The 72,089-nt window shown below is 45.2% G+C and overlaps 2 non-coding genes across 2 annotated transcripts; both read right to left on the reverse strand.

Annotated features, from left to right (window-relative positions):
• Window positions 1-4,898: 4,898 nt before the first annotated feature.
• Window positions 4,899-4,971, reverse strand: trnav-uac (transfer RNA valine (anticodon UAC)). The gene has a single exon. It is a non-coding gene; the product is annotated as a tRNA-Val (tRNA).
• Window positions 4,972-11,028: 6,057 nt separating this feature from the next.
• On the reverse strand, window positions 11,029-11,100 carry trnae-cuc (transfer RNA glutamic acid (anticodon CUC)). The gene has a single exon. It is a non-coding gene; the product is annotated as a tRNA-Glu (tRNA).
• Window positions 11,101-72,089: the final 60,989 nt, after the last annotated feature.

Genomic DNA, 72,089 nt, shown 5'->3' on the forward strand with positions numbered 1-72,089 from the left:
TAATAAATTTGGCCATAATATCAGAAGATATAGATGCAGAATTCAGCCATTCCGTCCATTCCATCATGGCTGATATATTATCTTTCTCAATGCCATTCTCCTGCCCTCTCGCCGTCACCTTTGAAACGCTTCATAATCAAGAGCCTGTCAATCTCCGCTTAAGAATGGGATTGTATTTAAGAGCAGAGGGGTAATGTTACAGCTTCATAAGCCCCTGGTCTGACCCCACTTGGAGTACTGTACTCAGTTTTGGTCACCTCACTACACGAAGGATGCTGAAACCATAGAAAGGGTGCAGAGGAGATTTGCAAGGATATTGCTTCGATGGGAAAGCATGCCTTACGAGAATAGGTTGAGTGAACGCGAAATTTTCTCCTTGGAGCGACAGAGCATGGCAGGTGACCTGATAGAGGTGTATAAGAGGTTGAGAGGCATTGATCGCGTGGATTGTCAGAGGCTCTTTTCCAGGGCTGAAATGGCTAGCACGAGAGGGCACAGTTTTCAGGTGCTTGGAAGTAGCTACAGAGGAGATGTCAGGTTTAGGGTTATTTTTTTCGAAGAGAGTGGTTAGTGCATGGAATTGGCTGCCGGCGACGGTGGTGGAGGCGGATATAAAAGGGTCTTTTAAAAGCCTCCTGGACAGGTACATGAAGCTTAGAAAAATAGAGGGCTATATATAGTCCTAGGTAATTTCTAAATTATACACATGTTCGGCACAGGTATGTTGGCAGAAGGGCCTGTATTGTGCTGTAGTTTTTCTATGTTTCTGAAAAATTACCCATTGAGTTGCCTCCACAGATATCCCCGCAATGAACCCACATATCCATAACCTTCTGGTGACACAACTTCCTCCTCATCCCTGTCCTAAAGGGCGTCCTAATATTCTGAGGTTGTGCTCTCTTGACCTTAAACTCACCCACAATCGGAATCATCCTTTCCATTTCCAGTCTACCTAGGCCTTTCAGTATTTGATAGGTTTCAAAGAAAACTCTGACTCCTTCTTCTAATCTCCAAAGAGTACAGGGGCAGAGTCATAAAACGATCCTCATACATTAAAGCTTTCGTTCCGGGATCATTCTCGTCACCGTCCTCTGGACTCTTTCCAATGCCAGGGCATCAGTTCTTAGATAAGGGACACAGACTGTTCATCTTGTTCCAGGCGCGGTCTGACCAATGCATTATAGAGACTCAACATTACAGCCTCACTCTTGTACTCTGGTTCTCTCCAAATGAATGTTGGCATTGCATTTGTCGTCCGTACTACCAACTCAGCCTGTGTTTACCCTTTCGGCAATCCTGCACAGGGTCTCCCAGTTGTCTTTGCACCTTCCATATTTGAATTTACTGCCCATTTATAATCTAGTCTACGCCTTCGACAAAGTGTATATCCATTCAATTCCCGACACCATGTTACATCTGAAAATTCGTTGCCGAGTATGTTCTCGTCATGAGATACAGTGGCATATAAATGTTTGGGCATCCTGGTCAAAATTTCTGTTACCGTGAATAGCTAAGCGAGTACAAGATGACCTGAATTAGAAAAGGCATAAAGCTAAAAATGACACTTCTCTTTAATATTTTAAGCAAGATTACTTTTTTATTTCCATCTTTCACAGTTTCAAAATAACAAAAAAGGAAAAGAGCCCGAAGCAAAAGTTTGGGTGCCCTGCATGGTCAGTACTTTGTAACACCCCGTTTAGCAAGTATCACAGCTTGTAAACACTTTCTGTAGCCAGCTAACAGTCCTTCAATTCTTGTTTGGGGGATTTTTGCCCATTCTTCCTTGCAAAAGGTTTCTAGTTCTGTGCGATTCTTAGGCCCTCTTGCATGCACTGCTCTTTTGAGGTCCATCCGCAGATTTTCGATGATGTTTAGTTCGGGGGACTATGAGGGCCATGGCACAACCTTCAGTTTGCGCCTCTTGAGGTAGTCCATTGTGGATTTTGAAGCGTGTTTAAGATCATTATACGCTGTCGTAGTGGACTACGGGGCGAATGGTCCCGTGTCCCATACTTGCACGCTTTCCATCCGTGCTGGGTTGAGCGTCGAAATAAAAAATGCCTGGAAAATGAGCAATCACCTAAAAAGATCGGTGCAAAAACCTTGTCATGTCGGCGCCACGATGACTCCACCAGGAGCTATTCATCTTCATCTTCTAAGGATCATTATCCTGTTGTACAAGCCATCCTCTTTTCATCTTCAGCTTTTTTACAGACGGTAAAATTCCGGTTTGCTTCCGGAATTTGCTGTATTTAATTGAATTCATTTTTCCCTCTTGTAGTGAAACACTGTAACACTGTAACACGGACTGCAACACAAGCCCAAAGCGTGATCGATCCACCTCCAAGTTTAACAGTTGGAAAAGTGTTCTGTTCATGAAATTCTGCACTCTTTGTTCTCCAAACACACCTTTCCTCATTGCAGCCAAAAATAAAATTTCTATTTTAACTTCATCAGTCCACCGGACTTGTTTCAAAAATGCATCAGGCTTGTTTAGAAGTTCCTTTGCAAACTTGTGATGCTGAACTTTGTGGTGAGGACGCAGGAAAAGTTTTCTTCTGATGACTCTTCCATGAAGGTCATATTTGTGCAGCGATCACAGTAGAACAGTGAACCACCACTCCAGAGTCTGCTAAATCTTCCTGAAGGTCTCTTGCAGTCAAACGGGGTTTTGTTTTGCCTTTCCTGCAATCCTACCAGCAGTTTTCTCCGAAAGTTTTCTTGGTCTTCCAGACTTCAACTTGACCTCCACCGTTCCTGTTAACTGCCATTTCTTAATGACATTACGAACTGAGGAAACAGTTACCTGACAACGCTTTGCTATCTTCTTATAGCCTTCTCCTGCTATGTGGGCATCAATTATTTTAACTTTCAGAGTGCTAGGCAGCAGCTTAGAGGAGCCCATGGTTGCTGATTGTTGGGACAAGGTTTGAGGAGTCAGGGTATTTATGAAGCTTTGAAATTTCCATCCCCTGGCCTTTCCTAACGACGACAGTAAACACGCCAGAGCCCTCACAAGCTCATAAAGGTCTGAGACACTGGTAAAGCTTATCTGAGACCTCAAATCTCTTGGGGTGCTCAAGCTTTTGCTTGGTGCTCCTTTTATTTTCTTTCACTCTAAAATTGTTCAAAACAAAAATAATACACTAATCTTGTTTAAAATGCTGAAAAAGGATGTTTCATCTTTAATTTTATGCCTTTTGGAGATCGGTTCATCTTCTACTCACTGAACTATTCACAGAAACAGAAACTTTGACCAGGGCTGCCCGAACATTTGCATGTCACTGTACATGAGGCGGTGGAAAAGCGGCACAAGATCCGGGCCGAAGAAGCACAAAACCTCAAATGTTGCCATGGAAGTTTACACGCAAACTTGTGACTGCTGATCAGGGCAAATTACCACTGTCAATACACCATCCATCTGTTCATTAACGTCCAATGGCGAGGTGTTATTTTTCAACTGGACTCCACTGATATCCCAGGATACATTTTCACTGATCACTTTTCAGTGGCATACATTTCAAACATTTCACAACCACTGTGGGGATCCTGGAGTAAAGCATCACTGGTCATTACCTTGCCGAAATGTTAAACAATATAATTGTGGCCGGTTTGATCAGAATGACTGGCTGTAAGGATTTAACAAGGTGATATAGTTAAGAGTGTAACCGAGGAAAGTACGGGAGTTATTTCGGAGTAACTCTACACGGGCTGAGCTTTGAGTCAGGGGCGGAGCGTATTCCGAGATAAGTATTTATTCCTGACGTTCACGTTGCGGAAGAACCTCCACGGCCAGTTACTGACCCTTATGCAGGCGTGAGATATTTCGCCCATGTTTTAATTTTCCATGGAATCACAACAACTTCGACATATTGAAAAGGACCGTGATCCCAACTCTGTACCGACATGCGATCACCCACCGTCCCCTCGTCTCAAAACTAAACAGTACCCAGTTTTCCTGTTCGACATTACCATCACTATGCAGGAAGGTTTTAACCATACTTTCTGACATTCCCGCAGAACCACGATGTCAGCGTTGTGATCAGTCCTTCCTGCCTGGTCCTTTAACAGGAATGGGATGTGCGATACCGGTGGTAAGATATTTGACTTCTGTCTGCGCTGCAATATCACCGGAAGGTCGCAGATTCGAGTCCTCAAAATTTTGTGTGTTGATGTTACCAAGTGTATCCACCGCGGCTTAAACCACGAAGCACAAATATTTGCGCGGTTGACGTGGGGAGCTGGGGTGCTGCTCGCGACAGAGAAAACAAGGAGAAGCTGAGAGATTAAATGAGAGAGAGAGAGAGAGAGAGAGAGAGAGAGAGAGAGAGAGAGAGAGAGAGAGAGAGAGAGAGAGAGAGAGAGAGAGAGAATGAAATAGAGGGGGGAGAGGCAAACTGAAAAGATGGAACCTAGAAGGCTTGTGGCGGAGAATTTGAACAGAGAGTCTGTATGGTGGGACTAGGAAGGAGTGGATTACAGGTGGGAGGAAAAAGAAAGCGATTTGACATTTTAAGGTAGGTTTGAAATTTTCCAGCACATGGTTATGATGTTTGTCTGGATGGGAACATTTCAGATGTGAGCTCCGTTGAAACCACAATGCATCCTCATGCGACAATACATGACAATAGGTTTGAAGGCTGATTCTCCCGTTACGCAGTGTACGTTATCCACGAACCTCCTTAGGTTGAAATCCGTTTATGTTCTCCTGTAAATTATATATAATTTCTATTAATCCTTCTTTCTTTAATTTACCTTTGCCAGGTTTGAAGTACAATGGGCTTTGCTAGAAAAGCGAATGTTCATTATATTTACACCTGGATGCCCACGACAGTAAACTTGAACACAAAGTGAAAAATTGAGTCTCAAGTTCATTTGAAGCACTGGAGCCCAAACAATGTTTCTGCCCGGGATTGAACTGGGGACCTTTCGCGTGTAAAGCGAATGTGATAACCACTACACCACAGAAGCCGTGCAAAGCGCTCAATGCTTTGCGCTCTTGAGCAATGACCCGAGGCACCCCCTCCCCGCCCTGCTCTGAAGTACAGCAATAAGTACAAAACATTGTCCACTGTTCCTTTCCGTTTTCAGTAACACGTATTAAATAGTTTAGGACCTTATTCCCTCGAATATGGGTATAGGTACAGTGTTCCAGGGACGTGGCAGTGGAACGAACCCAAGTGCTGAACAGGGGCGTGGAATGGGTGCCAAGGGAGTCATTACCTGGAGTCTTGTATTTAGTAGAGAATTCAGGAACGATGCTGGACTTATAACTGATCGTCCTAAGAACCATGGCACGAGATTACTCCTACACGAGTCGACCAACGAACTGGCAGCTCCTTGTTGTGGTCACAGGGTTTTTATACTGCATTTGCTGATGGAAAGCAGGTGTTTGTATTTAGTGGAAAATGGGAATGATTGGGAAATAAACGACGTGATTGAGGCCCAATTCCGGAGGAAGATAGCCAGGAACTAGAAGGGATCATGGCAGTAACCACCCCCCCCCACCCCGCCACACAACGGTAGGTTCCGGGCGATCCTCCAGGCCTGTCTGAATGGTCCCGATGAAAGTCCTGGATGAGGGAAGGGTCTAAGCTGAAGGAGCGGAGGACGCAGGAAAGCTCTTCTGGACCGTACCTTTCCCAGTCCACCAGGTATTGGAGACACCTGCCCCTACGGCGTACATCCAGTAGTCTTCGGACGGTGTATGCCGGATGGTTGTCGATGATACGGGCAGGTGGGGGAGTCTCAGCCGGGAGACACATGGGGCTGACGGAGACTGGCTTTCACTGAGACAGATGAAAAGTTGGGTGGATGCGCATGGAACTTGGCAGCATTAGGCGGACCGCTGTGGGATTGATAATCCTGTCAACCTTGAATGGTCCCAGGAAGCGAGGGGCGAGTTTCCTATGTTCGTTTCTGAGCGGGATGTCCTTGGAGGAAAGCCACACCATCTGCCCAAGGTGGTACTCCGGTGCCGGAGTCCGGTGTCGGTCGGCTGTTTTCTTATTTCGTTTGTTGATCTGAGTAGGGCCGCGCGTGTTTCCTCCGAAATCTTAAGGCACCGATCAATATGGTCCCGAACCGACGGTACCGCAATCTCCCCTTCTTGCGGGGGGAACATCGGGGGTTGGTACCCAAGGGAGCACTCGAACGGAGACCGCCCAATGGCAGAGTTCACCAGAGAGTTGTGGGCTTACTCAACACACGGGAGGTGGTCGCTCCAGGTCTTGGTTGACCCGTTCCGTCTGCCCCGTTCGACTGGGGGTGGAAGCCGGATGACAGGTTGCCCGATGCACCTAAGGCCTGACAGAAGGCCTTCCATACCTGCGAGACGAACTGGGGACCTCGATCTGAGACGATGTCCGCGGGGATTCTGTGGAGGCGGAAGACGTGGCGGACGAGAAGATCTGCGGTTTCCGGAGAGGAAGTGAGTTTAGGGAGAGCCACGAAGTGCACCGCCTTGGAGAATCGGTCTACCACAATGAAGACAGTTGTGTTTCCGCGGGAAAGGGTAGACTGGTGACGAAGTCTAGGGCGATGTGTGACCGGGGACGAACAGGTACAGGTAGGGGACGAAGAAGACCCGCGGGTGATCGATGAGAGTCCTTTCCTCGGGCACAGATGGAGCAAGCCGAGACATAAGAACGGGTGCCCCCTCCGTGGACGGCCACCAAAAGTGCTTCCTCAGGAGAGCCACGATCCGATCACTCCCGGGGTGGCAGGTGAACCGGGATGTGTGCCCCTAGTGGAGAACCTGAGGCCTGACCGAGACGGGCACGTACAGGCGATCGCCGGGTCCATTCCCTGGGTCGGGGTCGTCCCGCTGGGCTTCCTTTACCTTAGCCTCGATCTCCCAAGTGAGGGTGGCCTCCACGCAGGATGGTGGGAGGATCGTCTCGGAAATGGAGGTGTCATCCTTGGAGTCAGGCTGGCGGGATAGCGCGTCCGGCTTCCCGTTCTTGGATCCTGGACAGCACGTGAGGGTAAACTTGAACCGTCCAAAGAACAATGCCCAACGGGCCTGGCGGGAGTTCAATCGTTTGGCGGTCTGAATATGCCCCAGGGTCTTATGATCAGACACACTCGCAGAATAAAGAAATCAGGGACCATAACTGTCCTCGACCCCGTCACTCGCAGAAATAAAATCAGCGACGATAATAGTCCTCGACCCGTTACTGGCAGAAAAGAACAGCGACCTCAGTCTGGAGCGGGCCAGGTGGATTGGAAAGGGGCACTAGCATAGCTGACGGCAAATCCACAGTGGCTGGTGTTTTAGGGGTTAATTGGTAAGGTGCATCCGAAATAAGAATAAATATTCGAAAGGGAGGATGAGGCAACCATGGCTGATACCAGAAAGTAAAGACAGCATGAAGGCAAAAGTGAGGGTTTATAATGTAGCAAGCATTAGAGGGAAGCCGGAGGTTTTGGGACGCTTTCAAAAATGGCTAATAATGGAGAAAGTACCTTTGTTCAGACATATGAATATTAAAAGGGATGCAAGAGTGGGTATCAGAAAGCTGGAAAATGACGCGGAAGAAGCAGTAATGGGGGGAAAAGAAAAGGGACGAACTGAATGAATATTTTCCGCCAGACTGCTCTGTGGAAGACTCCAGCAGAATGGCACCGAGAAACACGTGTCAGAGGGCATCAGTGAGAGTGGATGCTGTGACCTGGAGAAGGTGCCCATGAAGCTGAAAGGTCTGAAGTTAGATGTCATCGGGACCAGTTGGACGACACCCCAGGGTTCTGAAAGTGGTAACTGAAGAGATTCTGTAGGCACTCCTTCACGTATCATTATATATATATACAACAGCTCCATAGTAAAGAAAGCCCAGCAGCGTCTCTACTTTCTGCGAAGGCTGAGGAAAGTCCAGCTCCCACCACCCCCCGATCCTCGTCACATTCTACAGGGGTTGTATTGAGAGCATCCTGAGCAGCTGCATCACTGCCTGGTTCGGAAACTGCACCATTAGTGATTGCAAGACCCTGCAGCGGATAGTGAGGTCAGCTGAGAAGATCATCGGGGTCTCTCTTCCCGCCATTACGGACATTTACACTACACGCTGCATCCGCAAAGGAAACAGCATTATGAAGGACCACAAGCACCTCTCCGACAAACTTTTCTCCCTCCTGCCGTCTGGGAAAAAGTTACCGGAGCATTCGGACTCTCACGACCAGGCGATGTAACAGTTTCTTCCCCCCGAGCTATCAGACTCCTCAATACCCAGAGCCTGGATTGACACCTTACTGCACTATTGTCTTGTTTATTATTTATTGTAATCGCTGTACTGTTTTGTGTACTTCATGCAGTCCTGGGTGGGTCTGTAGTCTAGTGTAGTTTTATTCTGTGTTGCTTTTTACGTAGTTCACTCTAGTTTTTTGTACTGTGTTATGTAACACCATGGTCCTGAAAAAGTAGTCTCATTTTTACTATGTACTGTACCGGCAGTTATGGTCGAAATGACAATAAAAGTGACTTGACTTGATATTCGAGAATAGATCCTGATGACTGGAGAATTATGACTGTCACTCCACTCTGAAAGAAGGAAGTTTGGCTGAAGAAAGGAGAATAAAAGAAATGCAGCCTGACTTCAACGTGTTAAATAACTCAAAAGATTCGAAGCACATTGAAGATCAAAGACAGTTGAGGAGAAAGGGCGGAGATTTGTCAAATAAATCATCGTGTGGTACGGTGATGCACCTTGGAAGAAAGGATAAAAAAGTCTCTAAATGGGGAAGGATTTCTGAAATCAGAGGTGCAAAGAGACCTTGTGCAATCTTCCCTAAATGTATACTTCCAGGCTGAGTCAGCGGTAAAGTAAGGCAAATGCAATTTTAACATTCGGTTCAGGAGGGGTAGAATATAAAAGCAACAATGTAATGTTGACATATGTCCGTCATTATAAACCTGATTCTGATCCTGACCTTTATCCCCAACAATGGAAATCTGCTTCATTTACGATACTGACGGCAGTATTATCCCTCCACATTCACGTTCTGACGTAACTGTGTTGAAACAAATTCCAAAGCTGTCGAATTATACTATTTGTATTGGAATGATGAATCACCTTTTCAGTTACCGAAAATAAATCAAGTACAACCCTCACTTCAGTTGTAGTACTACGGTGGGTGCAATGAACATTGATGGAGCTGCGAACGCCTAGTGGTTAAAGCGTTGGACTTGAAATCCAATGGGGATTCGCCGCGCAGGTTCGAATCCTGTTTGCAGTGCTCAAACTACAGCGCCAGGGAATAGAAACCTCACTGCCAATAAAAATTTAACACCCTGGCTGCTGTCTGTGTTCAGTTGACATCCACGTACCAGCCGGCAGATTTATAGATTTTTACACTCATTGTGCAAATTTCATTTCTATTACGACTCTGATCAATCCCCCTCTGGGCAGCTTAAACGCTTTGTAGTTTGCAGCTTTACCGACTTGTAAAACTAAAAGAATCAAATGCAGAGAACAGATATTTCAGCGTCAGTGTGAAAAAGTGGACTTCGTCCTTTCACTGAAGTGGGCAGCACGGTCTCTGAACGTGAAAAGCTTTCGCCGGTTTCATATCCCTCACTGTACAGACTCCCCATTGCTCTCTTGTCTAGCGAGCGACCCCGCCTATTGGCATAGACAAATCGGCTCGCTGACCTTCCGTCAAATCAACCTCGCCAATTGTCACTGACGCGGCGTCATGGTCCGACATCAACCAATCTCGTCAAACTACGTGCAACTACCTAGCTCCCATTCGTGTATGCAGTTGTCAATCCAATGTGTTATCCAGTTGCGGAAAGGGTTTCACTCAAGAGTTGTTCCCTCCCACAGACTCTGACTGCCTCTGCCTCCCCAAAGTCCCGTCAATACTGAGCAAAACTCAGAACAATGTCCCATTATATAACATTCATAACCATATGCTTCTGATCGAAGCTGGGGGCGCGGTCAGGGCGTCGAAATAAAGGCGGGCGACAGAAGATTATCTCCTCTCACCTGGGGAGACGGTAGAAGATTTGGTGGAGGTGACCGGCCGACTTTTGACCGGCAACTGCGGTATGGGGGGGGGGGGGGGAGGATTGAGAAAAAGTCTGGGCAGCCTAATCTTATTGGATGCCGGGGCTGGCTGAAGAGGACTAGAGACTCGCCCTTCTTTCTGTTGTCTGTCTGTTTAAAGAAAAGGAATAAACAGGCCTTTCTTGGGCCTGCATTCTCCCCCGTGGATATAATAGTTGGCAATCTATGTCATCAGTTTGCCTGAGGAATCATTTCCAAGTCTGAAACTAGCACAAGATTTATATCTACCGTTTGTTCATGATGCAGAATTGTACAATTTATGTTCTGCGGACTGTCTGTCTTTTCGAGCCTGCAATGACGTTGCAAGTGTTTCATTGTACCTGTCCCTCACCGTCCCTGTGCACACGGCAATAACCCCGACCGGACCTGACAATACTCACTGAGATTTGAGCAGTGATGACCCCGGGCAGATGAGTCAAGGTGATGTAGGCAAACTGAGTGAGTAGGACCAGAGTCCAATATGGGAAATGTATGGTCACCCTCTTCTACAGAGAGACAGCATCTCTGAGTGGATTGAGGTACAGTGAGGAGTGAAGAAGATCAAATCTACATTGTATCGATTGCAAGTTAGTGTCTGTAAGACCTCGCACAGTTATTTCCAGCTTTATTGAGACTGCACCTGCGATTTTTTTTCAAAGTCATGTGTTCATTGTCTAACAAGTGTCATACAGAACAAATAACGTATCGCTGCAGAAACAGTGTTCAGCGGGTCAGGCAGCATTTGTAGACGGAAGGAGGTAGTACACACAGTAGAAAGCAGGAGAATGGGGCTGAAAGGAAATGTCGAAGCAAACTTTATGGGCCAAACTGCCGAATTCTGCTTCTATATTTTGTGGTCTTATGCTGCTGAATCAGGCAGATGCAGGTTAAGCATAGACAGGAATGTTGTTGTTGTGGCAGCAAGTTAATACACACGATAATTTAAAATAAGCACATTAAATAACAGCAGGCAATATCTTATTTCCCTGACCGGGAATCGAACCCGGGCCGCGGCGGTGAGAGCGCCGAATCCTAACCACTAGACCACCAGGAAAGCTGACGATGCGCTGCATCTATGTGTCGGAAATAGACTGGATCGCCATTTAAGTAAGCTGCCACGTTGTTATAAGGTCGACGTTTCTGCGCGGATAGAGACTCGGACCTGGAAAAGCAGAGACCAGCATCACTTCAGAAAGCCCAGCGAGGTGAAATTATGAAACAATGTCAATATCGGCACGAAGATAATTAACAAAAGAAAAATAACATCAATCAAAGTACGAAAATGAAAACAAAACAATGAGAAGCTGGAATTCTATGTTCCGGAACACGTTTCAGCCGACGGTAACATCTGTGCTTAGTAACAGTGCGGATACCGCAGCAGAGTAACGACGACTCCATACAGAAAGTGACCAGCTCAGCCATCTTACCGGGGACACCAACCGCTACAAGTGTGGGATAGAAAATGGCCGCGATGTAGTAAATCGCCGCATATCCCATATTCCGTCAGAATCAGCGTTCAGTTGTACAGATGGCTGGTGGTCGGTTTAGCAGACTTTTATTGAGGAGAGACCAATTCCACTGAGGCAATTAGCGTGGCTATCACGTCAGGGACATTAGTGACAACCAACTGCACAAACACTTACGTTAAACTATTTTTACTCACTCTGTCACCGCGTCATGAATTTGACTCTTCAAGGAACATTGCAATCTACTTTAAAACAAAATATAATGTGAATTTGCCAGTATAAATTCCATGGCAACTGACCTCAGCTATTTAAACAGGACATGTTTGTATCAGTGTATATGGAGGCGTTCATAATGAAGTCGATTTATTTTGTAACATTTGACGGAGAGCATTCGCTTCTGAAATTGAGGGAAGGAGATTGTTCTGGCAGGGGGAATGGAGAACACTTCTTTGTTAAAGGTGAACATTCGTTCATTCTATTCTTTCGTTCGTTCCAATCATTCCGGGCAGTTTGAGTGATGAAAATCACAGTGACTTCTGACATGTGTTACAATACACTGCATTTATATTCCTCCAAACAATTTAAAAGATCCACAGCGATATACCAGAGACCTGTGATGAAAAGGGGAGAATATCTTCGGGAAATTAGCGAGGGCTGAGGACAGTTTGAAGAACAATGTTTTCCAGAGCACACAGGGGCTGTTTGGCAGGAACCTGACCTCTGCCAGTGAATGACTTGACACCCCACACTCTTGACGTGCCATGCAGTCGATTTAACTTTAAAGATATTCTCAAACCTGCCACAATTCTACCACTATTTCTCCATCCGTTCTCTGTTTGAACATAGAAAGTAAAATCTATGCACAATCCGCAGATTCTCAGGTTGTTGTATTATTTGCCATGAAGTTGTCTTTTTTTCTCCTGATTTACTGTCAGGCATATTGCCTTTCGAGCGTCACTATGAGCGTGTGCAGAACAGCGGAAGTTTTCAAGCTCACCTGTCAATCACACTTCCTTCTGCTCCTGCAGTGCACCACTCCGTTCCGATTTTGGTTCTCGTACCGATGAGCGGGCCTCGGCTTATTGGAGAAAGTCTCATCACTCTATTTCCATTCTGGAACTAGTACTAATGTGCGACTGCGGATTGACTCGAGAAAGTATCACCTCTGCTTTCAAATTTATCCTTCCAAAGTGAATCACTCCGTAATATTCTGGGTTGAACTCCATCGGCAACTTCTCAGCGCTGCTCTGCGTCCTATTATAATCTGTGACAACCTTCTATGCTATCCATAATTCCACCAACTTCCACATCGTTGAAAATACAATAAAACACCCTTCCACTTCCTTATTCACATCATTTTTAAAACACAAAATTCCGGGAGTCTCAGAACAGACCTCTGCAGGACAGGGAGAAAACGCTCCACCCACAAATATCCTCTGCCTACTTGGGGGTCAGTCCTGAATCCACAAGCCAACTTTCGCAGGATACCAAGCCTTCTGAAAGGTCCTACCATGGTTAACCGCAAATATAACCGTCACATCCTCACAAATTGAACCAGGATCGTGAGACATGATCTACCCCTCACAAAGCCACACTGATTCTCCAAAATCGGTTACTGCTTCTCCAAATTCACATAAATCCTGTTTCTAAGAATGTTCTCCAATAATTTGCCCGTCAATAAAATAGGACTCATCGCTTCCCGCAGTCACCCAGGGTTCCTCCCGAGCACACAAGAGGACTTACCTGTCCTAATTTTGTTTATTTTTTTCAAAGGTTCCAGTACATTCTCTCTCTTAACCTCGATATGTTGTCTCAGATCGGCTTGTTTAACGCTCTCCTCACAAATGTCCCACTGCCTGGTGAACACTGAACTAATGTCTTCTATCAGGACCTGCCCTTCTTCTCTCGACTTCAGGGGCCTGTTTCATCTTCTGTCCCCGACCGGTCCTACATTCACTCTGGTCATCTTTTTCTTTACATACATCTATAATAGCTTGGGGTTTTCCTTAAAGCCACTGCAGAGCTTCTGTAGATGTTTCTTGTTATCAAAATTCCATTCTTTAGTTCGTTCCCGGCTACTTTGTAAATCTACAGTCATGTCTGATCCTTGCTTTCTAATCCTGAGGTCAGCTTCCTAAAGCTTCTTTCTTCCTCTAGACCAGATACTTCACATTTCTTATCAACCATGGTTCCTTCATCCTACCGTCCATTCCCTGTCTGAACGGGGAAAACCTGTCCAGAACTCCATGTAAGTGCAGCTTAAAGTACCTTCACATTTCCGTTGTTTATTTCCCAGGATATATACTTTCCTGATTTATGCTTTGATGTTCCAGCTTAACATAATCGTAAATCCACTTACACTGTTAATAAATTTGGGAATTGACACAGGGCTGTGGGCAGAGAGTGGGACAATGGGATGGGTATGGGGAATGACACGAGGTTGTGGGGACACAGCAGGGCATTGAGATTACTTGGTGACTGACACGGGTCTGTGTGTTTTACGAAAGGAGGGTGCTGAAACCCTTATAATTTGCCTCCCGACACCACCGATCGACAGACGGTGGAAGAGCCACTGTTCTACACACCGTCCTTACACATCTGGAGAAGAAGGATGCTTATGTGAGAATGCTGTTCTTGGACTACAGTTCAGCATTCAACACCATAATTCCCCCCAGTCTCGGCAGGAAGCTCAGAGATCTCGTCCTTGACCCTGCCTCTCAGATCGCCAGCAGGTTGTAAGAGTGTGCGCCTTCACCTTCACCCTTCTGACTTTCAACACAGGAGCCTCTCAGGGCCATGAACTGAGTACCCTCCCTTACTTCCTGTATACACGTGACTGCATCGCCACCCACAGCTCCAATCTGTTAATTACATTTGCCGACGATGCTATCTTGATTGGCCTAATCTCAAAAAATAACGAAGTGACCTACAGGGAAAATGTTATCTCTCAGACACACTTTCGTCAAGTAAGAAACCTCTCCCTCAATGTCGCAAAAACAAAGGAGCTGGTTGTTGATTACAGGAGGATTGCAGACGAGATAACCCCTATTGACATCAATGGATCTGGGGTTGAGAGGGTAAACAGCTTTAAATTCTTCAGCATCCACATCACCGAGGACGTCACGTGGTCTGTACATACCAGCCGTGAATTGGAAAAAGGCACGACAGCTCATCTAGAGATTGTTAGCAGTTTTGGGCCGCTGATTTTAGAAAGGATGGGCTAACACTTGATTGAGTTTAACAGATATTTATGAAAATGATTCCAGGATTGAATACCTTGTCATATGAAGAGGATTTGATGGGTGATACAGTTTTAACCTATCGAATATCCTCGATGGGCTGGATGTGGACGGGTTGTGTCCTATGGTAGAAGAGTCCAGTACCAGAGGGGACAATCTCTGAATAGGGAGTCCTCCATTTGCAACATTGATGAGTTTAGCCAGAGAGTGGTGAATCTGTGGAATTCATTGCCACAGACAGCGTGGAGCGCAAGATTTTGCGCTTATTTAAGACAGATTAATTAACACCCCTTCCCATTTCCCAGTTTCACCGATGAAGTACTTCCTTGTTATTCTTCCGCCCCTGCCCACTACACTTCTTACTCTGACCTATCATCTTTTTCAAAAACAAAACCAATAATTCAAGAGTATCGTGGACAGAAGTGAGTATAAATGTCATTACTAATGAGAAAATGTTCTTTGGAAGCTGGAACGCCTGGTTGTAGATAAGACTCCTGGACCAGATGATGTACACCCCAGGGTTCAGAAAGAGGTTGTTGAAGAGTTTGTGAAGGCATTAGAGTCATGGAACATTACAACGCAGGGAATGCCTTTCGGCCATTCTAGTCTGTGCCAAGCAATTAATCTGCCTAGTTCCAGCTTCATCTAACGGGACCATAGTCATCCATTCCCTCCCATCCATATACCCATTCAAACTTCTCTGAAATAATGAAAATCGACCCTGCCGCTTGCTCTGGCAGCACAGTCCATATTCTCACCGCCTCCGAGTGAAGACGTTCCCCCTCATGTTTCTCTTAAAGAATAAGTAATGATCTTTCAAGAGTGTCTCGATTGTGAGATTTTCCTGGCGAACTAGGAAGTTGCAAATGTCACCCCACTCTTTAAGAAGGAAGGGAGGTGTTAGAAAGGAAATTATAGAACAGTTAGACAGTGGTTGGATTCCATTAAGGATGATTTTTCGGGGTAATTGGCGCATGCTAAAGTAGGCCACATTCAGCATGGTTTTCTTCAGGGTGTATATTGCCTGACAAATTTCTTGGAATTCTTTGACAAAATAACAAGCAGAATAGACAAAGGAGAGGCAGTGGATGTTTTTCTCTTGGATTTTCAGATGGTTTTTAACGACTTGCTGCACATGAGGCTGCCAAGCAAAATCACAACTCATGGTATTACAGGAAAGATACTGGCACGGATCGAAGATTGGTTTACTGGCATGAGAGAAAGAGTTAGAACAATGCCAACCTATTCTGTTTGCTACCGGTAACCAATGGCGTTCCACTAGAGTCGGTAATGAGATTATTTATGTTCATGTTAAAATCAACGATTTAAAAGAAAGAGTTATTGGCTTGGTGACCGACTTTGTAGTTACTACGAAGGTAGGTGCCGGATCGGCAGCTTAGAGCAAAGTGGGTGTCTGCAGAAGCACTCAGACCGGTTTGAAGAACAGACAATGAAATGGCAGATGAAATACAGTGTAGGGACTGCGGTCTGCAGTCAGGTACTCAGGTTCACTCAGCCTAATGTTGCACGAACCTTATTAGTAAAACACTCCGACACGATACTGGTTTCGTTTTGTTACAGACAAAATGCCAGTTCGGTGGATAAGTGTGCTGATACTCCTCGCTATCTGTAAAAAATGTGATGAGATCCTGAGGTGCATTCACTATGGACTGTGCCTTTAAAAAGATAGAGCGGGTGTACACCGATTCAGAGAGAGAGAGAGAGAGCACGGAACAGCTCGTGAGTCGCCATGGTTACGGAAGGGCGGAGCTATATAATGTACAGTTGGTGTTCAGCATGTTTGGGATATATACAAGGTCAGCCGGCTTTTCACACAGACACACAGAGACACGGAGGACACGGACAGAAATACAGAAGAAATAGACACTGGATGAACTTTCAGTGCCCACGAAAGGCTGGATTTTGCTCGCAGTGTGGAAAAGGGGTGACAGGTGGAATGTTATCGGTGTGTTTAACCTTTGACTGGGTTGATAGCTTTACCGCGTGAAGACGATACGCTTTTGTGTGGTCACAATCGGTAATTTTAACAGGACTTCGGAGTAGAACGGAGCGATCGATAGCATTGGATTATTTGGAAAACAAATCACCTCTCTCTCTCTCCCTCTCTCTCGCTCTCCTCAATTCCACTCAACTTAATATCAATAACTGAACTAACGTCATTCCTATACCATCGTAAAACTGTATCATTTACCACCTAAGCTTGAAGAAGTTTGGGGTTTTATATTTACACACTTATATATGCATAAACTCTGCTAACCTGTTTGATTTAACCGGTTTTATATTACTATATTACGTAGATACTGCTAAATAGTGTTTTGATTGTAACAATACCAGACTCCAGGTGTGTTCCATTTCTGCTGGTTCTTTTAACCCGTTACGGGGCACGTAACAAAACCGTTCCAACCCCTACATCACACCGCAGTTCTGTAAACCCCTTTGACCCCTACAGCACTCGGCATCTCAGCAAAACCTCCATCATCCACCCTGGTGCATTCAGACGACAGCAAACCCGAGAAAGATACAGTCGTGTCAGATTGAATGGCTCATAAAACACTGTTGGCCAAAAGAAACTACAGTCTGATCAAGGACAAGGGAAAGCAGCCAAATGAGTTCTCTCTGTTTTCCCCCATTTTGTGGACTATGAACTGATTCTTGCACTGGAATAATTTAATCAGAGGAACTGAATGTGGACACAGGAAGCTTCAGGTAATGATCTGCTAAACCTGAGACCATTCTCAAACAAGTCGCCATTTGTTATGTGAAGGGCGTGGACTCTGAACTAATTCTTGACTCTGGGACAATCTAATCAGAGCAATAAACCTGAGACCATGCTCAGAGGAGCAGCTACTTGTTATGTAAAATGCCAGACATATCAAAGAAGCAATCTGTAGTTTCGTTAGACTCTGTCTGGGTTGCCTCATTTAACTAGTTTGGACCAGTCAGGGTGTAAAGATACGAATACACAAGGCTGGGGTTGGCAGAGCCACGTACAATATGTTGGTTGTAGCTCTGTACAATGATCAGTAACCAGGTGACCCAGGTAGGTCAAGTGACCTTGAGCCAATGGATCGGAGATCCAATGGTTCAATTGATGAGGAACAATATAAGATTTCGGAGCTCCAAATATGCCGGGGTGATAACTCTCCAGCGGCCAGAGACCAACCATTGCCGAAAAGTAGGACCACACGGACACGTGGAGATCGGGAACATGAGGATCGGAAGATGATGAGAGGCATTGATCGTGTGGATATTCAGAGGCTTTTTCCCAGGGCTGAAATGGTTGCCACAAGAGTACACAGGGTGAACGTGCTGGGGAGTCGGTACAGAGGAGATGTCAGGGGTGAGTTATTTTACTTAGAGAGCGGTGAGTGCGTGGAATAGGCTGCCGGCAACAGTGGTGGAGGCGGATACGATTGGGTCTTTTTAAGAGACTTTTGGATAGGTAAATGGAACTTCGTAAAATAGAGGGCTATGGGGAAGCCTAGTCATTTCTAAGGTAGGGACATGTTCGGCAGAACTTTGTGGGCCGCAGGGCCTGTATTGTGCTGTAGGTTTTCTAGGTTTCTATGCAATTTCTTGCCAGCGTAGACTCTTTTCACGGGTAATACCTTTTCTCTTCATTGACTGTTCATGGAGTTTCAGGGTTTCCAGCAGGGTGCACACAGGAAGAGAGTGTGTAAATCTACGTGCTTTTAGTAGAAATAATAAAAGATACTTGTTGTTAAATACAGATTTTCTGTATCTCATTGATCATTGTTACAAGGGATGATTCTTGTCACACTGGCGTCCATCATTAACATTGCCCACTAACAGGACGTGCCCTCTACACAGTGTTACCATCGGGAAGGAGATACAGAAGCCTGAAAGCTCAGGCTCAGCGATTCGGGAACAGTTTTTTTCTCCGCTGCCACCTGTATCTCAGTTTATTTTCTCTATATTTATTTATCCTGTATTTCACTGTACTGCTACCGTAAAGTTAACAATTTCGCGACGTATGGCTGTAATACTAAATCTGGTTCTGATTCTTTAAATATATCTTTGAAACTTTTGATTCTGATTCGGATGCGGGGGGGGGGGGAGGTGGAAGTGTTAGATCGAACTTAAATTAGTTGAAAGCCTATCCAACCTCGTGTACTGTACAGTAATATTCAATATTCTATGCTCGATTGAGCGTACCGAATCTTGCTATAGTTAAGTAAGTCGATTAATCATTTAGCGCTATGACGCCTTGCTTGTCCAGACTACTCTCAATGCGTCGGCTACTAAAGTGCAGGAGAATTTAAAAAAACAACAAGGCATATATATCAGTGCCGACCGCTGGATGATCTCGATAGCTTTGCTTGGAAGGGACTCGCCAAGTATTATGTAATGAGGAATTACCCTCGGTGTTCAGACTACGCTGGTCATGGGGTATGAAGGGAAGTATTTGGACAAACAGGAACATTAGCGATAGTCTGTATGGGCCAGTGCGTAGTAGGTCATGTCCAACCAATCTCACAGAGCTTTACGAGGTAGTTACCAGGAATGGTGTGGAAGGCAAGGCAGTGGATGCCGTTTAACAGGGACTTCAGCCAGGAATTTCTCAAGGTTCCGTATGGGAGGATGCTCGAGAAGGTTCAGTCACTTTGCTTTCACGATGAGGTAGTAAATTGGATTAGTCATTGGGCACGTTGGGGAAGCTAGAATGTGGTAATGGATGGCTGTCTCTCTGACTGGGGACCTGTGATGAGTGGAGTGTCCCAGTGATCGTCGCTGTGCCCGTTGTTATTTGTAATCTATATCAGCGATCTGGATAATAATTTCGTTATCTGGATCAGCAAATTTGCCGATGACAGCAACATTGCGGGTGTAGTCTAGAAAGTCGTTGATACTGTTCGATCCCTCTGTCCTTGCAACACTGAAGTAATTTGGATGGTTATTCTGTATTCTCCAATTGCCTGCGATGGTTTTGAAGGGAGACAAGTGTGAGCCTGATTATCTGCTTCGCCTTCGCTGCGTTTTTAGTTTGTGTAGTTTTGTATGTTTCATTTATTATTGATTTCAGAGAGAGACACGGGTTCCACACCGGCCATGGGGATTCAGGGTTAAATGGATCGAAATATGAGCGTATCTACACCCGATATGATAAAACCACGATTCAGAGGTAAATTGGCATTTGGATAAATTGGTGTGTACTTGAATTGGGAATTCGGATTGCCATTTTGGACGGCTGGTTCTTTCAGTGAGCGCCAGTAGCTGCTGCTGAACACTTTGAAATGCTGGTTTCTAGTTGTAGGGCTCCATTGGAAAAGATGTTTTGAAGTCATTGTAGCATTTGCCCTGTAATGTGTAAATGACAGGTCAGTTCAGAAAAAGCGCTGGTGCAGTCAATCACTCAGCGATTTGCTGACGTCGTCAGCCCTCATTCTATTAATTATTCAGGTGCTGCTGTGTGATCAGATTAAATGGATTATTTCCTCAGCCCTATTTCTGAGACACTGGTAACTGCAGACTCGCAATAGAGTTGTAAAGTGCAGCAGAATTTCGACTCTGCTTGAGGAACACGGCTGCGCTCTGTCTTCCAGCCAGAATTCACTCTGTCTACTACATCATCTGCCTTCTGTTAGGAAGCCAATACTGCATCAGCACAGCCAGGTTTCCCTCGATCCCATGCCTCCTGACTTTCTGAATGAGTCCATTATGGGGAACTGATCAAACTCCTGACCAGAATTAATGCACCCACATCGACTGTTCGGATTCATCTGTTTGCTTTATTTTCACTTTCAAATAATTCAATCTGACTCATTAAGGACAACATGCCATGTTTTCTCTCCGTAGCCAGACTACGTTTCTCCAAATACTCATAAGTTCCTTCTTCAATAATCCTCTACAGCAGTTTACCCACAACCGATGTAAGACTCGCTGGTCTATAATTCCAAAAACTATCCCTATTATCTTTCGTCAACAAATGAACAACATTTTCCACCCTCCAATCATCTAGTTCTACTTCCGTGGCCAGCGAAGACACAAATATCCTGTCCAGAAGCGCAGCAATATCCGAGATCGCCTTCCAAAATTACCTGGACTATATCCCTTGCGGCATCGGGGAATCATCTATCATAATGTTTTCCAAATTTCCAGCGCATCCTCTTTCTTAGCGTCGGCATGTTCTAGCATATCTGCCTTTTGCCGCTGTGTTCACATTGATCAATGTATTCAGTGAGGAGCTTCACCGCCTCTTTGGACTCCAGACACAAGGTTTCCTCTTTTACCTCTGATCTGCCCACACTCTCTCCAGACTCCTCCTGTTCTTCACAGTGTAACACGTCAAGGACTTCTCAAATCCCCCTATTACTCTTTAAAGTCCATTGTTAAATTCCTTCCTGTCTACATTGTGACTCGCTACAGCCTTACCAGATCATTTCTTCCTGTTCTGTAAGTATCGTTCTTTCTTCCTCTTGACGTGTTCTTCCAACTTTCTTGTCTCCCAGGGTTACTTTGCACTGTCATCCTTTCCCTGCGTCACTGAGACAAGCCTATACTGAACCCTGTGTAAGTGCTTTCTAAACAATCCCCACGTATCTGTTGCGCAATACCCCGAGTGCATCATTTCCCAATGTACGTTCCTAAACTCCTGCCAGGTAGCGCCTTAAATCGCTGACCCCCAATTAAATAGAAGCCATGCTCCCTGGTCCTAACTCTGTGCAAGGTAAATGTCGGGGAGTTCTCCCCGTTGTACTGAAATGCTGACCCACGGAAAGATCTGTCACCTGACCCGTTTCCTTTTCTAATATTTGATCTGGTATGGAAAGTTCGCCAGTCAGCCTTTCTTCTTACAGTGACATGAATCCTTCCTGAACACAACTGAGAATTTATGCCATTCCTAAACATTTTACCTTGGTTCGGTGCCAAAGACTATTAGGGCAGTTGTAGTTGCCCGTGCCAATAATGGCTCATGTCCAGTTTCCGCTTCCCGGTCGGTTGTTAACTGTTCCCGTTGCGTTTTTTTTTTTGTTAATCTTGTGGGCGGCTGTACAGAATACTCCAAATGGGGAGATCGCGCCCATTTCAAAAGGGAGAACAGAAGCAGTGTTCGTCTCCCAGTCTATTAACAAACGAACGCTCCACGTTGTCCTCCCTTTCTGCAGCTGCGATACTCTCCCTGGTTTCCCGTCGCACTCCCTTTACACTCTGTTACCCGACCCTGTCCATTTTGAAACATGTAAAACCCAGAAATTCCTGAATCCATCTCTGTCCTTGTGACAGTCGAGTATCTGTGATAGTTTCGAACATAATTCAACCAAAGTGACAATCACGCAAGTAGCATTGAACGTTTATATTGCTACCTACCTGAACTGTATGAAGCAAACAATCTTCCGCCAACTTTGCAATTTCCGGATGAGCAGGTATATGATTATTTGAATTTATGACATATTTGCCAAATCTGTTCATTGTAAAACGACTTTATTTGAAAACTCCGCTGAATTTTTATTAGACACTGGCGTTATCTACACAGATGGCCATTTAATGTAAACACATACTTCATTCCATTCCTCAGCTCCTCTCTGAATTTCCTCTGTGTCAGTGTATAGATACATGTATTGGTACACATGCTGAGAAATTGTAACATGAACCCAAATTGTTGTAGGATGTATACCGGGGAATTCAAATATCTGTCCTGGTAAAAATAGTTTTGCGCTTGCCATTTCAGAGAATGGGATACATCGGGCATCCAAAATAATATGAAATTAGCTGATATAGAAAACAGCAAAATCATCGATTTCCTGCGTTTTTCCACCTCGGCATCTTTCTGATTGTCGCTGCTGTGCCGAAGCCTTCTGCGGACTCTATTTGCCACAACGATATGTCTTACGGTTAACCCGTTAAACAACAGGACTAAGCCGATTGGTAGCAATGGTGTTAAAATGCTCTGCAGTAATGTGTACCCTCTCCACGCTGGTGAAGTGGTGTATTCATCTGTGCTGATGCACCGCCAAGGCGTGTTGTCAATGATGACGTAAGGTTCAAGGGCAAAGTAAAACGGGACACATTTCCCGCAGCTCACTATAACCACGGTCACGATAACGACCGTTGCTGTTCTCTCTGTGCAGTATCGCTCCCGCAACTTTCGGCAACATATTGCGATGAAGCGATCGAAGGTAAAACTGACCGTGAACCAAACAGAACAGTCCCGCGTCGCAGCCGCAAATACAAGTGTCAGAGCGCATACAGGAGTGATGAGCAGGGATCTGGAATAAATGTAGATATTGTTGGTCTGTTTCACTAAAGCAAAAACGATAACCACCATCAGATCCGCTGTTGCCATTCCAACCAGGTAACGGGTGATGCATTTGGAGAGTCCGCATTTTCCACGAGATAGGATCACAATCGCCGTTAAATTAACTGCAAGAAATTTGGAAACATAGTAGAAATATGGTCAGTTCCTTGAATGTCCCCTTTTTACCGATGCTATGCAGGGTATGGTCTGTTTGGAAGTGGAAAGCGGGAATCCAGTGTGTGCGGTCTCGGTCGCTGCACTCCGGCTGGAGGACAATGACGGATGTGAGTGTCAGTGGATTGGCGACCTTCCCACAGTTTAGAGCGAGGCATCCGAGTTCCTCGACTCACGGACCGGTGAACGGAAGATTGTAAACAACATCATTTCCATTATTAGGAGAGAAACATTTGAAGGGATTGTTTGCAGCGGTGAGAAAGTGGAATCAAAAGATACAAAACACAATTTTTCATTTACTGACTGATGTAAGAACGTATCTACTTGTCGAAAATTGACTGGACCGTCATTTAAACAAGCTGCCACATTGTCATAAGGTGGAAGTGTCTGCACTGATAGAAACTCGGACCCAGAAAAGCAGAGACAGGCATCACTTCAGAAAGTCTAGCGAGGTGAAATTATGAAACAATGTCAATATCGGCTCGAACCTAATTAACAAAAGAAAAATCACTTCGATCAAAGTACGAAAATAAAAATAAAACAATCAGATGCCTGAATCCTCCATTCCGGAAACACGTTTCAGCCGACGGTAGCATCTGTGTTCAGTAACAGTGCGGATACCGCAGCAGAGTAACGACGGCACCATACATAAAGTGACCAGCTCCGGCATCTTACCAGGGACACCAACCGCTACAAGTGTGGGATAGAAAATGGCCTCGATGTAGTAAATCGCCGGATATCCCATATTCCGTCAGAAGCAGCGTTCAGTTGTGCGGAACGTTTCAGCTGCTCAGATGGACTGGTGATCGGTTTAGCAGACTTTTATTGAGGAGAGAGTAATTCCACTGAGGCAATTAGCGTGCGTATCACGTCAGGGACATTAGTGACAACCAACTGCACAAACACTTACGTTAAACTATTTTTATTCACTGTTCCCGTGTCATTTACTTGACTCCTCAAGGGATATTGCAATCTATTTACTTTAAAGCAAAATATGATGTGAATTTTCCATGTTATTTTCCATGATATCTGGCTTCAGCTATTTAGATAGGATATTTTTTACATCTGTGTTGCTTTTAAACTAGGCATTCATCTTGAAGTCGATTTAGTTTGTAACATTTGACGGAGAACATTCGCTTCTGAAATTGAGGGAAGGAGTTTGTTCAGGCGGGTGAAATGGCGAACACTTCTTTGTTAAAGGGGGACATTCGCTCTTTCTTTTCGTTCGTTCGTTTCAGTCATTCCGGGCAGTTTGAGTGATGGGAATCACAGTGACAGCTGACATGTGTTAAAATAAAATACACTGCAAGTATTTCTGCAAACACTGTAAAAGATCCACAACGATATTCCAGACACCTTATTTGCCAGGGAGTTGTATTTTCTTTCTCCTGATTTACTGTCAGGTATATTGCCTTTCGAGCGTCACTGTATGTATGTGCAGAACAGCGGATGTGGTGAAGCTCACCTGTCAATCACACTTCCTTCTGCTCCTGCAGTGCACCGCTCCGTGCCGATTGTGGTTCTCGTACCGATGCGCGGCCCTTGGCGTATTGGAGAGACTCTCATCACTCTGTTTCCATTGTGGAACTCTTACTAATGTGCGGCCATCGGTTGACTCGAGAAAGTATCACCTATGTCTTCAAATTCACCCTTCCAAATTGAATCGCTTCGTACTTTTCCGGGTTGAACTCCGTCTGTAACTTCTCAGCGCTGCTCTGTGTCCTGTCACCAAAATCCAGGGAGAAAACGCTTCATCCACAACTATCTTCTGCCTTCTGTGGGCGTCAGTCCCGAATCCACCAGCCAACTTTCGCTCAATACCAAACCTTCTGACGTTATGAATGGTCCTACCATGGCTAACCTTAACGCCACGTTAAAATCCATTCATATCAGATCAATTATCTCCCACTTTATTTCCAGAAGACCACGCAAAAAACACGTTCTCTCATCTGCTTCTCTCTTTCATTGACTCCGCCTTCGCTCGGGCAAGTGTAAAGATGTGAATTATCCTCATCCTCCGGGGGCAATCTGGAAGTGGTTACTCAACTCCTTCATCCATATCACCGTCGATTGCCTGAAATGTAAATCCAAGAGGATCATCTCATCTTGTCCAGGACATCCCATTGACAATATGTTTTCTGGAACTCAGCTACTAGAGGACTTTGACTAGCTCCAATGGGTTTGTGTTGGTTAATATATCACCCCAACTTGTTTGGAGCGGTCTGGATTCAATATACTGATGGACTTGCTTTGTCAGCGGCAACATATGTCCCTGCAAATCGCGGAGCTCTAAAGGGCCTTGACTGATGCAGTGGGTTCCTAACCCTCTGTCCAATTTCCGACTCCCGCTGTTTTGTTCACCCCTCGAAATCAGCATTGCTTTGCTGTTAATTCCGTCCCTTATTATGGGCGGCATCATAATGAACCTCCTTAATAGAGCCAATTGATTGCTGCTTGCATTTGTCCTTTCCAATAACATCATACACGGTGTGTAACAAATCTAGTCAAAAGAGGGATTATAACCATTTCATTTTAGATAACATTGTCTTTAAAATTCTGTTCATCCGTTCAGCAAATGCACTCTACTGTGGTCGATAAGGGATACCAACTTGGTTTTTACCCCAAACAGTCTCAGATGTGGATGTTGCGGGGACCATGACTGATTCTGGAGAGCTTTGCAATCCCCAACGGGTAGAAACTCTGTCCAACAAAATCCTGTCTGTGACGTCAGCGGTTTTCATTATCTAGCTGGGGAAGCCTCTCTCCACTTGGTGAACGCATCCACTATCTCGGGGATACAGTTCAGTCCACCAGGGTATGGAGGTGAAGATCAAACAAAACAAACCTGCAAGTTAACACATGGTCCTTCTACGGGACGTGTCCTGAAACTGCTTTTCTAGCCGATTTATCTGGGTTATCACTGGGCACAAATCAAACAATTCTTACAATAATGTACATCTCCTCGCAGTTTTGGCCACCAACACAGATTCTTCAACTGTTCCATAGTTCTATCTGATCCATGATGCCCACAAATGTCACGGTGCCAATACATCGTCTGGTTTCGTTCACAATCCCGCTCCTCAAATTTACTACTATCAAGTATAATCCAGATTTGTGCCTGTATCCAATCGAATTTTCCCAAACTCTTCAGAATCCTCTCCTGTTTGTACCTTTGCTCACTCCTGATCCTGTTGCAGTGTCATGACTAAGTCTATATGTGTACAGTTTGATGGTTTTTCTGTCATCCCTACCTCTACATCTGCACTCACCTTCATCACCCAAGTTGATTCCAGTTATGAATAACTCACCAGCCTTCCTGCTCCTTTCTGGGGATGCCTTTAAGTGAACCTCCACCTTTTTAATCGATCAGTGTTTTCTCTTGCCTTCTCAAATATTTACTTCAACAAGGGAGCTAATGACAAAGGTTTGCCTTCTATTGGGATATAACCTCTAGATTCCCATAACGGTAAATATTCAGTCAAAGCACATGAGCATCCAGTGAATGAAGGGAGATGGGTCATGTACAAATATCCGAGTTTAGTCTCATTCAGTATCGTGTTCAGCGCAGGAGTAGTGAGTCACAGGGCTTGTTCCTGTTCTCTGCTGTTCCATGATCCCAACATGTCCAGATGATGTGTTCACATTGTAATATCAGTCTGTTCATCATCTTCTGTCCATTCACCTACTTTCATCTCGTTCTTCTGCACTGACGGGGGTAACATAGGACACAGTGTCTTGCATCACGGGAACAAGCTCTCCCGCCAGCCATGTCCCTGTCGAGCTGTTCAGTGACGTAGTAGTGACAGCAAATTCTCAGAGTTCATCAGTCAACCTCCTGCTGCAATGCGGACCTTTAGATGATTCCAAATGTCAGACCTGAGCTTCCCTCGATTTCCTACTGGCAAACTCTCTCAGTGCTGCACCGAACAACGTAGTTACAAATTTTCTCAATCAAAATGCATAACATATTGCAGATGAGTCCGAAACTGTCATAAGGAAATCGAAATTATACTTAAATTATTTATGAGCGTGACATAACTCGAATAAATTCACGGTTTGGTTCACATTGAGGAATATGTGACAGAATCAGCAAATGTAAGAGTGCAGAGATACATGGTGAAGGCTGCAATTTAGAATTGCTCAGGGAAATGTATTCATATAAATAATGCTGGTACATGAAACAAGCTGCCTTAGTGGGTATTATTTCGATCAATTTATGAAATTAATTACGCACTTATTTATTTAACATAATTCATATATTTATTTTTTTTCATTCAACGTTTCAGAAGTTGTGTTGCCGAACCACAGAGGTTTACGGATCAGATGCTGCTCTCTTGGCGCTGCGTGGTTTAGCAGCGAATAGCATGCAGAATTATGCCGGGCCGAACGGTCTGTTTTCCAAATGACCCTATGACGCTGAATGTGCTGCTCAACACAACCGTCATTATTCATCAGTTCACAGTCCCTCACAATATTGACATAATCCAACTGTAGAAGACTCTTGTTCTAAGAATAGCTCAGTGAATACAGATTCTATTTTAAGAGTATTCAGTAGATTGGTGGAACAGTGGGAAAGAAGGAGAAAAAAAAAACACCGGCTCACACTGAGTCAGATATTCACAGGTACGGGACTGAGACAACACCGGTAACGCTGGAGCAGACAGATACAGAACGAAACCCACACTTACACGATAGTGGAGACTTGCAGATACAGAATGAAACCCACACTCTCACACTGTAATAGAGACTGACAGATACTGAATGAAACCCACACTCTCAGAGTGTAACAGAGACTGGCCTGTACAGAATAAAATTCACACACTCACACCGAACCAGAGAGTGACACCTAAAGAAACCCACACTCCCAGTGTGTAGTAGGGACTGTTATCCACAAAATGAATCCGCCCCCCATTCTCACATTGCACCCGAGACAGGTGGGTACAGAATGAAGCACCCTTTTCACTTTATACCGGCGATAAGCAGGGGAAAATGAAACACACATCCTCATATTATCCATCTGAATGTCTCCCCTTTGTTGATTGTCTTTGCACTGCTGTCGTTCTATCTCACTAATTCTACATATTATGTGAAGTACATGTCAACCATCTCTTCATTTTCAGCTTGAGACCTACTGAATCATGAATCCTTTGCTCTCTGGCAGCCTGGGCTATTGCTCTCTGCTCTCCCAGTTTACTGTTTGTGTGTCATTCTGCTATGAGTGTTCTTAGTTTCTATAACATGGTCCTGCGGCTGTTTCAATGTCGCTTCTGTTTCTTTTTTCATGCTGACTCAACCACACAGTGCATTCTTAAACGCGTTTGGAGTGGGAAGGGAAAGTCATGGGCAGTGAGATCGGCAAAGGATTTCATACATGCACGGGCGTTTACTTGCCTGTGTGTTGGGGATGGGGAGAGAGAGAGGGAGCGTGTCTGCATTTAGGTTTGTGTGTTTGTGAGAGAGAGGGAACCTTCTGGGTTTATGTTTCTGTGCTTGTTTATATGTGTATATGAGAGGGATAGTATCTGTGCGTGTGTGAATGTGTGCGCGTGAGAGAGAGAGAGTGTGTGAGTGAGAGAGAGACAGAGAGAGAGAGAGAGAGAGAGAGAGAGAGAGAGAGAAAGTGAGTGAGAGAGAGAGAGAGAGAGAGAGAGAGAGAGAGAGAGAGAGAGAGAGAGAGAGAGAGAGAGAGAGAGAGAGAGTGCTAATAATGGTTTCTAACATGGTTTTATGCGATGGTGTGACCTTATTTGGTGGTGCTGCATTTATTTATTCAAAGGCATTGAGGAAGTAATGCCAAAGTCACGGGTATTCTTATGTTAAACCATGACATGAAATTGGAATGGAATCTATACACGGCAGAAGGTATTTTGTTAACTCATGTCGGTATTCTCACCAGAGACAAACGTGTTGATGGTTGTGCCCGTAAGCCACGGGACAGTGAATGACAGCCTTATCAGCACATTATATTCCTACACCACAGTATTTCAGCATCAAACTGTTCCTCAGGTGGATTAACAGCGGCTTTTCCGTCACTTTACCCTTACAAATCCACAGCTCTAGTAAGAAATTTTATACATATAAATTACAAGAACTACACTCACACAGACACACACACACGCACTCACTCACGCACACACACACACACACACATACACACATACCCACTCACACACACAGACACACACACATACACACAGACACACAGACACACACACACAAACACACACACATACACACACACAGACACATACACACACAAACACACACACACAGACACACACACACACACATACACACTCACAAACACAGACACACACACACACACAAACACACACACACTACACACACACAGACACACACACACATACACACTCTCACACACAGACACACAGACACACACAAACACACACACATACACACACAAACACACACACACACACACAAACACACACACACATACACACACACACATACACACTCACAAACACAGACACACACACACACACACACACTCACACACACAGACACACACACACAAACACACACACATACACACACATACACACACACAAACACACACACTACACACACACACAGACACACACACACACATACACACTCACACACACAGACACACACACACACACACACACACACACACACACACACACACACACAAACACACACACACACACACACACACTCACACTTTTTCTTGGGCTGCCCATCAATTTTCTTTTTTTTAATACTTTATTTACAATTTTCAGTTTTACAAAGACAAAACATATTGAAGACGTACAAAACAATACAAAGGAAATGCAGCTCCAGGTGGAGGACAGACATGACAAATCAAAAACAAGAACAAAAAGGCTGCCAGACAATTTACAAGATTGCATAAATATACTTACAAAAAAAAAGTTGAAAGAATAGTGGTATCACGGAAGCAATGTAAAATAAAATGAGTAAAGGAATCCGGTTAGGCACCACCCCCACTCATGGGACTAGATAGGTCAAGGTCACAATGTATGTGAGGTAATATGACACTGAGCCAAGAAAGGTCCCCTTATTCTCTCAAATATATTCCGTGTATTGGGGTTGTGCAGATGCACAAGTTCAACCTTCCAAATTCACATTTTTTCGCTATCTCCAAGTTAGACACTACTTTAAGGAAAAGTGCCCACACTTCGAGCCTATTTCCACCACACATCCCTTTCTCGAAAACCTCTTGCTCCCTCCAGACCCCAAACAGTTAATATCAAAATGTGTGAATTGTTGTACTCCTTTGGTTTCTACAGATTTTATTAGGGAAGCCTGGGCTAGGGACTTGAACTCAGAGATATCAGCGGAACTTTGGGAGAAGGAAATGTCCCGGGTTTACTGTTGTTCTATTAACGCTGCAGGTTAATCCAGTGCAAGGTGATGCATAGATTGCATTATTCAAAAACAAAACTGAATCGCATCTTCCCATCTGTGTCTCCTGATTGCGACAAGTGCCGCTCTGCCGAGGGCTCACGAGCACATCTTTTCTGGTTTTGTCCTACATTATACAACTTTTGCACTGCAATTTTTGAGTGGCTCTCAAAAGCCTCTTCTAGAGACATTCAGCCGAATCACGACCTCGCCATCTTTGGATGCTCTGCACTGACTCTTGTGTTGCCGCACGACATGCGGATTGCTCTGCATCTAGGAATGGTGGTGACTAAGAAACTTATTCTTCTGACCTGGAAGTCTTCTACTCCACCCACATTTGCACACTGGCTCAAGGAGATGTCCATCGATTTTCGATGTTGACTGAGGTCTTCGCAAGTTTGTATGGGAGACCGGCAGTTGCCCATGCTGCAAGTCTCCCCTCTTCACGCCACCGATGTTGTCGAAGGGACAACATGTTGTCAACCCATACAGGTTGGCACCGGTGTCGTCGCAGAGCAATGTGTTGTTAAGTGCCTTGCTCAAGGAAACACACGCAGCTAAGATCGAAACAGCGATCTTCAGATCACTAGACCGACTCCTTATCCACACACGCCGCCCACGCACGCACACACATACACACACATTCACACATTCACACATATGCATACACACAGAGATACACACTCACACAAATATAAACACAGACATACATACACATCTACACATAAACACACAGATGTACAGACTCAAGCAAACACACACACACACACACACACACACACACACACACACACACACACACACACACACACACACACACACACACACACACACACACACACACACACACACACACACACACACACACCAGATGTAGAGAAGATAGTTTAAGAGATGGAGGGATGGAGAGATCCGTGTACAGATCTGAGCTTCAAGATATCGAGAATATATATTGTACTGGGAACCTGATAAAAATGACTTCAACTTCGATGTCGTCCAGGGCTGATGGAGAACTGGACAGAGTATCCGTGTACACAACGGGGATGTTTTATATCTGGAGGCACATAGCGTGACGGGGTGGAGCAGCTGAATTTTAAAAAATGTGGAAGATATTAAACTGAAGTCTGTAGGAGGAGAATGGGAGGGTTTTTTATGTGTCCCTGGATCCAGAGCACAGTGAGGGGAAAGCGGATTTATTTGTAGATGAAACAGCGGGCGTGACAGTGAAAAGCGGCAGAAAATGGTGGAACCACAGTGAAAGTTTCTGTTTGGAAAATAGGAACAGTCGTGACCGCTGCCAATACAACTATGAAAAGTTGTAAATAGGGCGGCTCATTGTTCACTTACTGGTCTCATTACACGTTTTGGTCAAATTACACAGAGGGATTTGACTGAGGTAATGCCAATGGCATTGACGTTTTCGTGTTACATACCAACAGTATGTGCACCTGAGACACTGCCGGTGATGTAATTTGTTTGTTCAGTAACAATGGTGGGAGGTGGGACCTTGTCACTGGAGATCGATCCCCTGTATAAATCAGAGCCTGCTGCAGTACGTCAGCCCAGAGTGTCTTGCCGAGCTGTGGAATTCAGAGCAATAGCGTTCACTGCGTCACTCAAATGGGATATCCAGTAATCTGGCGGATAGAAGAGATTTACTTCCCTGTTATTTCAGCCGTTGGAATTCCCGGTAAGCCGCTGTCACGCCTGCAAACGGCAGGAACTGAGAGTTAATTCCTGTGTTCTGAAGCGTTTCTCTCGCTACTTGTTTCCAGTCCCCGCATTTCAGTCATGGGCGGAAGGCGCTGACAATATTAATCCCATTGCTTTCGCAGCAGACAGCGCTCCATATTAGAGCCGAGATGCTGTCTTTGACTGAAATCCTCTCCGCTGGCTCGATATCATGGAATAATTGTGAATCAAAATGTCTGCACAGGGGGACACCGGGCTACACTGCATCCGTGGGAGCCAGCCGACCTTCTGTTCTGTCCGTATGAATCAACTGTGAATTGCCTGACTGGGTGATGGAACAACGCGAATGGCTCATTTATGATAGAAATATGAGCTGAGAGAACCGCCGATGTGGATTTCATTTCATTCCTGTGCGGCTCAGACCAGTGACGTTGGTATATCAGACCCATTCCTTACTGCGGCCAGGAAGCGTTTAACCAGCTGTCACCTGGTCGGTTTGGGAATTCACCCAGATTGAACCCATTTACAAAACTCGCGGAGAGTTCTCTGTCACGCCGATATTGCACACTGTCAGCGGGTTCATATGTTCTGGGTCCAGTTTCCACCATTTGAAGCAGAAAAAAAACACAAGATGAAGTCTAATAATAATAATTTTGCTCTATTGCCCTGACGGGTCAGCATTTTCTCTGTTTCCCTCCCTCTCTCTTGCAGTTAACCTGGTGGCGATTGTTATCCTGTCCCGAGGAAAGTGCGGTCTCTCCAAATGCATCACTCGCTACCTGCTGGGAATGGCAGCGGCCGATCTCCTGGTCGTTATCTCTGACCCTCTGATGAAGTGGACTGTTCTCTTATACTTTCGGTCTTCCTTCCTGTATTGGACTCCCGTTTGTAGGATTGTTCTTTGCCTGCTCATAGGAAGCACCGGGGTCTCTGTCTGGCTGACAGTCGCGTTCACCTGTGACAGATTTGTAGCCATTTGTTGTGAAAAGCTGAAAACAAAATATTGCACCGAAAGGACGGCGGCTGTGGTTATCGGGACAGTGAGTGTTCTGGGCTGTTTAGGAAGTGTCCCTTTCTACTTTACAGTGGAGCCTTTGATGATAATTGATGGAGTTTTCTATGGCTGTTTGACCAAAGAAAGCTTCTATACATCTCCCTCGTGGGCCGCACTTCTTATGATTCATCGCATTTTCATGCCTTGTCTCCCGTTTGTTCTGATTTTATTGTTCAATACTCTGACGGTCAGACGGATTGTGTCCGCTAATAAAGTCCGGATGGGGCTCCGGGGCCGCAGCGACGGAAAGAATGACAAGGACCCTGAAATGGAGAACCGAAGGAAATCGGTGGTTTTACTATTCAGTATAACCGGTAGTTTTATATTTCTGTGGTTAACACTGCTGGTTTCTGATATTTACGTTCTGATTGCAAACATCCCTCGTTACTCGGACACGGGTCCGATTTATATCGCAGAATCCACGGCGACGATGCTGAAGATCCTCAGCTCCTGCACCAACACATGTATTTACGCCGTGACTCAGAGCAAGTTCAGAGAGGAGCTGAAGAACGCGGTGAAATACCCGCTGAAACTGTTAACCAAATTCCTTAAATCATAGAGCGACTCGTTGGTTTCTGCCAGACATTTAAGTCAAACACCATGTTTCCTTCATAATCTATCCACTTGCCGATATGTAGAACTAAGGGTAACAACTGAGCGCTGTGAAATACGCATGAATTTTGTGATGATATATTTCACTCGCTGTTTTCCCCGTAAAGATGAAATGTGTCCTTCATCAAATATGTAATATGTAGCGGTCACCTCAGCTGTAATTCACCCCGATGGAGGGTCTATAGTCAGATCCCGTCCGTTTTACTTTAATAATCTCCATCACATCTGACAGCGTTTTACTCTGGGTTGGTCCAGTTAGGAAGAATCCTCTCCCTTTTCTCCATTCTCTCCGTTGTTTCTGATTCATCCTTTTCAGTGACGCTCACAGTGTTTTACTCCCAATATCTCTCACGTTGTCCTCGCTCACTCCTTCCCCCACGCCGGTGAGGGGAGCGTGATCAGACTGAAACATAGCGGAGGGTGTGTGTGTGTGTGTGTGTGTGTGTGTGTGTGTGTGTGTGTGTGTGTGTGTGTGTGTGTGTGTGTGTGTGTGTGTGTGTGTGTGTGTGTGTGTGTGTGTGTGTGTGTGTGTGTGTGTGTTTCTTTACTTTTCCAACTCCTTTTCCATCTCCGGACTGCTCCGCTTTGTCCTTTCATATCTGCCTCTTTATCTCTGGTCACATCCTGAGGTCCCGAGAAAATCTGTTTCCACTGTTTCCTGTTTCTCTCTGTCCGCACGTCCGGTCCCGTTCGGAACAGAATTTAATCTCCTTGCAGACTAGTGAGTTTCACTTTGAGGGAGACATGATCGGGCTGGAACATAGCGTATGTGCGTTCTTTTCCTTCTTTGTCAACTCCGTCTCCATCTCCGACCTGCTCCCTCGTTGTCCCCGCATATCTCCGACATTATCTCTGTTCACATCCCGAGGCCCCGTCACAGTCTGTTTCTTTCCCTCTGTTTCCCTCTGTTCTCTGTTTCTCTCTGACCACAACTTCCGTCCGGTCGTGTACTGAGCAAAGCAAATCTCATTGCAGGAACGTATGTTTATATTGATCATCAATGTACGCTGAAATTTAATCAGCTACCAGAGCCACGGGTAAAAAAAAAGTTATTTGTTTATTTTTTCTCTCTCCAACTAACTATGCTCTACCTGGAAGTTTTATCGATGTATGAAAAATAAAAGAATGATACTGGAAATCCGAATTAAAATTAGTTTCAAAGACGTTGTACCGCTTTCTGACGGACCATTACTCACTCTGTTACATTTCCAGTTCCGTCTCACTGATGTCTGTCCTGCAACCGATCAGCGTTACACAACACCGGTGATTCTCCTCGCCCGGAGATGACGGAAGTAAGAGTCGACACGACAGATATCTTTTTGAGCGCACAATTGATTTATGCATCTCGCGTCGGTTATTACCAACTCAACGCTTTATCATAAATAATGTTTCCAGTGATACTTAACGATTGTGTCCCATCTCCGGCCACCGTGAACACAAAAGCAGCGTGAATCCCAAGCGACGTCATTCTAGTCTTGTCCAATTTAACTCCCAATCAGATTGAGTGGCTTAAAGACTACAACATAATTGCCTGGCAAGATTAAATGACAAGGGCATCGCATTCCGGACTTGGTAATGAACTGAGGTTAATTTTTTCTCGTGTAGGCAGCGCAGGTTCTTATGCTGTTGACTGTTGTCCAAGTCTAATCGCAAACTGGAGAACATCTGCAGACGCTGGAAATCAAAGTAATTCCCACACAATCCTAAGGAGCTCAGCAAGCCGGGCAGAATCTATGCAAAAGAGTAAACAGTCAATGTTCCGGGCCGACACACTTCATCAGGGAGATCCCATTTAATAGGATCGGACGTTTCTGCTATAGTTATATGTATAAGATGATGAGCGGTATTGATCGTGTGGATAACCCGAGGCTTTTTCCCCCGGGACAAAATGGCTAATACGCGGGGTATGCTTTTAAGGTGCTTGGAAATAGGTACCGAGGGAATGTCAGAGTCCAGTTTTCACACAGAGAGTGTTGGGTGCGTGGAAAACACTGCCGGCGGCGGTGATGGAAGCGAATACAATAGGGTCTTTAAGAGCCTCTTAGACAGGTACATGGGACTTTGAAAAGTAGAAGTCTATACACCAGGGAAATCCAAGACAGTTTCTAGAGTGGGTTTCCTGGTGGACACAACATTGTGGGCCGAAGGGCCTGTAATGGGCTGTAGGTTTCTATGTTCTATGTTTTTTAATTGTAGTGTCGGCGACAGACGTTAGACACCCAGGCATGCCTCTTACAACTGTTGGCAATTGAGCAGAGCACTATGCATTGGGTTGTCTGCGGCCCCGTGTCGTTCTGCTAAATTGCCATCAGTAAACCCTTGACATGCTATCCTGCTAATCGCCCTTAAATATTGCCAAAAAAAAGTCACTCATTATCACAACCTGGTTTCGGAAATGGTAAAATAAGAGAAGTCCAGGGACTACAGGTTGGTACAAACCCTTCCTGATCGAAAAGTGCTTTATGACAGGTTTCATTCTTTACATTGTAGCCAGTGACAAATCATATTTCCGTATAGAGGGTAGAATAGCATCGGTCTTCCCGTGGTGGGGCAGAATGTATAAGTCCTTCGAGATTTTTGCTTATCGCCCACCGAGAGGGAGGTGCCTGCGAAAGCAATAAGACTACAATATACTCAGGCAAAACGGGTGGAGCAAACAGATCAATCTTTGTTTTAACGATGAAGAAGGAAATATTATACACCCAGCCTGAGGGGAATGAAGTTGTCGAGCAGCGTTAGTATTAGGCAGAGTTATACACCTGTAAAATCTGAAGCGCGGGTCCGAGTAGTTCAGGAGTTGCAGGGGGTTTGATGGCAATTTAAATCGAAAACCATTCTTCCACTTTGTCCTTTGGACCATAATAGATGTGTTCAGTTAGAGAAAGATTTTCTGCTCTGTTAAAGCACGGAAAGGACCTTTTGGTGATTGCTCGGCTGAGATGTTTCAGTGTATCAGGCGGTGCAGTGTAAATTCATCAGAGTTTGGCATGTCAGGATAAGCTGTCGTTGGTTAACATCTTAGTCCAGGTGTATTTTCAATTCTGTGTATGGCAAAGCAGAGCTTCTCTGCAAGTCTACTCTACCATGTGTCAGGGAAAAGGGAAATGAAGTTAGTTATATTGCCTCCTGATTTTTGCCTGCACCTGGTTCCCTCTCCAAAGTCACCCTGCTGACGGATTGCCCCACACGGGCAGACGAACACGGTCCCCTTTAACCACGTCTCCATGGTAACGGAATATCCATCATTATCGTTTCCCCCTCTATTCCCCTGGGGAATTCAAACGTTCTTTGTACTTCAGGCCAAGTGGGTTCCACACATCAACTTTCATAACATCTGAACATTTCCAGGCAAGGAGTTATAAATTTCACAATTTTGTCACATAGACTGAACTTCATACAGGGTCTATAGCCCAATTACTGCGGTGGTGCCAAATATAATCTTTTAGACATGATGTAACAGGATCGAGTTCTGAATTCGCTTCTTTTTATTTCTCCCCGTTTCCTGTTCCAATACGCAAATTAGTCATGTCCATTTTTTAAGACCCATCGACGGTTCAGAAGCGGCCCTAAAAATGGGCTCAGCTTTCCTTGCATAGTTCTTTGTCTTGCCGTTTGTCCCTCCCCTGCCCCTCTGCTTCGGTTGCCTAAGAGTTATCAGGCGGGGTCGGGGTGTTTGATTCTGTCGTGTAGCTTCTGCTGACATGAAAACTTTGTCCAGACCTGATTCCGGCCTGGGCACAGGTTGTCTAGGTGAGGATAGAGACTTTGAGATTCCTCACCTTTCTTTTGTAATGAACAGGATTTGGACAGTCAGTCTATTGTTGTTGTTGTTGTTCTACTGACCTGATTCCGGCCTGGGCACAGGCTGTCTAGGTGAGGATAGAGACTTTGAGATTCCTCACCTTTCTTTTGTAATGAACAGGATTTGGACAGTCAGTCTATTGTTGTTGTTGTTGTTCTGCTGACCTGATTCCGGCCTGGGCACAGGCTGTCTAGGTGAGGATAGAGACTTTGAGATTCCTCACCTTTCTTTTGTTTGGACGTGGTTTGGACAGTCAGTCTATTTTTGTTGTTGTTGTTGTTGTTTCGTAGGTTGGTGTCGCTCAGCTACCTCCAGCACTTATTCAACTCAAGTCGACTTTACTGTCATTTAACAACACACATGCTCACCGACAAACACGACAATGTTTCTCTGACCAAGAGTGTAAAGCACAGCACACACACACAACACACACAACACAAAACCACTTATGAAAGAAAGGACAGCATCCTCCGATGAGCCACGCACAAATAAACAAAGTTGCATAAATCAAAACACGTTATTATATAATCATAATCCCACGTAGGGTCTCCGTCTCCGCTACCAGTTTCTTGTTTAAAATATTGAATTTTCTTTATCTCAAAAGGCCCCGATAGTGCCACCGCCCTTGTGTCCAACCGCACACGCTACTTGTAAAAGGAATCACATACCTACAATACAAACACGAGGAAATCTGCAGATGCTGGAAATTCAAGCAACACGCACAAAATACTTTTGGAACACAGCAGGCCAGGCAGCATCTATAGGGAGAAGTACTGTCGACGTTTCGGGCCGAGACCCTTCGTCAGGACCATCTGAAAGGAAAGATAGTAAGAGATTTGAAAGTAGGAGGGGGAGGGGAAAATGCGAAATGATAGGAGCTGAAGAAGCTGCTTTTGCTAATCACCTTTCCAGCTCATTGCTTCAACCCTCCCCCGTCTTCTCCTGTGATTTCGTATTTCCCCCTCCCCCTCCTACTTTCAAATCTTTTACTAGCTTTCCTTTCAGTTAGTCTTGACGAAGGGTCTCGGTCCGAAACGTCGACAGTTCTTCTCCCTGTAGATGCCGGCTGGCCTGCTGTGTTCCACCAGCATTTTGTGTGTGTCACATATCTACTATATCCACTTTCCAACGAGACCTTATCAGCAGAGGAAGTTGGCGGCGTCAGCGGATCTCCCAGGGATTTCTTTACTAGTTCAAACTTATGGTGTTTCTTTATCGGTTTCTTCTTTACCTTTACAGAGAAAACTCTCCTCGCATTTCACTCATAAACTTTACTATCATTACTTACTATCTTCCATCAATCTACTTACCTGGTTTTCATCTTTGTCTTTACAGGGAACTCTCTCCCCGCATTCCTGATCAACTTAACCCTTACTATATTCCATCCTACTTAAATCCACTTACCTGCTCCTGCAAAAGAAGGACAGTCAGTCTCAAGCACAAGCGCGAATGAAATTTCGTTCCGTTCGCCTCTTGACGTCTTATTTATATTTACTACTTTTATTTACTAATCGGAGAAAATCTTAGGTGGGTCTAGGATTCAGATCCGGACTTCCTTATTTCACACAACACTTCACATAATGGTGCGGTCTTTCCTACCTCGTCTGGCCGATCCCCTCCTGTCTACACAGTCATGGGCCAGGGTCATGGCGAACTCGTTCTTGCCTTTGCTGCCCTCAGTATATCTATCGTTCGACCGTTATATCGGAATCCTGCTCGACTACGCCAATTTGCCAAAAAATATTTTAAAATGAAATTCAGTGCCATTTTAAACTGAAATTGGGGAATCTTTCATGTCGTGGAGAGTCCGCGTGTGTGGAACTTTGAGGTACAATTGGAAAGCTTGTCTTTATATCTAGTAGCAAAAAGCGCGCCAGACCTTCCCAGAACAGTGGAATTAGTTCATAATGTTCTTCTCGCGATTTGTGGCCCATCCGATTACACTCATCGCACTTGTGTAGCTCTGTTATCGTTGTAAGGAGTAGCAGTGCCAAGCACGATATTCACATGTAAAGTCCACAATATCACTGAGCTACAGCAACATACAGCCCTGTAAAACTTATATTCGGAAATTTCATCCACGTGCAGGGAGGTTGGAGGTCAGGCAGTGAGGGAGAGTGATGGTGGTGAAGAAGGCTTGGAGGGAGGGAGATTGTGGATGCGAGTTGGAAGGAGAGGGGTCGATGGAAAGAGGCACCGAGACGGGAAGGATTGTATGTTTCGGCAGCACTTTACAATGGTGGAGCAGCAATCCCCAAATGCAATGCGTGAAGGAAAGCCCTCTAGCTCCTCACTGTACATTTTTTTCCTGGATTTTGACACACTTCCTCACACACCCTCTTCCCATGCACCCCGGCTACAGAGTCTTTCTCTGCCCCGTTTCTCTGCCTGTCTCATTCTCGGACCAGTCTCTTTCGGTACACCCCGTCTATCTCTTCCCCAGGCTCTATTTCCCATCCCGCCGCACACTGAGTGCCCTCTCTTCAAAGTGTCTCTTTCCCAACTCACCTTCTCGATACCGTTCCTGTCTCTCTCCTCCATCCACCGGTGTCTCCTCAATCCTATCCTCGGCCCCTCCCCCACTCAGATCTCTCTACCCATCCGAAATCTCTCTCATAACCCTGGCCATCGCTCTCCACCAAATATCCCTCTCTCTCGATCTTTTCTCTGACCTCCAACTTCCTTCCCTGTGGATGAAATTTCCGAATATGTATGTTACAGGACTGAATGTCTCTGTAGCTCAGTGACATTGTGGACTTCTATGTTTTCCACCGGAATATTGTGCTTGGCACTACAACTCCTCAGAACGATAACACGCCTGTACAAATGAAGTGTATGCAATCGGATGAGCCACAGATCAGGAAAACAACATTATGAACTATCTCCATTGTTCTGGAAAGGTCTGGCACGCTCTTTGCTACTAGATATAAAGACAAGTCTTTTGCTTATATCTCAGTTCCACACGTGTGGACTCTCTATGATATCATAATCAAATAAAAGATTCGCCAATTGACGTCTGGTATTGAACTTTATATTAAAAACAATTTCTACCCTTGGCGTAGTTGAGGAGGATTCCTACAAAAGGAGGTGGAACGATGGAGTATCTGAGGGTCGTAAAGGCAACTTCCAGTTCGCTCCTGTTTGAGCCTTCCTGAACCTGGGCTACGGCCGGGAAGAAGGGATTGGATAAGTGCTGGAGGTACAAAAACGACATCAACATTCGTGACAGATAAAAATAGACTGACTGACCAAACGAAGTCCAAACAAAAGAAAGGGGAGGCGTCTCAATTCTTCTATCCTCACCTAGAGAGCCTGAGCCCAGGCCGGATTCAGGTCTGGACAAAGATTTATTGTTAGCAGAAGCTATACGACAGAATCAAACACCCCGACCCCGCCTTATTACACTCAGGCAACCGAAGCAGAGGAGCAGGAGGGGAAAAAACGGCAAGACAAAGATCTATCGAAGGAAAGGTGAACCTTTTTTTTCGGGTCGCTTCTGCACAGGTCGAGGGGACTGAAAAATGGGACGACTATAATTTGCGTATTAGAACAGGAAACGGGGAGAAAGAAATAGACGTGAAATCAGAAGTCGGTCCAGTTACACAATACCCCCCCAAAAAAAAAAATTATGATTGGCACCTCCGCGGTAATCGGGCTGTGGACTGTTTCTGGAGTTCGGGCTAGGGGATAAATCTGTGACATTTGTAACCCCTTGTCTGTGGACGTTCTGAAAAGTGTGTAGAGCTCACTTGGCCTGCAACACAAAGCGCGTTTGGATTCCCCAGAGGGATCGAGGGAGAAACGAGAATGACGGATATAACGTCACCATGGGGACGTGGTTAAAGGTGACCGTGCTCGGCTGCCGATATGTGGCAGTCCGTCCGCAGAGTCATTTTGGAGAGGGAACCAAGTGCAGGCAAAAATCAGGAGACAATCTCACTGACTTTATTTCCCGTTTCCCTGATACATGATGGAGTAGAGTTGCAGAACAACTCTGCGCTACCGTTCACATATTACAGACACTGTTAAACTGCCCAACGACGCTTCACTATCTACGACAGCTGACTCTAACCTGCCAGCGCCTGATGCATTTCCATTGCACCGCCCGATACACTGAAACATCTCAGATCCGGAGATGCAGAGTCGGAGACAATCCATCATTCTGCTCTTCAGCCTGTCGGCGAGTTTCCTTCTCTGTTGGGCGACAACCACTCTGGTCTTCATTCTCATGCGATGCCTCTACACAGACCTGGAAATGTCCATTCGGCTTTTTCAGGCACAGTTTTGGGGTTCTGTGATTCAGAATTTCAGCAGCTGCACGAATACATTTATCTACGGAAGTGACCCAGACCCGATTCAGACAGCAGGTGAAAGCTCTTCTGCTCTCTCCCGCTACCTTAGTTTTCAAACATTTTAGAAGTCTCAGTCGCTCAAGTCGAAAGGGTCAAATAATTTTCACATTCCAAAAGTAATTCACACCTGCTCTACAAGTGATTCAATGAATTGAACTTCCTGAAAACGTTGTTGTTCCCAGAAGTTCAGCCTTTCCATTAATTCAGGAAATGAGGGATTGTTATTTATATATAAGTTGTGGGGATAATCAGGTAAGAAGTTGTGAAAGGGAGACATGAATACGGAATGGTGAAGAAGGTGTGGGGGGTGAGTGTGGGCAGTGACCAGACGTTAGGGAAATCGATGTTCATGCCATAATATTGGAGGCTACCCTGACGGAATACAAGGTGTCAGTACTCGAACCTGTGTGTCGGCGCCTTGACAGTAGAGGAGGCCGCGGACTGGCATGTCAGAATGGGAACGGGAAGTAAAATTGAAATGGGAGGCCACCGCTTTTTGGGGCAGGTGCTCGACGAGGAGGAGGGGTCTTCCGATCTACGTTGGGTCTCACTGATATATAGGAGCTCTCAACGACCGGATAAAGTTAGATGACCCCAACAGACTGGCAGGTGAAGTGTCGCCACACCTGGAAGGACTGTTTGGGCCCTGAGGGAGGGGGTGTAAGGGCAGATGTTGCGCTTGTTCCAGTTGCAATGATAAGTGCCAGGAGGAAGATCAGTGGTGAGGGACAAGGGAGTCCCATAGGGAGTCATCCCTGCAGAAAGCAGAAATGGTCGGGAGTTGTATGAGGATGGAAGGATGTGCTCGATGGTGGGATCCCGTTGGAGATGGTGGAAGTTACGTACAGTTATGTGCAGAATGTGCACTGTGGTGCGGTAAGTGAGGACAAGAGGAACACTCTCCGTGATGGGCGGCGGGAGGATGGTGTAAGGGCAGATGTGTGTGAAATGGAAGAGATGCGGGTGAGGCAGCGCTCATGTTGGGGGAGAGGAAGCCCCTTTCTTTGAAGAAGGAGGACATCTCAGTTGCTCTGGAATGAAAAGCCTCAGCCTGAGAGCAGATACAGAGGGGACTGAGGAGCTGAAAGAAGGGGTGGCTTTATTTACAAATGACAGGGTGGAAAGAGGTACCGTCCGGACTGCTGTGAGGTAGTAGGTTTATTAAATATACCAGTGGATTATACTGTCTCCGGAGATGGAGGCAGAGATGGAGAAAAGAGAAGGGAGGTGTCGGAAGTGGACCTGGTAAGCTTAAGGTCAGGGTGGAAGTTGGAGGCAAAGTTGAATACATCGACCAGCTCAGCACGAGTGCGGGAAGCAGCAACTTGATTCACCGTGAGAGAGATTGGGAGAGAGAGGGAGACTGGAAGAGTTAGATTTTGTTGCAAAAGGACAGGGTAGAGGGCCGGGAGAGTTAGTGACACCGGAGGGTCAGTGAGACTTAAGGAGGGAGAAAGGGTGAGAGTGACTAGGGAGGGACTAGTGAATAAGAGAGATAGCGAGTGAAGCAGGTGCTGCGATGAGAGAGGGACTTAGGAGTAGAGAGAGAGACATATTGTGGAAAAAGAGACTGGGGGGTCAGAAAAATCTTGTGGGAGAAAGAGACAAGCAGGAAGATTAAAGAGCGAGAGAGGCGGAGAGGCGGATGAGAAGACATGGGGAAGGAGATGAGTTCAGAGACAAACTTGGGGAAAGGTACACCAGGGAGAGACACTTGGAGGAAAGGAGAGGGAGAGAGAGAGAGAGAGAGAGAGAGAGAAGAGAGATGAGAGAGAGAGAGAGAGAGAGAGAGAGAGAGAGAGAGAGAGAGAGATGAGAGAGAGGAGAGAGAGAGAGAGAGAGAGAGAGAGAGAGAGAGAGAGAGAGGAGAACGTGGGAATTAGACACTGCGAAGAGAGAGGGAACAAGAAGTTTGTAACGGGGTGTACGCAGATAGACTGGGGGAGGGGGAGAACCAGACTCCGGGTTTCAGCACAGAGACAGGGTGAGAAAGACGTGTGGCGGTACGTCTGGTTAATCCGCTCCTTCTACGTCGTATCCAATACCCCCTCCCTCCTTCATCCCGTCTTGCGACTATCACATTCCTTCCTTCGCCCTCCTGACCTCCTACCTCCCTCCCTGTGGAAGACATTTCCGGATATAAAGTTTACATGGCTGTATGATGCTTTAGTTTTGTGACATAGGGGACTTTTGGTGTTTTCCACGAGAATATCGTGCTTGTCACTACTACTACTCTTAGAACGATAACACCGCCGCACAACTGAGATGAGTGTAAACGGATGAGACACAAATCAAGTAAACAATATTATGAACGATTTCAACTGTTCTGCTGAGGTTTCGCACTCTCCTCTGCTACTAGATGTAAAGGCAAGCTTTTTACTTGCACCTCAGAGTACCGGACATGTGGACTGTCCATGATATCGTGCTAAAATAAAAGATTCGTCAGTTGAAGTCTGCTACTGAACTTCGTTTTGAAATATCTCTGACAAGTTGGCGTAGTCGAGCAAGATCCCGACAAAACGGGGTCAAACGATGGAGTAACTGAGGGTCGCAAAGGCAACTTGGAGATAGCGCCCCGATGCGAGATCAGCTTTCAGCCTCCCCAATCCTGTTCCATGACCGGGTAGATAGATAGATACTTTATTCATCCCCATGGGGAAATTCAACATTTTTTTCCAATGTCCCATACACTTGTTGTAGCAAAACTAATTACATGCAATACTTAACTCAGTAAAAAATATGATATGCATCTAAATCACTCTCTCAAAAAAGCATTAATAATAGCTTTTAAAAAAAAGTTCTTAAGTAGTTTACTTAAATACATTGAGTCCTAACCGCGGCACTTTAACATATCTTACTCCTGGCGGTTGAATTGTAAAGCCGAATGGCATTGGGGAGTATTGATCTCTTCATCCTGTCTGAGGAGCATTGCATCGATAGCAACCTGTCGCTGAAACTGCTTCTCTGTCTCTGGATGGTGCTATGTAGAGGATGTTCAGGGTTTTCCATAATTGACCGTAGCCTACTCAGCGCACTTCGCTCTGCTACCGATGTTATACTCTCCAGTACTTTGCCCACGGTAGAGCCCGCCTTCCTTACCAGCTTATTAAGACGTGAGGCGTCCCTCTTCTTAATGCTGCCTCCCCAACACGCCACCACAAAGAAGAGGGCGCTCTCCACAACTGACCTATAGAACATCTTCAGCATCTCACTACAAACATTGAATGACGTCAACCTTCTAAGGAAGTACAGTCGACTCTGTGCCTTCCTGCACAAGGCATCTGTGTTGGCAGTCCAGTCTAGCTTCTCGTCTAACTGTACTCTCAGATACTTGTAGGTCTTAAACTGCTCCACACATTCTCCATTAATGATCACTGGCTCCATATGAGGCCTAGATCTCCTAAAGTCCACCACCATCTCCTTGGTCTTGGTGATATTGAGACGCAGGTAGTTTGAGTTGCACCATATCACAAAGTCCTGTATCAGTTGCCTATACTCTTCCTCCAGTCCATTCCTGACACACCCCACTATGGCCGTGTCATCAGCGAACTTCTGCACATGGCAGGACTCCGAGTTGTATTGGAAGTCTGATGTGAACAGGGTGAACAGGACCGGAGAGAGCACGGTCCCCTGCGGCGCTCCTGTGCTGCTGACCACCGTGTCAGACCTACAGTCTCCCAACCGCACATACTGAGGTCTATCTGTCAAGTAGTCCACTATCCAATCCAACATGTGAGAGTCTACTCCCATCTCCGTTAGTTTGTGCCTTAAGATCTTGGGCTGGATGGTGTTAAAGGCACTAGAGAAGTCCAGGAATGTTATCCTCACAGCACCACTGACCCCATCTAGGTGAGAGAGGGATTTGTGCAGCAAATACGTGATAGCATCCTCCACTCCCACCTTCTCCTTATACGCAAACTGAAGAGAGAATTGGATCGCCAAGACCAAGTAGGAAAGACCGCAGCATTATGTGAAGTACTGTGTGAAGTAAGGAAGTCAGGATCCGGATTCTAGTCACACCTAAAAGATTCTCCGATCAGCAAATAAAACCAGTAGATATAAACAAGACACCAAGGCTCACAATTTTCATTACAGGACCCGGTAAGTACGAGGGGTCATTGATAAGTTCGTGGCTTAAGGTAGAAGGAGTCAATTTTAGAAAACCTAGCACATTTTTTTTCAACATAGTCCCCTCCTACATTTACACACAGTCCAGCGGCGTGAAGCAAACGTATCTTGGACATGCAGGCCAACTCTTTGAGTGATTATGCAGAAATTTTAAAGTTAATAACTCATTTCCCTCTAGCGTAACCGACGAACTTATCAATCACCCCGAGGAGTTATTAACTGATGAGTTATTAACCAAACTTACTGCATAACCGAAGAATCTTATAATTTTGCCTTCTTCACAGTGCTTTCCCCTTACATTCCTTCTTCACCTTTCCTGCCTATCCCCTCCCTGCTTCCACTCCCCCACTCCTTGATATTTCCTCTGATTAGTTTTTCACCTGGCACCTTCCACCCTCCCCCACCTTCTTTATGGGGCCCCTGCCCCACTGCTTCTTCAGTCCTGACGAAGGGTCTCGGCCCGAAACGTTGACTGCTCGTTTCCATGGATGCTGCCCAACCTGCTGAGTTCCTCCAGCTTGCTGTATGTGTTGCTTTGACCACAGAATCTGCAGCGTACTTAGTGATTACAAAGAGTTGACCTGTACGTGCATGTAACGGGAGCTGTATAACTCATCTCCTGCTACCTTAGGCCAAGAACATATCGTTCACCCATGCTATGGACATTTTCTGGAGGTCCAAGATCCATATGTTCCGCGACGGCTGGACTAAGTGGGCAAATGTAGAAGGGGACTATATTGGAAATTAACGTTCTAAGTTTTCTAAAATTGACTCTTTTCTAACTTGGGCCACGAACCTTTCAATCATCCCTCGTAGATTAATATAGGATGGGAAGCCGTAACAGTAAAGTTGATCAGGAATGCGGGGTAAAGACTTCCCTGTAAAGATAAAGATGAAAACCAGGTAGGTAGATTAAAAGAATATGGTAAGTAACGATAGTAATATTGATGAGTGAAATGTGGGGAGAGTTTTCTTTGTAAAGGTAAAGAAGAAAACGAGAAAGAAGCACCAGAAGGTTGAACGAGTAAAGGAATTCCCGGGAGATCCGCTGGTGCCGCCAATCTCCCCGGATGATGATGTCTGGTCGGAAAGTGGATATACTAGATATGTGATTCCTTTCACTGGTGGCTGTGTGATTGGACACAAAAGCGGTGGCCTTATGAGGACTTTTTGAGATAAAGAAAATATTTTTTTAAATAAGATACTGCCGGCGGAATCGGGAGATCCAACGTGCCTGTGAGAATATGATAACGTGCTTTGATTTATGCTCTTTACTCTGTTTATTTGGGCGCGTCTCATCGGAGAATGCTGTCCTTGCTTTCAGAAGTGTTTGTTTGTGTTGTGTGTGTTGTGTGTGCTTTACACCCTGGGTTGGAGAAACGTTGTCCCGTTTGTCGGTGAGCATGTGTGTAGTTAAATGACAATAAACCGGACTTGACTTGACTTGAATAAGTGCTGGAGGAAGCTCAGTGACATCAGGCTCCGAAACAAAAAAAAAATCACCGACTGTCCTAACGATGTTCAAACAAAAGACTCAGGGGGTGTCTCGGGGCTTACATCAGAGCCCGGTCCAGATTTAGATCTGGACGAAGCCTTAAAGTCAGCAGAAGCTATACGACAGAATCAAACACCCCGACCAACCCCACCCTCAAGCCCCCAAGGAAGCGAAACCGAAGAGCAGGAGGGGGAGAAAACCCCAGACAAAAAACGATCCAAGATGAAGCCACACTCAGGTTGGAGGAACAACACCTTATGTACCGGCTGGGTAGCCTCGAAGCTGATGGCATGAAAATCGATTTCTCTAACTTCCGTTAATGCTCCTCCTCCCCTTCTTATGTATGTATGTATGTATGTATGTATGTATGTATGTATGTATGTATGTATGTATGTATGTATGTATGTATGTATGTATGTATGTATGTATTTATCTATTTATCTATCTGCTCTCTCTCTATCTATCTATCTATCTATCTATCTATTTATTTGCTATTTTTTCCTTTATTTCTTTTCTCTTTCTTTTCCTCCACAATCACTCCATGCCTGTTCTCCATCGCTCTCTGATGCTCCGCTCCCCCTTTCTTTCTCCCTAGGCCTCCCGTCCCGTGATCTTTTCCCTTCTCCTGTTGTGTATCCCTTTTGCATTCTGCTTTCCAGCTCTTAGATTCATCCCTCCCCTCCTGTCTTTTCCTATCATTTCGGATTTCCCCTCCCCCTCCCACTATCAAATCTCTCACTATATCTTATTTCAGTTAGTCCTGACGAAGGGTCTCGGCCCGAAACGTCGACTGTACTTCTTCCTATAGAGGCAGCCTGGCCTGCCGCGTTCCACCAGCGTTTTGTGTGTTTTCCAAGGAAAGATGAGCCCATTTTCAGGGTCGCTTATGCACAGGTGGAAGGGGCTGAAAAGAAATGGAACATCACTAGAATAGAAGATGGGGAGAAAGAAAAACGAAGCGAAGTCACAGATAAATACTGTTACACAATATCCGAAAAAAATATGATTGGCACCATCGCGGTAAACCGGCCGTTGATCCTATACCAAATTCGGGCTGTGGGACACATTTGTGAAATTTATAGCCCAATGCCAGGAAATAGTCAGGTGTAATTACTTGGCCTGCAGTGCCAGGCAATTTTGAAGTCCCCAGAGGAATAGAGGGAGAGAAACGATAATGACGGAGTTAACATTACCAATGTAAAGTTGTTCAAGGGGACTGTGTAAGGCTTCCGCTGTGGGGCATTCCGTCAGCAGAGTGATTTTGAAGAGGTTGCTAGGTGTTGGCAAAAAGCAGGAAATATAACTGACTGCATTTCCCTTTCCTTGACACATGGGGATCATCTGTAGGAATAGACTTGCAGGACAACTCTGCGCTACCGTGCAGATAGTGCAGACAGTCTTAAACTGCCCAACGACGCTGATTGTCAACGACAGCTTATCCTGACTGGCCGACCTCTGATGCATTTCCATCGCACCGTCCGATACATCTCAGCCGAGCGATCACCAGAAGCTCCTTTCCTTGACTGACAGAGCAGAAACTCTTTCTGTAACTGAAAACATCTATTATGGTCCAAAGGACAAAGTGGCAGAAGGGTTTTTGAGTGAATATCTGAATGAGCGGTTAAAATTACCAAACCGGGCTTCTCATGTCACCACAGCCATCAAACTCAAACTCCTGAACTACTCGGACCCGCGCTTCAGACTTTACAGGAGTTAAACCGCACACAGTGTATAACTCTGCCTCATACTAACGCTACTCTACAACTTCATTCCACTCAGGCTGGGTGTATAATATTTCCTTCTTCATCGTTAAAGGAGAGTTTGACCTGTTTGCTCCCCCTGAATTGCCTGAGCACATCGTACACGTGTTGTTATCGCAGATTTACCTCCATCCCTGTGGGCGATACACAAAAATCAACGTGGGACTTTGGTAGAAGAAGTAAACGGGCAGACTATTATTTAAATGGGGAGAGAATTCAAAGTTCTGAGATGCAACGGGACTTGGGTGTTCTCGGGCAGGATACCCTTAAGGTAAACCTCCAGGTTGATCGGTGGTGAAGAAAGTGAATGCAATGTTGGCATTCATTTCTAGAGGAATAGAGAATAGGAGCAGGGATGTGATGCTGAGGCTCTATGAGGCACTGGTAAGTCCTCACTGGGAATACTGTGTGCAGTTTTGGGTTGCTTATTTAAGGAAGGATGTACTGACACTGGAGAGGGTTCAGAGAAGATTCACTAGAATGATTCCGGGAATGAGAGGGTTAACATATGAGGAACGTTTGACCGCTGTCGGACTGTACCCCTTGGAGTTTAGAAGAATGAGAAACATTTCGAATGTTACAAGGCATGGACAGAGTGGATGTGGTAAAGTTGTTTCCCATGGTGGGGGAGTCCAGTACAAGAGGACTTGTCTTGAGGATTGCAGGGCGCCCATTCAGAACGGAGATGCGAATTTTTTTTTAGCCAGAGGGTAGCGAATCTGTGGAATTTGGTGCCACGGGCGGCAGTGGAGGCCAAGTCATTTGGTGTACTTAAGGCAGAGATTGTTAGGTATCTGAGTAGTAAGTGCATCAAAGGTTATAGTGAAATGGTGGAGCAGGCAAGATGTGCCGAATGACCGACTTCTGCTCCTTTGTCTTATGATCTAATGGTCTTATGGCCTTGTACATTTCTCCCTATCACAGGAAGACCAATGCTATTCTACCCGCTGTAGGGTAATATAATTTGTCAACGGGGGCAGTAAAAAGCGCTCTTAGATCAGGATTTTCTGCTATGAACCTGTTGTCCCTGTAATTTTCCTATTTTGCCAGTACCAAAACCAGGTCGCGATAATGAGTGTCGATTTATACAAGAGAAAAGCTCTATTAACAAGATAGTTGTACCTCTTCCTCCCTTCGTACCCGACACTAAATTTATCCTCTCCAGTATTCCTGCCGCGTCTGATGTTATTCTGTTATAGACCCTGTTCTGCCTTTCTCTCCATCCCATTACATAAGGACAGTCAGTATTTGTTTTCTTTCAGTTATAGTGGGAGACAGTGAACCTCGGACCAGGTTGCATCATGGGTAAACTGAGAGACCCTTGGTTTATGCCGCAGCAGTCATACGAGATTTAAGCGCCCTCCGGTAGCCAGGGGAAAGTAGGATTTCAGAGGATGCCGATTATTTGCTTATTGTCTCTCCCGCTCGATTTAAAAAGACATTCTTGCTTTGTTGAAAAACCTGGCTGAAGAGGGACACAAGGTATCCCTCAATAAACTGCAGCTTTGTCAGCCCACTCTAGGAACTGAGCAATTCCCCAAAGAACGAATTGCAGTTTTTATTAATGTGCCACCTCCCCGCACCCGAACTCAAATGCTTCCCGTTTTGGGAATGGTGAATTACTGTAGACATTGGATCCCTCAATATCGAATGACGGAGGTTCCTCTTCGAGAAGCCTCATTACCGAGCATGTCTGCCGAAATACAGTGGAGTCAGGAAATGAACACAGTCTTTAATTTTCTCAACACCGCTCTGTCAACCGCCCCTGCTTTGGGCATGTCTGACCATACAGCTCCTTCCCAATCATTTGTCAATGAACAACAGGGGTCTGCTCGTGACAATTTAACACATCGACATAGGAGCCTCAGACGACCCATTCACATTATTCTGTACAATTACCATCAGTTGTGAGAGTCGTGCCTGGTTGCCTAAGATCTGTCGCGACACTGCAATTCCGGTAGAAAAGTCCAATCCTACTGTATGGATCACACTGATGGAGGGTCTGGGCACGGAACGTCGATTATTTACTCTTTTACACAGATGCTGCCTGACCTGCTGAGTTCCTCCAGGATGTTGTGTGCATCACTTTGATTTCCGGCATCTGCAGAATCTCTCCTGCTTGTGATCAGACTGAGACAGCAGTCAACAGCAGGAGGACATGAGTGGGAGTGGGAGTTAATTTGGCCAAGAGTAGAATGAAGTCCCTACGGATTCAAACTGTTATTGTGTCCACGGAGTGGCCGGAGATGGGACAGAATTCTTACATATCCTTGAAAACATTTTTTATGATAAAGTGTTGAGTTACTAATAACTGGCGCACGGTGCATAAGTCTATTCTGCACTCTAAAAAAGTTACCTATCGTGACAACTCTTATTTCCGTCAAGCCCCGAGCGTGTAGAGTCACCGGTGTTGTATAACGCTGATCGGTTACAGGACAGACATCAGCGAGACGGAACTGGAAATGCAACAGAGTGAGTAATGTTCGATTAGAGAGCGGTACATTAGCGTTTAAAGTAATTCTGCGATATTTCTCTGTGCGGCTGACCGCATCAGATAATCAATGTGAAAGATACAGAGTCCGAATCCTCAGACACGGGGTGTTTGATTTATTTTCCTCCTGCTGAACGGTCAGCGCAGATGCCTGAAATATAATTTAATATTTTAACGAGCAACACACACAAAATGCTGGTGGAACGCAGCAGGCCAGGTAGCATCTATAGGGAGAAACATTGTCCAGACCCTTCGTCAGGACTGGGACTCGGCCCGAAACGTCGACAAAGCTTCTAACTATAGATGCTGCCTGGCCTGCTGCGTTCCACCAGCATTTTGTGTGTGTTGCTTGAATTTCCAGCATCTGCAGATTTCCTCGCGTTTAATATTTTAACGACCCCAGTTTACCTGATGAGAGTTTCCAGTAAATTCTGATTTTAATTATGATTTCTAGTTTAAAAAAATATCGATTACAGTTTCTGGTAAAGTTCATTTAGTTTCGGAGAGGGAGTGAGGGAGAGAGAGAGAGAGAGAGAGAGAGAGAGAGAGAGAGAGAGAGAGAGAGAGAGAGAGAGAGAGAGAGAGAGAGAGAGAGAGAGAGAGAGAGAGAGAGAGAGAGAGAGAGAGAGAGAGAGAGAGAGAGAGAGAGAGAGAGAGAGAGAGAGGAAACAACAACAAATAACTTTTTTTCTGTTATTTTAAAAGTTTTTTTAAAGACCTGCGTACTTTTATTATCAGTGTAAATACTTTTTGCAACAACTGCAGTGAGACGGGTTTTGTTGAGAACGGGAAGGGACGTGTGGACAGAAAGAGACAGAGCACAGAAGGAGAAATAAGGAAACACAGGACCTTGGGATGTGACCGACGAAAAAGTCGGAGATATGCACGGATAAATTACAAAGCTGTCCGGAGATGGAGACGGAGCTGTAAAAGAAAAAAAGAAAAACACATATATGATCCCGCTATGTTTCAAACGATAATATTTCCTCTTATGGTGAAACTCACCAATGTAAACAGGTTTTTCGCGCGGGAGGAGAGATTAGCGGGGCAGATTATGGTGGAATCGAGGGCGTCGTGAGAGAGATTGGGAGTGAACACCGTGAACGCTGAAAGGAAGAATGAGCAACAGCGGAGATGGAGAAACGGGAGCGGATCCATCCTGACTCGATAAACCCGGAGTAAAACGCCGTAAGCATCACCACAACGAGGAATGAAATGTAATGGAGAGAATGAAAGTACAACGAGCGGGACTTGTCTGAAGCGTCACGGACATTTCCCGAGTTCATCGTCCATCGGGGTGAATTCCCGCTGAAGCGAGCCTTTCATATTTGTGAGGAATCTGATGAAAGACAAATATCCTCTCTACGAGGTAGACAGCGAGTGAAATACATCACTATTAAACGCATGCGTATTTCAGAGCGCTCAGTTGTTAACCGTGGTTCTACATATCGGCTTTGCACAACAAATGGCCACAAATCTGTCGCAGGTAAACGCGACTGTCAGCCGACCGAGACCCCGGTGATTGCTATAATCACATAGAGGAAGTGGTGATTGATTTAACTCAACTGCTAGTCATTCTATAATTTAACAAATGTGGTTAAAAGTTTCAGCGGGTATTTCACCGCGTTCTTCAGCTTCTCTCTGAACTTGCTCTGAGTCACGGCGTAAATACATGTGTTGGTGCAGGAGCTGAGGATCTGCAGCATCGTCGCCGTGGAGTCTGCGATGTAAATCGGATCCGTGTCCGAGCAATGAGGGATGTTTGCCAGAACTACGTAGATGTCAAATATCAGTCGTGTTAACCACAGAAGTATAAAACTACCGGTTATACTGAATAGTAAAACGACCGATTTCCTTCGGTTCTCCATCTCCGGGTCCTTGTCATTCTTTCCGTTACTGCGGCCCCAGAGCCCCATCCGGACTTTATTGGCCGAAAAAATCCGTTTGACTGTCAGAGCATTGAACAATAAAATCAGAACAAACGGAAGACCAGGCATGAAAACGCGATGAATCATCTGAAATGCGACCCAGGACGGGGACGTAGAGAAGCTCTCTTTGGTCAAACAGCCATAAGAAACTCCATCAATTATCATCCTGGGCTCCAATGTAAAGTAGAAAGGGAAACTTTCTAAACAGCCCAGAACACTCACCGTCCCGATAACCACAGCCGCCGTTCTTTCGGTGCAATATTTTGTTTTCAGCTTTTCACAACAAATAGCCACAAATCTGTCACAGGTGAACGCTACTGTCAGCCAGACAGAGACCCCGGTGCTTGCTATGAGCAGGCAACGAACAACCCTACAAACGGGAGTCCAATAGAGGAAGAAAAACGTAAAGTATATGTAAACAGTCCAGTTCAGCAGAGGGTCAGAGATAACGACCAGCAGATCGGCCGCTGCCATTCCCAGCAGGTAGCGAGTGATACATTTGGAGAGACCGCACTTTCCTCGGGACAGGATAACAATCGCCACCAGGTTAACTGCAAGAGAGAGGGAGGGAAACAGAGAAATTACTGAATAGTCACGGAAATAGAGCAGCAGCGCGATAGAGTCAGATTAGATCTTGTGCTTTTTTTCTGCTTCAAAGGGTGAATGCCGAACCAAGGACAAATGAAGCCACTTACAGTGTGCATTATCGGCGTGACAGAGAATTTGTTGCGAGTTTTGTAAATGAGTTAAATCTGGGTGAATTCCCAAACCGACGAGAGGACAGTGGCTTAATTGCTTCCTCGGCCGCAGTAAGGGATGGGCATTAAATACCAGCATCACTGGCACTGAGCTGCACACGAATGAAAGGAAATCCACATCTGCAGTTCCCTCTGATCACATTTCTGAAATAAATTTGCCATTCGGGTTGTTCCATCGCCCGATCACGCAATTCACCGTCGATTCCTCCGGACAGAACAGAAGGACGGCTGGACCCACAGATGCAGTACAGCCCGGTGTCCTGCGGTGCAGACATTTCAATTCATGATTACTCCGTGACATCGAGGCAGCTGAGAGGATTTCACTCAAAGTCACCATCTCGGCTCAAATCTGGGACGCTGCCTGCTACGAAAGCAATGGGATTAACATTGTCAGCGCCTTCCGCCCATGACTGAAATGCCGGGACTGGGGATTCCGTCGAGTCATCAGCCGGGTCCACCCGTCTCCAGCCGTTTCATCCCCCAACCCGGAACATCCTCGGGATGGTGGGGCAGCAGAGGGTGATCAATCTCCTACCCCCCGACGGTCAGACCTCCAGCTACTATCGACCCTTCGCAGACAAAGTCAACTGGACGCTCTCTCTGCTGCTTGAGCCATGATGTTAAAGGTAACCAGTACCCAGAGAAACACTTCAGAACATCGGGATTAACTCTCAGTTTCTGCCGTTTGCAGGAGTGACAGCGGCTTACCGGGAATTCCAACGGCTGAAATAACAGGGTAGTAAATGTCTTCCATCCGCCAGATTACTGGATATCCCATTTGAGTGACGCAGTGAACGCGATTGCTCTGAATTCCACAGCTCGGCAAGACACTCTGGGCTGACGTACTGCAACAGGCTCTGATTTATACAGGGGATCGATCTCCAGTGACAAGGTCCCACCTCCCACCATTGTTATTGAACAAACAAATTACATCACCGGCAGTGTCTCAGGGGTGAATGTTGTTGGCATGTAACATTAACACGTCAACATTGTTGGCATTACCTCAATCAGATGCCTCTGTGTAATTCGACCAAAATGTGTAATGAGACCAGTAAGTGAGCAATGAGCAGCTTCATTTACAACATTCTGCAGTTGTACTGACAGCGGTCACGACTGTTCCCATTTTCCAACTTGAAACTTTCACTGTGGTTCTCTTTCCACAAGCAATCCGGAATCGATGTTTCCAGCATTTTCAGCAATTTTCACTGTCACGGTAGTTGTTTCATCTAAAATTAGATCGGGTTTCCAATCAGCGTGATCTGGACCCAAGGACACATGAAAACCCTCTCGATCTGCTTGTGCAGGCTTTAATTCAATATCACTCACTTTTTCTTAATTCAGCAGCACCAGTTAGGCCGCTCAGACACCAAACCCATCACACTATATCCGACTGTGTGTCACCATATATACAACATACTCGCTGTGTACGCAGACAGTCTGTCCAATTCTCCTTCAGCCCTGGACGACATTGATGCTTGCATAATTTTGAACACCTTCACGGTATAATGTTTGTTTTCACACCTTCGATGTCCAGTGCTGTGCACCGTTCCATCCATTTTTGAACTATCTTCTCCACATCTGTAGTGTCTGTGTGTATGCATGTTTGTGTGTGTGTGTGTGTGTACGCATGTTTGTGTGTGTGTGTGTGTGTGTGTGTGTGTGTGTGTGTGTGTGTGTACGTATGTCTGCAACTCATATCTTATAGTGTATATGCGTAAAATTTGTTATTCGTGCTGTGGATTTTGAAACGGTGAAGTGACCGACAAAGCCGCTGCTGAATCCACCTGAGAAACAATTAGATGCTGAAATACTGAGGCGTTCAATTACCTGTAGGAATATAATGGTCTGATAAGGCTGTCACTCACTGTTCTGTGGATTATGAGCACGAACATCACAGGTTTCTCTATGGTCTAAATTCCGGCATGATTTAACAAAATACTTTCAGCTATGTATAGATTCCATTCCATACTCTCTCACACACGTACTCACGCACAATTACACACACACAGATACACTCCCTCTCACAGATACACACACAGGAACACAGATACCCTCTCTCTCACACACACACACACACACACACACACACACACACACACACACAGACACACTCATTATCTCACGCACACAGATACACACACCGTCACACATATACACATTGACACCCTCTCCCCTCTCATAGAGTGTGAGTATATGCATTTCATTCCAGACAAATGAGTCTCTGCTACAGTGTGAGAGTGTGGGTTTCATTCTGTATCTGTCAGTCTCTGCTACAGTGTGAGTGTGTGGGTTTCATTCTGCATCTGTCAGTCTCTGTTACAGTGTGAGAGTGTGGGTTTCATTCTGTATCTGTTAGTCTGTTACAGTGTGAGAGTGTGGGTTTCATTCTGTATCTGTCAGTCTCTGTGACAGTGTGAGAGTGTGGGTTTCATCCTGAATCTGTCAGTCTCTGTTACAGTGTGAGAGTGTGGGTGTCATTCAGTATCTGTCAGTCTCTGTTACAGTGTGAGAGTGTGGGTTTCATCCTGAATCTGTCAGTCTCTGTTACAGTGTGAGAGTGTGGATTTCATTCTGTATCTGTTAGTCTGTTACAGTGTGAGAGTGTGGGTTTCATTCTGTATCTGTCAGTCTCTGTTACAGTGTGAGAGTGTGGGTTTCATCCTGAATCTGTCAGTCTCTGTTACAGTGTGAGAGTGTGGGTTTCATTCAGTATCTGTCAGTCTCTGTTACAGTGTGAGAGTGTGGGTTTCATCCTGAATCTGTCAGTCTCTGTTACAGTGTGAGAGTGTGGGTGTCATTCAGTATCTGTCAGTCTCTGTTACAGTGTGAGAGTGTGGGTTTCATCCTGTATCTGTCCGTCTCTGTTACAGTGTGAGAGTGTGGGTTTCATCCTGTATCTGTCAGTCTCTGTTACAGTGTGAGAGTGTGGGTTTCATTCTGTATCTGTCAGTCTCTGTTACAGGGTGAGGGTGTCGGTTTCAATCTGTATCTGTCAGTCTCTGTTACAGTGTGAGAGTGTGTGTGTCATTCTGTATCTGTCAGTCTCTGTTACAGTGTGAGAGTGTGGGTTTCATCCTGTATCTGTCAGTCTCTGTTACAGTGTGAGAGTGTGGGTTTCATTCTGTATCTGTCAGTCTCTGTTACAGTGTGAGAGTGTGGGTTTCATTCTGTATCTGTCAGTCTTTGTTACAGTGTAAGTGTGTGTGTGTCATTCTGTATCTGTCAGTCTCTATTACAGTGTGAGAGTGTGGGTTTCATCCTGTATCTGTCAGTCTCTGTTACAGTGTGAGAGTGTGGGTTTCAGTCTGTATCTGTCAGTCTCTGTTACAGTGTGAGAGTGTGGGTTTCATTCTGTATCTGTCAGTCTCTGCTACAGTGTGAGAGTGTGGGTTTCATCCTGTATCTGTCAGTCTCTGTTACAGGGTGAGGGTGTCGGTTTCAATCTGTATCTGTCAGTCTCTGTTACAGTGTGAGAGTGTGTGTGTCATTCTGTATCTGTCAGTCTCTGTTACAGTGTGAGAGTGTGGGTTTCATCCTGTATCTGTCAGTCTCTGTTACAGTGTGAGAGTGTGGGTTTCATTCTGTATCTGTCAGTCTCTATTACAGTGTGAGAGTGTGGATTTCATTCTGTATCTGTTAGTCTGTTACAGTGTGAGAGTGTGGGTTTCATTCTGTATCTGTCAGTCTCTGTTACAGTGTGAGAGTGTGGGTTTCATCCTGAATCTGCCAGTCTCTGTTACAGTGTGAGAGTGTGGGTTTCATTCAGTATCTGTCAGTCTCTGTTACAGTGTGAGAGTGTGGGTTTCATCCTGAATCTGTCAGTCTCTGTTACAGTGTGAGAGTGTGGGTGTCATTCAGTATCTGTCAGTCTCTGTTACAGTGTGAGAGTGCGGGTTTCATCCTGTATCTGTCCGTCTCTGTTACAGTGTGAGAGTGTGGGTTTCATCCTGTATCTGTCAGTCTCTGTTACAGTGTGAGAGTGTGGGTTTCATTCTGTATCTGTCAGTCTCTGTTACAGGGTGAGGGTGTCGGTTTCAATCTGTATCTGTCAGTCTCTGTTACAGTGTGAGAGTGTGTGTGTCATTCTGTATCTGTCAGTCTCTGTTACAGTGTGAGAGTGTGGGTTTCATCCTGTATCTGTCAGTCTCTGTTACAGTGTGAGAGTGTGGGTTTCATTCTGTATCTGTCAGTCTCTGTTACAGTGTGAGAGTGTGGGTTTCATTCTGTATCTGTCAGTCTTTGTTACAGTGTAAGTGTGTGTGTGTCATTCTGTATCTGTCAGTCTCTATTACAGTGTGAGTGTGTGGGTTTCATCCTGTATCTGTCAGTCTCTGTTACAGTGTGAGAGTGTGGGTTTCAGTCTGTATCTGTCAGTCTCTGTTACAGTGTGAGAGTGTGGGTTTCATTCTGTATCTGTCAATCTCTGCTACAGTGTGAGAGTGTGGGTTTCATCCTGTATCTGTCAGTCTCTGTTACAGGGTGAGGGTGTCGGTTTCAATCTGTATCTGTCAGTCTCTGTTACAGTGTGAGAGTGTGTGTGTCATTCTGTATCTGTCAGTCTCTGTTACAGTGTGAGAGTGTGGGTTTCATCCTGTATCTGTCAGTCTCTGTTACAGTGTGAGAGTGTGGGTTTCATTCTGTATCTGTCAGTCTCTATTACAGTGTGAGAGTGTGGGTTTCATCCTGTATCTGTCAGTCTCTGTTACAGTGTGAGAGTGTGGGTTTCAGTCTGTATCTGTCAGTCTCTGTTACAGTGTGAGAGTGTGGGTTTCATTCTGTATCTGTCAGTCTCTGCTACAGTGTGAGTGTGTGGGTTTCATTCTGCATCTGTCAGTCTTTGTTACAGTGTAAGTGTGTGTGTGTCATTCTGTATCTGTCAATCTCTGTTACAGTGTGAGAGTGTGGGTTTCATCCTGTATCTGTCAGTCTCTGTTACAGTGTGAGAGTGTGTGTGTGTCATTCTGTATCTGTCAGTCTCTGTTACAGTGTGAGAGTGTATGTGTCATTCTGTATCTGACAGTCTCTGTTACAGTGTGAGAGTGTGGGTTTCATCCTGTATCTGACAGTCTCTGTTACAGTGTGAGAGTGTGGGTTTCATCCTGAATCTGTCAGTCTCTGTTACAGTGTGAGAGTGTGGGTGTCATTCAGTATCTGTCAGTCTCTGTTACAGTGTGAGAGTGTGGGTTTCATCCTGTATCTGTCCGTCTCTGTTACAGTGTGAGAGTGTGGGTTTCATCCTGTATCTGTCAGTCTCTGTTACAGTGTGAGAGTGTGGGTTTCATTCTGTATCTGTCAGTCTCTGTTACAGGGTGAGGGTGTCGGTTTCAATCTGTATCTGTCAGTCTCTGTTACAGTGTGAGAGTGTGTGTGTCATTCTGTATCTGTCAGTCTCTGTTACAGTGTGAGAGTGTGGGTTTCATCCTGTATCTGTCAGTCTCTGTTACAGTGTGAGAGTGTGGGTTTCATTCTGTATCTGTCAGTCTCTGTTACAGTGTGAGAGTGTGGGTTTCATCCTGAATCTGTCAGTCTCTGTTACAGTGTGAGAGTGTGGGTGTAATTCAGTATCTGTCAGTCTCTGTTACAGTGTGAGAGTGCGGGTTTCATCCTGTATCTGTCCGTCTCTGTTACAGTGTGAGAGTGTGGGTTTCATCCTGTATCTGTCAGTCTCTGTTACAGTGTGAGAGTGTGGGTTTCATTCTGTATCTGTCAGTCTCTGTTACAGGGTGAGGGTGTCGGTTTCAATCTGTATCTGTCAGTCTCTGTTACAGTGTGAGAGTGTGTGTGTCATTCTGTATCTGTCAGTCTCTGTTACAGTGTGAGAGTGTGGGTTTCATCCTGTATCTGTCAGTCTCTGTTACAGTGTGAGAGTGTGGGTTTCATTCTGTATCTGTCAGTCTCTGTTACAGTGTGAGAGTGTGGGTTTCATTCTGTATCTGTCAGTCTTTGTTACAGTGTAAGTGTGTGTGTGTCATTCTGTATCTGTCAGTCTCTATTACAGTGTGAGAGTGTGGGTTTCATCCTGTATCTGTCAGTCTCTGTTACAGTGTGAGAGTGTGGGTTTCAGTCTGTATCTGTCAGTCTCTGTTACAGTGTGAGAGTGTGGGTTTCATTCTGTATCTGTCAGTCTCTGCTACAGTGTGAGAGTGTGGGTTTCATCCTGTATCTGTCAGTCTCTGTTACAGGGTGAGGGTGTCGGTTTCAATCTGTATCTGTCAGTCTCTGTTACAGTGTGAGAGTGTGTGTGTCATTCTGTATCTGTCAGTCTCTGTTACAGTGTGAGAGTGTGGGTTTCATCCTGTATCTGTCAGTCTCTGTTACAGTGTGAGAGTGTGGGTTTCATTCTGTATCTGTCAGTCTCTATTACAGTGTGAGAGTGTGGGTTTCATCCTGTATCTGTCAGTCTCTGTTACAGTGTGAGAGTGTGGGTTTCAGTCTGTATCTGTCAGTCTCTGTTACAGTGTGAGAGTGTGGGTTTCATTCTGTATCTGTCAGTCTCTGCTACAGTGTGAGTGTGTGGGTTTCATTCTGCATCTGTCAGTCTTTGTTACAGTGTAAGTGTGTGTGTGTCATTCTGTATCTGTCAATCTCTGTTACAGTGTGAGAGTGTGGGTTTCATCCTGTATCTGTCAGTCTCTGTTACAGTGTGAGAGTGTGTGTGTGTCATTCTGTATCTGTCAGTCTCTGTTACAGTGTGAGAGTGTATGTGTCATTCTGTATCTGACAGTCTCTGTTACAGTGTGAGAGTGTGGGTTTCATCCTGTATCTGACAGTCTCTGTTACAGTGTGAGAGTGTGGGTTTCATCCTGAATCTGTCAGTCTCTGTTACAGTGTGAGAGTGTGGGTGTCATTCAGTATCTGTCAGTCTCTGTTACAGTGTGAGAGTGTGGGTTTCATCCTGTATCTGTCCGTCTCTGTTACAGTGTGAGAGTGTGGGTTTCATCCTGTATCTGTCAGTCTCTGTTACAGTGTGAGAGTGTGGGTTTCATTCTGTATCTGTCAGTCTCTGTTACAGGGTGAAGGTGTCGGTTTCAATCTGTATCTGTCAGTCTCTGTTACAGTGTGAGAGTGTGTGTGTCATTCTGTATCTGTCAGTCTCTGTTACAGTGTGAGAGTGTGGGTTTCATCCTGTATCTGTCAGTCTCTGTTACAGTGTGAGAGTGTGGGTTTCATTCTGTATCTGTCAGTCTCTGTTACAGTGTGAGAGTGTGGGTTTCATTCTGTATCTGTCAGTCTTTGTTACAGTGTAAGTGTGTGTGTGTCATTCTGTATCTGTCAGTCTCTATTACAGTGTGAGAGTGTGGGTTTCATCCTGTATCTGTCAGTCTCTGTTACAGTGTGAGAGTGTGGGTTTCAGTCTGTATCTGTCAGTCTCTGTTACAGTGTGAGAGTGTGGGTTTCATTCTGTATCTGTCAGTCTCTGCTACAGTGTGAGAGTGTGGGTTTCATCCTGTATCTGTCAGTCTCTGTTACAGGGTGAGGGTGTCGGTTTCAATCTGTATCTGTCAGTCTCTGTTACAGTGTGAGAGTGTGTGTGTCATTCTGTATCTGTCAGTCTCTGTTACAGTGTGAGAGTGTGGGTTTCATCCTGTATCTGTCAGTCTCTGTTACAGTGTGAGAGTGTGGGTTTCATTCTGTATCTGTCAGTCTCTATTACAGTGTGAGAGTGTGGATTTCATTCTGTATCTGTTAGTCTGTTACAGTGTGAGAGTGTGGGTTTCATTCTGTATCTGTCAGTCTCTGTTACAGTGTGAGAGTGTGGGTTTCATCCTGAATCTGTCAGTCTCTGTTACAGTGTGAGAGTGTGGGTTTCATTCAGTATCTGTCAGTCTCTGTTACAGTGTGAGAGTGTGGGTTTCATCCTGAATCTGTCAGTCTCTGTTACAGTGTGAGAGTGTGGGTTTCATTCAGTATCTGTCAGTCTCTGTTACAGTGTGAGAGTGTGGGTTTCATCCTGAATCTGTCAGTCTCTGTTACAGTGTGAGAGTGTGGGTGTCATTCAGTATCTGTCAGTCTCTGTTACAGTGTGAGAGTGCGGGTTTCATCCTGTATCTGTCCGTCTCTGTTACAGTGTGAGAGTGTGGGTTTCATCCTGTATCTGTCAGTCTCTGTTACAGTGTGAGAGTGTGGGTTTCATTCTGTATCTGTCAGTCTCTGTTACAGGGTGAGGGTGTCGGTTTCAATCTGTATCTGTCAGTCTCTGTTACAGTGTGAGAGTGTGTGTGTCATTCTGTATCTGTCAGTCTCTGTTACAGTGTGAGAGTGTGGGTTTCATCCTGTATCTGTGAGTCTCTGTTACAGTGTGAGAGTGTGGGTTTCATTCTGTATCTGTCAGTCTCTGTTACAGTGTGAGAGTGTGGGTTTCATTCTGTATCTGTCAGTCTTTGTTACAGTGTAAGTGTGTGTGTGTCATTCTGTATCTGTCAGTCTCTATTACAGTGTGAGAGTGTGGGTTTCATCCTGTATCTGTCAGTCTCTGTTACAGTGTGAGAGTGTGGGTTTCAGTCTGTATCTGTCAGTCTCTGTTACAGTGTGAGAGTGTGGGTTTCATTCTGTATCTGTCAGTCTCTGCTACAGTGTGAGAGTGTGGGTTTCATCCTGTATCTGTCAGTCTCTGTTACAGGGTGAGGGTGTCGGTTTCAATCTGTATCTGTCAGTCTCTGTTACAGTGTGAGAGTGTGTGTGTCATTCTGTATCTGTCAGTCTCTGTTACAGTGTGAGAGTGTGGGTTTCATCCTGTATCTGTCCGTCTCTGTTACAGTGTGAGAGTGTGGGTTTCATTCTGTATCTGTCAGTCTCTATTACAGTGTGAGAGTGTGGGTTTCATCCTGTAACTGTCAGTCTCTGTTACAGTGTGAGAGTGTGGGTTTCAGTCTGTATCTGTCAGTCTCTGTTACAGTGTGAGAGTGTGGGTTTCATTCTGTATCTGTCAGTCTCTGCTACAGTGTGAGTGTGCGGGTTTCATTCTGCATCTGTCAGTCTTTGTTACAGTGTAAGTGTGTGTGTGTCATTCTGTATCTGTCAATCTCTGTTACAGTGTGAGAGTGTGGGTTTCATCCTGTATCTGTCAGTCTCTGTTACAGTGTGAGAGTGTGTGTGTGTCATTCTGTATCTGTCAGTCTCTGTTACAGTGTGAGAGTGTATGTGTCATTCTGTATCTGACAGTCTCTGTTACAGTGTGAGAGTGTGGGTTTCATCCTGTATCTGACAGTCTCTGTTACAGTGTGAGAGTGTGGGTTTCATCCTGAATCTGTCAGTCTCTGTTACAGTGTGAGAGTGTGGGTGTCATTCAGTATCTGTCAGTCTCTGTTACAGTGTGAGAGTGTGGGTTTCATCCTGTATCTGTCCGTCTCTGTTACAGTGTGAGAGTGTGGGTTTCATCCTGTATCTGTCAGTCTCTGTTACAGTGTGAGAGTGTGGGTTTCATTCTGTATCTGTCAGTCTCTGTTACAGGGTGAGGGTGTCGGTTTCAATCTGTATCTGTCAGTCTCTGTTACAGTGTGAGAGTGTGTGTGTCATTCTGTATCTGTCAGTCTCTGTTACAGTGTGAGAGTGTGGGTTTCATCCTGTATCTGTCAGTCTCTGTTACAGTGTGAGAGTGTGGGTTTCATTCTGTATCTGTCAGTCTCTGTTACAGTGTGAGAGTGTGGGTTTCATCCTGAATCTGTCAGTCTCTGTTACAGTGTGAGAGTGTGGGTGTCATTCAGTATCTGTCAGTCTCTGTTACAGTGTGAGAGTGCGGGTTTCATCCTGTATCTGTCCGTCTCTGTTACAGTGTGAGAGTGTGGGTTTGATCCTGTATCTGTCAGTCTCTGTTACAGTGTGAGAGTGTGGGTTTCATTCTGTATCTGTCAGTCTCTGTTACAGGGTGAGGGTGTCGGTTTCAATCTGTATCTGTCAGTCTCTGTTACAGTGTGAGAGTGTGTGTGTCATTCTGTATCTGTCAGTCTCTGTTACAGTGTGAGAGTGTGGGTTTCATCCTGTATCTGTCAGTCTCTGTTACAGTGTGAGAGTGTGGGTTTCATTCTGTATCTGTCAGTCTCTGTTACAGTGTGAGAGTGTGGGTTTCATTCTGTATCTGTCAGTCTTTGTTACAGTGTAAGTGTGTGTGTGTCATTCTGTATCTGTCAGTCTCTATTACAGTGTGAGAGTGTGGGTTTCATCCTGTATCTGTCAGTCTCTGTTACAGTGTGAGAGTGTGGGTTTCAGTCTGTATCTGTCAGTCTCTGTTACAGTGTGAGAGTGTGGGTTTCATTCTGTATCTGTCAGTCTCTGCTACAGTGTGAGAGTGTGGGTTTCATCCTGTATCTGTCAGTCTCTGTTACAGGGTGAGGGTGTCGGTTTCAATCTGTATCTGTCAGTCTCTGTTAAAGTGTGAGAGTGTGTGTGTCATTCTGTATCTGTCAGTCTCTGTTACAGTGTGAGAGTGTGGGTTTCATCCTGTATCTGTCAGTCTCTGTTACAGTGTGAGAGTGTGGGTTTCATTCTGTATCTGTCAGTCTCTATTACAGTGTGAGAGTGTGGGTTTCATCCTGTATCTGTCAGTCTCTGTTACAGTGTGAGAGTGTGGGTTTCAGTCTGTATCTGTCAGTCTCTGTTACAGTGTGAGAGTGTGGGTTTCATTCTGTATCTGTCAGTCTCTGCTACAGTGTGAGTGTGTGGGTTTCATTCTGCATCTGTCAGTCTTTGTTACAGTGTAAGTGTGTGTGTGTGTCATTCTGTATCTGTCAGTCTCTGTTACAGTGTGAGAGTGTGGGTTTCATCCTGTATCTGTCAGTCTCTGTTACAGTGTGAGAGTGTGTGTGTGTCATTCTGTATCTGTCAGTCTCTGTTACAGTGTGAGAGTGTATGTGTCATTCTGTATCTGACAGTCTCTGTTACAGTGTGAGAGTGTGGGTTTCATCCTGTATCTGACAGTCTCTGTTACAGTGTGAGAGTGTGGGTTTCATCCTGAATCTGTCAGTCTCTGTTACAGTGTGAGAGTGTGGGTGTCATTCAGTATCTGTCAGTCTCTGTTACAGTGTGAGAGTGTGGGTTTCATCCTGTATCTGTCCGTCTCTGTTACAGTGTGAGAGTGTGGGTTTCATCCTGTATCTGTCAGTCTCTGTTACAGTGTGAGAGTGTGGGTTTCATTCTGTATCTGTCAGTCTCTGTTACAGGGTGAGGGTGTCGGTTTCAATCTGTATCTGTCAGTCTCTGTTACAGTGTGAGAGTGTGTGTGTCATTCTGTATCTGTCAGTCTCTGTTACAGTGTGAGAGTGTGGGTTTCATCCTGTATCTGTCAGTCTCTGTTACAGTGTGAGAGTGTGGGTTTCATTCTGTATCTGTCAGTCTCTGTTACAGTGTGAGAGTGTGGGTTTCATTCTGTATCTGTCAGTCTTTGTTACAGTGTAAGTGTGTGTGTGTCATTCTGTATCTGTCAGTCTCTATTACAGTGTGAGAGTGTGGGTTTCATCCTGTATCTGTCAGTCTCTGTTACAGTGTGAGAGTGTTGGTTTCAGTCTGTATCTGTCAGTCTCTGTTACAGTGTGAGAGTGTGGGTTTCATTCTGTATCTGTCAGTCTCTGCTACAGTGTGAGAGTGTGTGTGTCATTCTGTATCTGTCAGTCTCTGTTACAGTGTGAGAGTGTGGGTTTCATCCTGTATCTGTCAGTCTCTGTTACAGTGTGAGGGTGTGGGTTTCATTCTGTATCTGTCAGTCTCTATTACAGTGTGAGAGTGTGGATTTCATTCTGTATCTGTTAGTCTGTTACAGTGTGAGAGTGTGGGTTTCATTCTGTATCTGTCAGTCTCTGTTACAGTGTGAGAGTGTGGGTTTCATCCTGAATCTGTCAGTCTCTGTTACAGTGTGAGAGTGTGGGTTTCATTCAGTATCTGTCAGTCTCTGTTACAGTGTGAGAGTGTGGGTTTCATCCTGAATCTGTCAGTCTCTGTTACAGTGTGAGAGTGTGGGTGTCATTCAGTATCTGTCAGTCTCTGTTACAGTGTGAGAGTGCGGGTTTCATCCTGTATCTGTCCGTCTCTGTTACAGTGTGAGAGTGTGGGTTTCATCCTGTATCTGTCAGTCTCTGTTACAGTGTGAGAGTGTGGGTTTCATTCTGTATCTGTCAGTCTCTGTTACAGGGTGAGGGTGTCGGTTTCAATCTGTATCTGTCAGTCTCTGTTACAGTGTGAGAGTGTGTGTGTCATTCTGTATCTGTCAGTCTCTGTTACAGTGTGAGAGTGAGGGTTTCATCCTGTATCTGTCAGTCTCTGTTACAGTGTGAGAGTGTGGGTTTCATTCTGTATCTGTCAGTCTCTGTTACAGTGTGAGAGTGTGGGTTTCATTCTGTATCTGTCAGTCTTTGTTACAGTGTAAGTGTGTGTGTGTCATTCTGTATCTGTCAGTCTCTATTACAGTGTGAGAGTGTGGGTTTCATCCTGTATCTGTCAGTCTCAGTTACAGTGTGAGAGTGTGGGTTTCAGTCTGTATCTGTCAGTCTCTGTTACAGTGTGAGAGTGTGGGTTTCATTCTGTATCTGTCAGTCTCTGCTACAGTGTGAGAGTGTGGGTTTCATCCTGTATCTGTCAGTCTCTGTTACAGGGTGAGGGTGTCGGTTTCAATCTGTATCTGTCAGTCTCTGTTACAGTGTGAGAGTGTGTGTGTCATTCTGTATCTGTCAGTCTCTGTTACAGTGTGAGAGTGTGGGTTTCATCCTGTATCTGTCAGTCTCTGTTACAGTGTGAGAGTGTGGGTTTCATTCTGTATCTGTCAGTCTCTGTTACAGTGTGAGAGTGTGGGTTTCATTCTGTATCTGTCAGTCTTTGTTACAGTGTAAGTGTGTGTGTGTCATTCTGTATCTGTCAGTCTCTATTACAGTGTGAGAGTGTGGGTTTCATCCTGTATCTGTCAGTCTCTGTTACAGTGTGAGAGTGTGGGTTTCAGTCTGTATCTGTCAGTCTCTGTTACAGTGTGAGAGTGTGGGTTTCATTCTGTATCTGTCAGTCTCTGCTACAGTGTGAGAGTGTGGGTTTCATCCTGTATCTGTCAGTCTCTGTTACAGGGTGAGGGTGTCGGTTTCAATCTGTATCTGTCAGTCTCTGTTACAGTGTGAGAGTGTGTGTGTCATTCTGTATCTGTCAGCCTCTGTTACAGTGTGAGAGTGTGGGTTTCATCCTGTATCTGTCAGTCTCTGTTACAGTGTGAGAGTGTGGGTTTCATTCTGTATCTGTCAGTCTCTATTACAGTGTGAGAGTGTGGGTTTCATCCTGTATCTGTCAGTCTCTGTTACAGTGTGAGAGTGTGGGTTTCAGTCTGTATCTGTCAGTCTCTGTTACAGTGTGAGAGTGTGGGTTTCATTCTGTATCTGTCAGTCTCTGCTACAGTGTGAGTGTGTGGGTTTCATTCTGCATCTGTCAGTCTTTGTTACAGTGTAAGTGTGTGTGTGTCATTCTGTATCTGTCAATCTCTGTTACAGTGTGAGAGTGTGGGTTTCATCCTGTATCTGTCAGTCTCTGTTACAGTGTGAGAGTGTGTGTGTGTCATTCTGTATCTGTCAGTCTCTGTTACAGTGTGAGAGTGTATGTGTCATTCTGTATCTGACAGTCTCTGTTACAGTGTGAGACTGTGGGTTTCATCCTGTATCTGACAGTCTCTGTTACAGTGTGAGAGTGTGGGTTTCATCCTGAATCTGTCAGTCTCTGTTACAGTGTGAGAGTGTGGGTGTCATTCAGTATCTGTCAGTCTCTGTTACAGTGTGAGAGTGTGGGTTTCATCCTGTATCTGTCCGTCTCTGTTACAGTGTGAGAGTGTGGGTTTCATCCTGTATCTGTCAGTCTCTGTTACAGTGTGAGAGTGTGGGTTTCATTCTGTATCTGTCAGTCTCTGTTACAGGGTGAGGGTGTCGGTTTCAATCTGTATCTGTCAGTCTCTGTTACAGTGTGAGAGTGTGTGTGTCATTCTGTATCTGTCAGTCTCTGTTACAGTGTGAGAGTGTGGGTTTCATCCTGTATCTGTCAGTCTCTGTTACAGTGTGAGAGTGTGGGTTTCATTCTGTATCTGTCAGTCTCTGTTACAGTGTGAGAGTGTGGGTTTCATTCTGTATCTGTCAGTCTTTGTTACAGTGTAAGTGTGTGTGTGTCATTCTGTATCTGTCAGTCTCTATTACAGTGTGAGAGTGTGGGTTTCATCCTGTATCTGTCAGTCTCTGTTACAGTGTGAGAGTGTGGGTTTCAGTCTGTATCTGTCAGTCTCTGTTACAGTGTGAGAGTGTGGGTTTCATTCTGTATCTGTCAGTCTCTGCTACAGTGTGAGAGTGTGGGTTTCATCCTGTATCTGTCAGTCTCTGTTACAGGGTGAGGGTGTCGGTTTCAATCTGTATCTGTCAGTCTCTGTTACAGTGTGAGAGTGTGTGTGTCATTCTGTATCTGTCAGTCTCTGTTACAGTGTGAGAGTGTGGGTTTCATCCTGTATCTGTCAGTCTCTGTTACAGTGTGAGAGTGTGGGTTTCATTCTGTATCTGTCAGTCTCTATTACAGTGTGAGAGTGTGGATTTCATTCTGTATCTGTTAGTCTGTTACAGTGTGAGAGTGTGGGTTTCATTCTGTATCTGTCAGTCTCTGTTACAGTGTGAGAGTGTGGGTTTCATCCTGAATCTGTCAGTCTCTGTTACAGTGTGAGAGTGTGGGTTTCATTCAGTATCTGTCAGTCTCTGTTACAGTGTGAGAGTGTGGGTTTCATCCTGAATCTGTCAGTCTCTGTTACAGTGTGAGAGTGTGGGTGTCATTCAGTATCTGTCAGTCTCTGTTACAGTGTGAGAGTGCGGGTTTCATCCTGTATCTGTCCGTCTCTGTTACAGTGTGAGAGTGTGGGTTTCATCCTGTATCTGTCAGTCTCTGTTACAGTGTGAGAGTGTGGGTTTCATTCTGTATCTGTCAGTCTCTGTTACAGGGTGAGGGTGTCGGTTTCAATCTGTATCTGTCAGTCTCTGTTACAGTGTGAGAGTGTGTGTGTCATTCTGTATCTGTCAGTCTCTGTTACAGTGTGAGAGTGTGGGTTTCATCCTGTATCTGTCAGTCTCTGTTACAGTGTGAGAGTGTGGGTTTCATTCTGTATCTGTCAGTCTCTGTTACAGTGTGAGAGTGTGGGTTTCATTCTGTATCTGTCAGTCTTTGTTACAGTGTAAGTGTGTGTGTGTCATTCTGTATCTGTCAGTCTCTATTACAGTGTGAGAGTGTGGGTTTCATCCTGTATCTGTCAGTCTCTGTTACAGTGTGAGAGTGTGGGTTTCAGTCTGTATCTGTCAGTCTCTGTTACAGTGTGAGAGTGTGGGTTTCATTCTGTATCTGTCAGTCTCTGCTACAGTGTGAGAGTGTGGGTTTCATCCTGTATCTGTCAGTCTCTGTTACAGGGTGAGGGTGTCGGTTTCAATCTGTATCTGTCAGTCTCTGTTACAGTGTGAGAGTGTGTGTGTCATTCTGTATCTGTCAGTCTCTGTTACAGTGTGAGAGTGTGGGTTTCATCCTGTATCTGTCAGTCTCTGTTACAGTGTGAGAGTGTGGGTTTCATTCTGTATCTGTCAGTCTCTATTACAGTGTGAGAGTGTGGGTTTCATCCTGTATCTGTCAGTCTCTGTTACAGTGTGAGAGTGTGGGTTTCAGTCTGTATCTGTCAGTCTCTGTTACAGTGTGAGAGTGTGGGTTTCATCCTGTATCTGTCAGTCTCTGTTACAGTGTGAGAGTGTGGGTTTCAGTCTGTATCTGTCAGTCTCTGTTACAGTGTGAGAGTGTGGGTTTCATTCTGTATCTGTCAGTCTCTGTTACAGTGTGAGAGTGTGGGTTTCATTCTGTATCTGTCAGTCTCTGCTACAGTGTGAGTGTGTGGGTTTCATTCTGCATCTGTCAGTCTTTGTTACAGTGTAAGTGTGTGTGTGTCATTCTGTATCTGTCAATCTCTGTTACAGTGTGAGAGTGTGGGTTTCATCCTGTATCTGTCAGTCTCTGTTACAGTGTGAGAGTGTGTGTGTGTCATTCTGTATCTGTCAGTCTCTGTTACAGTGTGAGAGTGTATGTGTCATTCTGTATCTGACAGTCTCTGTTACAGTGTGAGAGTGTGGGTTTCATCCTGTATCTGACAGTCTCTGTTACAGTGTGAGAGTGTGGGTTTCATTCTGTATCTGTCAGTCTCTTCTACAGTGTGAGAGTGTGTGTTTCATTCTGTATCTGTCTGTCTCTGATCGAGCGTTAAGTGTGTCGTCTCGGTCCTGTACCCGTAAGCCACTGATTCAGTGGGAGCGGGTGTATTTTTCTCCTACTTTCTCAAATGTAACTGCTCTTAAAATATCTGCTGTCTTCCCTGAGCTATTTTTGGAACAAGAGTCGTTTCATGTTATAATTGTGAGCAGTACGGTTTTATTGAGCAGTACATTCCGGATAATAGAGTCATAGTGCAAGCAGACCATTCGGCCCGGCATCATCCGCACGCTATTCGTTGCTCAGCCACATAGAGTGTACCGAATAGCGCCTGATCTTTCATTTCTATGGCTTGGCGACGCAACTACCTCAATGGTTAATGAAAATATGCTCTTTAAATGAATGCTTTAATTTAAATATATAAGTGCGTAAGTAAATTCATGAATGTTAGAAATAAAACCCACAGAGGCAGAATGTTTCATGTTCCAGCACCAGATCTAAAACTTTCTGTGGCTTGGCAACACAACTTCGTAAATATTGAAAGAAAATAAACAAAAGAATGACATTAATTAATTTAAGTAAATAACTGCGAAAATTCATAATTTGATGGAAATGAAACTCTGAAGCAGCGCGTTTCTGTTCCAGCAGCTTTCATATGAAGACATTTCTCTCAGCAATTCGAAGTTGCTACCTTCACCCTGCATCTCTGCCCTCGTATGATTGCCAATTCCGTTTTCCGTTCAATTTAACAATTTATACGAGCGATGTCCAATCCATAAACAATATAATATTTACCAACTTCAACTTCAGTTCTATAATATGTCCTACATTTTTCATGGAGTGTGACAGGGCGATGCGTCAGGAGCTATACTTTGTGTCCAACGCCTGGAGAGTGTGTGATGGGACAGTGTCGAGGGAGCTTCACTGTTTTCGAGCATCCGAGATATGCTGTATTTAATCAAGCAAATAATGTTGAGAAGCCCTGACATGCTATCGCGATCGCATTAATGTGCAGGACCTGTGATAGATCCTCTCAGATATTCTCGTCCCCAGTCCTGTTGCATTTCTGATTTCTGAATTTGCTTCACGTTTAAGAAATTGTCTACACCTTTATTCCATGGCAACGCATTCCCTTCTCGATATTCCATCAGTCACTTAATTGCCTTTTTTCCTCTCCTGTGTTAGTCCTTCCACAGACTCCCTGCTTCCTCTGCACAATTTCTATCGTCCAAAATCA

Source organism: Hemitrygon akajei, unplaced genomic scaffold, assembly GCF_048418815.1.
Source record: "Hemitrygon akajei unplaced genomic scaffold, sHemAka1.3 Scf000053, whole genome shotgun sequence".
Taxonomy (NCBI): Eukaryota; Metazoa; Chordata; class Chondrichthyes; order Myliobatiformes; family Dasyatidae; genus Hemitrygon; species Hemitrygon akajei.